The 66,350-nt window shown below is 49.7% G+C and overlaps 3 protein-coding genes across 3 annotated transcripts in view; all 3 read left to right on the top strand.

Moving 5' to 3' along the window:
• Positions 1-1,480, top strand: part of vps51 (VPS51 subunit of GARP complex) — a 22,353-nt gene extending 20,873 nt beyond the window's left edge. Inside the window, exon 10 of the mRNA XM_063036251.1 lies at positions 8-1,480. Within this exon, the coding sequence (XP_062892321.1) occupies positions 8-268 (261 nt within the window). The 3' untranslated portion in view covers positions 269-1,480. The remainder of the gene's footprint in view (positions 1-7) is intronic.
• Positions 1,481-7,242: 5,762 nt separating this feature from the next.
• tm7sf2 (transmembrane 7 superfamily member 2) lies at positions 7,243-36,904 on the top strand. Its single transcript, XM_063036216.1, has 11 exons — positions 7,243-7,362; positions 8,453-8,629; positions 13,468-13,664; positions 14,368-14,422; positions 17,387-17,581; positions 20,300-20,403; positions 23,545-23,664; positions 25,418-25,586; positions 30,745-30,825; positions 33,290-33,412; positions 35,638-36,904. The coding sequence occupies exons 2-11, from the start codon at positions 8,506-8,508 to the stop codon at positions 35,796-35,798; spliced, it is 1,329 nt and encodes a 442-aa protein (XP_062892286.1). The 5' UTR covers positions 7,243-7,362; positions 8,453-8,505; the 3' UTR covers positions 35,799-36,904.
• A 10,190-nt stretch (positions 36,905-47,094) lies between these two features.
• Positions 47,095-55,601, top strand: LOC134339556 (large ribosomal subunit protein mL49-like). Its single transcript, XM_063036183.1, has 4 exons — positions 47,095-47,259; positions 48,472-48,631; positions 51,047-51,171; positions 55,197-55,601. Exons 1-4 carry the CDS (start codon positions 47,110-47,112, stop codon positions 55,341-55,343), a joined length of 582 nt encoding a protein of 193 aa, XP_062892253.1. The 5' UTR covers positions 47,095-47,109; the 3' UTR covers positions 55,344-55,601.
• The last annotated feature ends 10,749 nt before the right edge of the window (positions 55,602-66,350 follow it).

The following is a 66,350-nucleotide window of genomic DNA, read 5'->3' as shown; positions in this document are numbered from 1 at the left end:
CTCCCAGGTCTCTGTGCTGACGGGCATCATCAAGATCAGCCTGAAGACTTTCCTAGAGTGCGTGCGCCTGCGCTCGTTCGGCCGTTACGGGCTGCAGCAGATTCAGGTGGACTGCCAGTACCTGCAGCTGTACCTGTGGCGTTTTGCCTCCGACGAGAACCTGGTGCATTTCCTGCTCGACGAGATCGTGGCCAGTACTGCCCACCGCTGCCTGGACCCCGTCACCATGGAGCAGAGTGTCATCGAGGTCATCTGTGAGAGGGGCTGAACCCCCCCCGTTCCCATCCCGTCTCCTCCTCTCCCTGTGCTTCCCCTCCCCTCCCGTCCTGTCCTCTCCCTGCCCTCTGCCACCCGTCCCCTCCTCTCCCTGTGCTTCCCCTCCCCTCCCGTCCCGTCCTGTCCTCTCCCTGTGCTTCCCCTCCCCTCCCTGTGCTTCCCCTCCCCTCCCGTCCCCTCCTCTCCTCTCCCTGTGCTTCCCCTCCCCTCCCGTCCCGTCCTCTCCTCTCCCTGTGCTTCCCGTCCCCTCCCCTCCCCTCCCGTCCCGTCCTCTCCTCTCCCTGTGCTTCCCCTCCCCTCCCGTCCTCTCCTCTCCCTGTGCTTCCCCTCCCATCCCGTCCTCTCCCTGTGCTTCCCCTCCCCTCCCTCCCATCCCATCCTCTCCCTGTGCTTCCCCTCCCCTCCCATCCCGTCCTCTCCCTGTGCTTCCCCTCCCCTCCCCTCCTGTCCTCTCCCTGCCCTGTGTCAGTCCTCCTGCCCGATCCTCCCCCTGCCCTGTGCTTCCCCTCCCCTCCTGTGTCGATCCTCCTGTCCCGTCCTTTCCCTGCCTGGTGCTGCCCCTCCCATCACGTCCTCTCCCTGCCGTGTCGATCCTCCCGTCCCGTCCTTTCCCTGCCTGGTGCTACCCCCCCATGAAACACGAATAATGGGAGACCATTCCACCCCTCCAGGTCTCTCCTGTCCCCATGGCTTCCCGGGATCCCTGAGCATCTTGATGTTTTCTCTTTGCCGTCTCTGTGGGTGGGCTTGACATCTTTTGTCCCGACAGTGTCGAGGCTTGGACAGTGCGTGACTTCTCCCTCGGGTCTGTTCCTTTTTAAGCTCTGCACCTTCTCAACACTACTCCAAAAGAAATCTAATTTATAAAACTACAGTGTGTCAGAGCCTGATTGTAGCTCCAAACCCCAAACAAGTCTCACTTGTCCCTACCCCTGAGATGGGGGTTTGGGTGAGATCTTCTCAAAGGCCCAGCGAGACTGGTTCCACCCCACCCCTCTTCCCTTTGCGATCTGCCCCCACCTTCCCTTCAGCGTCTCACTCCCGTAGAGTAGGGTCTCCCTCCTTCACCCTTGCTCCCTGTGGGGGTACAGGTGTATATTTTTGACAGTCAGCTGGGAGGTGAACTCGCAGACTGACTGCTCCACACAAGAGTGTGACGTTCGATTCATGTGTATATACTTTGTGGGAAAATAAATCTATGTTCCGTCTGAATTTGATGTTTTCTTTATTCCGTTTGTGGGATCTGATTTATAGTGTTAGGTGGCAATGAAACAGGCCCTTCGGCCCATCCTGTTCATACTGACCATCAGACTAGTGCAAAAATAGAAATAAAGTAGTGAGGTAGTGTTCATGGGTTCAGTGTCCATTCAGAAATCTGATGGCAGAGGGGAAAAAGCTGTTCCTGAATCACTGAGTGTGGGTCTTCAGGCTCCTGTACCTCCTCCCTGATGGTAGCAATGAGAAGAGGGCATGTCCTGGGTGATGGGGGTCTGTAATGATGGACGCCGCCTTTCTGAGGCATCGCTCCTTGAAGATGTCCTGGATACTACGGAGGCCGGTGCCCGTGATGGAGCTGACTGAGTTTACAACTCTCTGCAGTTTACTTCGATCCTGTGCAGTAGCCCCCCCCCACCCCATACCAGACGATGATGCAGCCAGTCAGAATGCTCCCCACAGTATATCTGTGGAAATATGCGAGTGCTTTTGATGAGAAACCAAATCTCCTCAAACTCCTAATGAAATATAGCCACTGACGTGCCTTCTTTGTAGCCGCATCGATGTGTTGGGCCCAGGTTAGATCCTCAGTGATGCTAACACCCAGGAACTTAAAATTGCTCACCCTCTCCACTTCTGTCCCCTCCATGAGGACCGCGTCCTACCCTTCCTGAAGTCCACAATCAGCTCTTTGGTCTGACTGACGTTGAGTGAGGGGTTGTTACTCTGGCACCACTCCACCAGCTGGTACATCTGGCTCTCGTACACCCTCTCGTCACCATGTACGACCTTGAGAGCCGTCCTCCTGCAGGCACTCTCAGCAAAACAGTGAAATGCAACAGAATCCACGGGAAAGAAACCTACAACCAACACCGACAAACATTCGGTGCGCTACCGGGGACGGATAATATAAGATAATCAAGTATTATTGAGAACGCAAGTTGTCAGAGTCCTTGAAAGTGAGTCTGTAGGTTGTGGCAACACACATCAAAGTTGCTGGTGAATGCAGCAGGCCAGGCAGGCAGGAAGAGGTACAGTCAACGTTTCGGGCCGAGAGTTGGTTGTGGAATCAGTTCAGTGTTGTGATGTGAAATTATCCCCTCTGGTTCAGGAGCCTGATGGTTCAGGGGTAATAACTGTTGCTGAACCTGGTGGTGTGAGTCCTGAGGCTCCTGCACCTCCCAGGCAATGGCAGCAGGAGGAATGGAGGAGGAGGTGTCAGACACAGGCGGACGGAACGGGCTCAGGTAAGGATCTTGGCTTATTCTCACTGACGTACCTCGTGAACTTAGTTTTTGCAGCGGCAGAACCCTGCAAAATGTAAATAAACTTCTAAATCTTTCCATCCATGTACCTGTCTAATGTTCCTTACGGGAGGGAGTGGGGATGAGCTCCCACTGTCTGGCGTGTGTCTCAAAAAGCCTCTGACAACCAAGGCCATTCCCTGGCCTTCGTGTGTACCTTAGCTACTAACCCCGGAGGAACAATTTCTACTGTTAGGAGAAGACGGGTTACTAACACCTTAAAGCAGTCACTTTGGGCAGACAGGCTTGTCTGTTGTGTTTGCAGTTCATCCAGGAGAAGATCTCAATCCTCCGCTGCCTTGCGGCTATACGCACTCGTGGGGAAGGCTTCGGGAGTAAACCCCGAGGGAAAAATCCTGAGCTGGACTCCCTAAATATTCCCAATACCTTGGTCTCAACAGATTTACTACATCCTCTCCACATCCACTCTATCTGTGTCCTCTTGTCCTAGACTCCCCCACTATAGGAAACATCCTCTCCACATCCACTCTGTCTGTGTCCTCTGGTCCTAGACTCCCCCACTATAGGAAACACCCTCTCCACATCCACTCTATCTGTGTCCTCTGGTCCTAGACTCCCCCACTACAGGAAACATCCTCTCCACATCCACTCTATCTGAGACCTCTGGTCCTAGACTCCCCCACTATAGGAAACACCCTCTCCACATCCACTCTATCTGTGTCCTCTGGTCCTAGACTCCCCCACTATAGGAAACATCCTCTCCACATCCACTCTATCTGTGTCCTCTGGTCCTAGACTCCCCCACTACAGGAAACATCCTCTCCACATCCACTCTATCTGTGTCCTCTGGTCCTAGACTCCCCCACTATAGGAAACATCCTCTCCACATCCACTCTATCTGTGTCCTCTGGTCCTAGACTCCCCCACTATAGGAAACATCCTCTCCACATCCACTCTATCTGTGTCCTCTGGTCCTAGACTCCCCCACTATAGGAATCATCCTCTCCACATCCACTCTATCTGTGTCCTCTGGTCCTAGACTCCCCCACTATAGGAAACATCCTCTCCACATCCACTCTATCTGTGTCCTCTGGTCCTAGACTCCCCCACTATAGGAATCATCCTCTCCACATCCACTCTATCTGTGTCCTCTGGTCCTAGACTCCCCTGCTATAGGAAACATTTTCTCCACGTCCATTCGGTCTAGGCCTTTCAGTATTCACAAACACTATAAAATCTGCAGATGCTGGAAATCCAAAGCAACACACACAAAGTGCTGGAGGAACTCAGCGGGTCAGGCAGCATCTATGGGAAAGAGTAAACAGCCAATGTTTCCAGCTAGCCTCTTTCCCCTCCCCCTCACCTTTTATCTTCAACATCTCCCCACTTCCCTCTGGCCTTGGCCCGAAACAACAACTGTTTATTCGTTTCAATAGATGCCTCCTGGCCTGCTGAGTTCCTCCAGCATTTTGTGTCTCTTTCTTTCAATATTTGATAGGTTTCAATAAAATCCCTCCTCATTTTTCTAATCACCAGGGAGTACAGGACCTGAGCCATCAAACACTCCTCGTTCTTTAACCATTTCATTCCTGGAATCATTATCCTGAGCCTCCTCTGGACTCTTTCCAATGTCAGCACATTCTTTGTGAGATAAAGGACCCAAAACTGCTCGCAATACTCCAAGTGTGGTCTAACCAATGCCTTATAAAGCTTCAGCATCACATCCTGGCTCTTACATTCCAAACACAAGAGATTGTGCAGATACTGGAAATCCAGACTAACACTAACGCACACGCAATGCTGGAGAAACTCAGCAGCGTCTGTGGAGAAGTAGAAGGATTTGACGTTTTGGGCCGAGATCCTTCATCAGGGATAATATCCTAGTCCTCTCGAAATGAATGTTAACTTTGCATCTGCCTTCCTTACCACCGACTCAACCTGCAAATCAGCCTTCAGGGAATCCTGCACTCACCCAGACAAGTGTGCAAATTTAACTTGTAGTCTCTCTGACTCTGCTCTCTGGGTGTCAGCCGTAAAGAAGTGAATGATTTATTTTCTTTGGCGATGGGGAGAGTTTAGTTGCGTCCATCGTTGTCGGATCTGAACCTGGTCATTCAGATGAAGTAAGGAATAGCTTTGGTAATACTTTATGGTTCTGTGAGGGATCTACGGAGCTCAGTGAGGGATCTGGGTGTTCTGTGAGGGAGCTGCCCAGCTCAGTGAGGGATCTGGGGGGCTCAATGAGGGATCTGGGGTGTTCAGTGAGGGAGCTGCCCAGCTCAGTGAGGGATCTGGGGTGTTCTATGAGGGAGCTGCCCAGCTCAGTGAGGGATCTGGGGTGTTCTGTGAGGGAGCTGCCCAGCTCAGTGAGGGATCTGGGGTGTTCTGTGAGGGAGCTGCCCAGTACTGTGAGGGAGCTGTCCAGTACTGTGAGGGATCTGGGGTGTTCTGTGAGGGAGCTGCCCAGCTCAGTGAGGGATCTGGGGTGTTCTGTGAGGGAGCTGCCCAGCTCAGTGAGGGATCTGGGGTGTTCTGTGAGGGAGCTGCCCAGCTCAGTGAGGGATCTGGGGTGTTCTGTGAGGGAGCTGCCCAGCTTAGTGAGGGATCTGGGGTGTTCTGTGAGGGAGCTGCCCAGTACTGTGAGGGATCTGGGGTGTTCTGTGAGGGAGCTGCCCAGCTCAGTGAGGGACCTGGGGTGTTCTGTGAGGGAGCTGCCCAGTACTGTGAGGGATCTGGGGTGTTCTGTGAGGGAGCTGCCCAGCTCAGTGAGGGACCTGGGGTGTTCTGTGAGGGAGCTGCCCAGTACTGTGAGGGATCTGGGGTGTTCTGTGAGGGAGCTGCCCAGCTCAGTGAGGGATCTGGGGTGTTCTGTGAGGGAGCTGCCCAGCTCAGTGAGGGATCTGGGGTGTTCTGTGAGGGAGCTGCCCAGTACTGTGAGGGATCTGGGGTGTTCTGTGAGGGAGCTGCCCAGCTCAGTGAGGGACCTGGGGTGTACTGTGAGGGATCTGGGGTGTTCTGTGAGGGAGCTGCCCAGCTCAGTGAGGGATCTGGGGTGTTCTGTGAGGGAGATGCCCAGCTCAGTGAGGGATCTGGGGTGTTCTGTGAGGGAGCTGCCCAGCTCAGTGAGGGATCTGGGGTGTTCTGTGAGGGAGCTGCCCAGCTCAGTGAGGGATCTGGGGTGTTCTGTGAGGGAGCTGCCCAGCTCAGTGAGGGATCTGGGGTGTTCTGTGAGGGAGCTGCCCAGCTCATTGAGGGATCTGAGGTGTTCTGTGAGGGAGCTGCCCAGTACTGTGAGGGATCTGGGGTGTTCTGTGAGGGAGCTGCCCAGCTCAGTGAGGGACCTGGGGTGTTCTGTGAGGGAGCTGCCCAGTACTGTGAGGGATCTGGGGTGTTCTGTGAGGGAGCTGCCCAGCTCAGTGAGGGACCTGGGGTGTTCTGTGAGGGAGCTGCCCAGCTCAGTGAGGGATCTGGGGTGTTTTGTGAGGGAGCTGCCCAGCTCAGTGAGGGATCTGGGGTGTTCTGTGAGGGAGCTGCCCAGTACTGTGAGGGATCTGGGGTGTTCTGTGAGGGAGCTGCCCAGCTCAGTGAGGGATCTGGGGTGTTCTGTGAGGGAGCTGCCCAGTACTGTGAGGGATCTGGGGTGTTCTGTGAGGGAGCTGCCCAGCTCAGTGAGGGACCTGGGGTGTATTGTGAGGGATCTGGGGTGTTCTGTGAGGGAGCTGCCCAGCTCAGTGAGGGATCTGGGGTGTTCTGTGAGGGAGCTGCCCAGCTCAGTGAGGGATCTGGGGTGTTCTGTGAGGGAGCTGCCCAGCTCAGTGAGGGATCTGGGGTGTTCTGTGAGGGAGCTGCCCAGTACTGTGAGGGATCTGGGGTGTTCTGTGAGGGAGCTGCCCAGCTCAGTGAGGGACCTGGGGTGTATTGTGAGGGATCTGGGGTGTTCTGTGAGGGAGCTGCCCAGCTCAGTGAGGGATCTGGGGTGTTCTGTGAGGGAGCTGCCCAGCTCAGTGAGGGATCTGGGGTGTTCTGTGAGGGAGCTGCCCAGCTCAGTGAGGGATCTGGGGTGTTCTGTGAGGGAGCTGCCCAGTACTGTGAGGGATCTGGGGTGTTCTGTGAGGGAGCTGCCCAGCTCAGTGAGGGACCTGGGGTGTATTGTGAGGGATCTGGGGTGTTCTGTGAGGGAGCTGCCCAGCTCAGTGAGGGATCTGGGGTGTTCTGTGAGGGAGCTGCCCAGCTCAGTGAGGGATCTGGGGTGTTCTGTGAGGGAGCTGCCCAGCTCAGTGAGGGATCTGGGGTGTTCTGTGAGGGAGCTGCCCAGTACTGTGAGGGATCTCGTTTCCATCAGATACAAGGGAGGACAAGGGGAGGGAGGAGCCGTGATATTCAGTCTCTGATCGGTGAACCGAACAACGCGAATTTCTTAGCGCTGATTGGCTGCCCAGCCGTCGCCTTGTGGCGGTTGTGGCTTGTGATTGGCGGACGGGGAATGGTTACACTGGGGTGACAGTGCGCAGTCGCAGCCGCGGCCGGGAGAGGACTGTGCGAACCGGGGCGGAGGGTCGCCGGGGACCGTCACCGGGACCGAGACCGTCCTGCAGCCGCCGGCCGGGCAAGTGGATCATTTTCATGTCGATCTCCCCCAGTCCGCCCCTCTCCCTCTGCCTGCGCGGGCTGATAAACTTATTCCCGGGCTACGCTCTGTGCAGCCGGGGTCACCGATGTACGGACGGGGTTCTCTGCGTAAAGGGACTTCCACTAGCGACCGCTGTCACTCCCAGGAGGAAAGACCGGCCGACCGACCATGGCACGTCCGGAGGGTGTGCAGCAGTAGTCCATATCCATACCTCCCACCCCACCCAGAAACTAGAAATGGTGTTGTGGTTACCGACCAGAGCAGCTCACGGACAAGATTTCTCTTCTCACCTGCACCGGAGTCCCCTTCTCCAATGGTCCACTCTCTTCTCCGATTGGATTCCTCATTCCTCAGACCTTTCCCTCTGTCACCTCCCAGTGTCTCACTTCATCCCCCCTCTCCCCCACCCACCCACCTTCCCCCTCACCTGGTCTCACCTATCACCCCCTCCCAGTGTCTCACTTCATCCCCCCTCTCCCCCACCCACCCACCTTCCCCCTCACCTGGTCTCACCTATCACCTCCCCCCCAGTGTCTCACTTCATCCCCCCTCTCCCCCACCCACCCACCTTCCCCCTCACCTGGTGCCACCTGTCACCCCCCCCCAGTGTCTCACTTCATCCCCCCTCTCCCCCACCCACCCACCTTCCCCCTCACCTGGTGCCACCTGTCACCCCCCCAGTGTCTCACTTCATCCCCCCTCTCCCCCACCCACCCACCTTCCCCCTCACCTGGTCTCACCTATCATCTCCCAGTGTCTCACTTCATCCCCCCTCTCCCCCACCCACCCACCTTCCCCCTCATGTGGTCTCACCTATCAGCTGCCAGCTTATAGTCCTCCCTCTTTTCCCACCCCCCCCCCACCTAATTCTGTCTTCTGCCCTCTTCCTTTCCAGCCCTGATGAAGTGTCTCAGGCTGAAATATTAAGTTTATTCCCCTCCATGAATGCTGCCTGTCCTGCTGAGTTCCTCCAGCATTTTGTGTGTGTTGCCTCGGATTTCCAGCATCTGCACAATCCCTTGTGTTTAAGATTCCAGCTTGTAAAGTTTTTTTGTCCTCTGTCCAGGGGTGGCGGTCTGCACTGCGCTGCCCCACCCAAGCGGGTAGCTGGCACCGCCAATGTCGGGTGTGAGGACTCGTCCACACGGAGCTGGCGAGGCTGGGGCTGGCGGATGGGAGCCGAGGATGGGCCAGATGACCAAAATGGCCAGAACCTCTGACCTGGAGTTCGGAGGGCCCCTAGGTGACTGACATCCGTGTTAATCGTTGTGGTTGGGGGGGAGGAAACGGGTCATCAGGGTGGATTATTGCTAAGAGATGTTGCATCTTACAGCCCATAAAACAGGCCCTTTGTCCTAATTTCCACGCTAACCTTTTTGCCTCTCTATGCCAGTCCCAATTTTACCTTCATCATGGTTGAAGCCTTCTCCACCACTGAGCACATCTGGGAATGGTGTCGCAGGAAAGCAGCATCCATCATCACGGGCCCCTGCACCCAGGACGTGCTCCCTTCTCACCGCTGCCATCAGGAGGGAGGTACAGGAGCCTCAGGACCCACACCACCAGGGTCAGGAAGAGTCAATACCCTTCGACCACCAAGCTCCAGAGCCAGAGGGGGAGAACTTCACTTGCCCCATCACTGAAGTGTCTCCACAAGCTAAGGAGGTTCGCGGTAGTGACCCCGGGTTTAAGCGGCTTGTCGTATGAAGAGCGTTTGATGGTTCTGGGGCTGTATTCACTGGAATTCAGGTTTTTCATCGGGTCGCCCATCATTCATCTATCGAATGGTGAACGTCCTCGATAGAGTGGATGTGGGGGGGATGTTCCTGTGGTGGGGGGAGTCCAGGATCAGAGGACACTGCCTCAGCATAGAGGGACGTCCTTTTAGAACAGAGATGAGGAATTTCTTAGGCCAGAGAGTAGTGAATCTGTGGAATTTGTTGTCACAGGCAGCTGTGGAGGCCGAGTCATTGGGTATATTTGAGGCAGAGATTGATGGGTACTTGATTAATCAGGGCATGAAGAGATACAGGGAGAGGCAGGAGATGGCTGAGAGGGAAAATGGATCATCCATGATGAAATGGTGGATTTCATGGACCTGATGAACTCACTTTCAAGGTCTCTTCGTAAGACCATAAGGCATAGGAGCAGAATTAGGCCATTTGGCCCATCGAGTCTGCTCCACCATTCCATCATGGCTGATCCTTTCTTCTCCCTCCTCAACCCCATTCCCTGGCCTTCTCCCCTTAGCCTTTGATGCCATGTCCAATCAGGAACCTATCAAGCTCTGCCTTAAATACACCCAACAACATGGACTCCACAGTTGCTTGTGCTAAAAAATTCCACAAGTTCACCATCCTTTGACTGAAGAAATTTTTCCGCATCTCTGTTTTAAATTGTCGCCCCTCTATCCTGAGGCTGTGCCCTCTTGTCCTAGACTACCCCACCACGGGAAACATCCTTCCCACGTCTACTCTGTCTAGGCCTTTCAACATTTGAAAGGTTTCAATGAGATGCCCCTCATTCTTCTGAATTCTAGTGCGTACAGACCCAGAGCCATCAAACATTCCTTGTAAGATAACCCTTCCATTCCTGGAATCATCCTTGTGAACCTCCTCTGGACCCTCTCCAATGCCAGCACATCTTTTCTAAGATGGAGCCAAGAACTGTTTACAATACTCAGAGTGAGGCCTCACCGGTGTCTTATAAAGGCTCAGCATCACATCCCTGCTCTTGTATTCTCGACCTCTTGAAATGAATGCTAACATGGCATTTGCCTTCCTCACCACCGACTCTACCTGCAAGTTTAACATTTACGCTGTTCTGCACAAGAACTCCCAAGTCCTTTTGCATCTTGATTTTCGGATTTTCTCACTGTTTAGAAAATATTCCTCACATTTATTTCTACTACCACAGTGTATCACCATGCATTTTCCAACAGTGTATTTTATTTGCCACTTTCTTGCCCATTCTCCTAACCTGACTAAGTCCTTCTGCAGCCTACCTGTTTCCTCAACACGACCTGCCCCTCCACCAATCTTCGTATCGTCTGTAAACGTAGCAACAAAGCCATCTATTCCATCATTCAAATCATTGATATACAGCATAAAAAGAAGCAGTCCCAACACCAACTCCTGCGGAAAACCACTAGTCACTGGCAGCCAACCAGAAAAGGATCCTTTTATTCCCACTCACTGCCTCCTACCAATCAGCCAATACTCTAACCATGCTAGTAACTTTCCTGTAATACTGTGGGCTCTTAACTTGATGTACGTAAGCCATACATGAGGCTTGATGTACAGCCTCATGTATGGCACCTTGTCAAAGGGCTTCATGAAAATCCAAATATACAACATCCACTGCATCCCCTTTAACTATCCTACTTGTAATCTCCTCAAAGGATTCCAACAGGTTTGTCAACCAAGGTGTTCCTTTAAGGAAGCCATGCTGATGTTGTACTACCTTGTCCTGTGTCACCAAGTACTCCATCGCCTCATCCTTAACAATTGACTCCAACATCTTCCCAACCACTGAGGTCAGGCTAACTGGTCTATAATTTCCTTTCTGCTGCCTTCCTCCTTTTTAAAGAGTGGAGTGACATTTGCAGTTTTCCAGTCCTCTGGGACCTAGGGTGGAATTCATCTGGTCCAAGTGGGTCTTTTGAGCACCTTCTCTGTTGTAATAGTAACTGCACCCACTTCTCTTCCCTCACACCCTTCAACATCTGGCACACTGCTAGTGTCTTCCACAGTGAAGACTGATACAATATACTCATTTATTTCATCTGCCATCTCCGCAGCCCCCATTATTTCTCCGGTCTCATTTTCTAGCAGTCCTATATCTACTCTCATCTCTTTTTTATTTTTTACATACTTGAAGAAGCTTTTACTATCCACTTTGATATTGCTTGCTAGCTTTCTTTCATATTTCATCTCTTCCCTCCTAATGATTCTTTTAGTTGCTCTCTGTAAGAATTGAAAAGCTTCCCAATCCTCTGTCTTCCCACAAATTCTAGCTTTGAGCTAAAACCGTCAGCCACAGTTGTACTATTTTGCTATTTGAGCACTTGTTTGTTTTTGGAATACATCTATACTGCACTTTCTTCATTTTTCCCAGAAACACACACCATCGCTGCTCTGCTGACATCCCTGCCAGCATTTCCTTTGTATTTACTTTGGCCAACTCCTCTCTCATACCACTGTAATTTCCTCTACTCCACAGAAATACTGCCACGTAAAACTTTACTTTCTCCCTGTCAGATTTCAAGCTGAACTCAGTCATATTGTGATCCATGCCTCCTCAGGGCGCTCTTACCTTCAGCTCCCTAATCCACTCCAGTTCATTCTATCGTAGGCGTTCAACAGACTCACCCCCTTGAGATCCATTACCAACCTGATTTTCACTATCGACCTGCATGTTGAAATCTCCCATGACTATCATAACATTGCCCTTTTGACAAGCCTTTCCTATTTCAATAGACAATAGGTGCAGGAGTAGGCCATTCGGCCCGTCGAGCCACCATTCACTGTGATCATGGCTGATCATCCACAATCAGTACCCTTTTCCTGCCTTCTCCCCATATCCCTTCACTCCACTATCTTTAAGAGGTCTGTCTAAAGTCCTTCACTCTGATTCCCACACCCCTGCCAAATCCTCCCTGTGCTCTCCTCCAATCACCTAAAAATTACGTCCCCTTGCATTAGCCCTTTTCACCCTGGAGAAAAGTCTCTGGCTGTCCGTTCAGTTGATGCCTCGTATCATCTTTTACACCCTCTATCAGGTCACCTCTCACCCTCCTAATGGGTAGGCGTGCATCTTGTCTGATCAGCCAGCCAGTCAGTACAGTGAGTGGGCAGAGGAGAGAAGGCAGGTTCAATCCTGACCAGCGCCCTCCGGGTGTCTGTATGCCCGTGGGATTTGTGCACCCTCATGTCAAGAGTCACCCTTATTGGTCAGGGTGTGGCTGGCAGCATGAACAATGCTCAACAATTATAGAGCATTATGTAAGTGATAAAATTAGAGGTTAAAGTACAGATATAGAATAAGATGTACATAAATATGATATAAATACAATTTAAACTATTTTTAAAAAAAGTGGCTTAAAATATCTGCAGTGCAGTGACTGGATAATAGATAGAGGAGGATGGGGTGGGGGTACAACTGGAATGGTTCATCAGATTAACTGCCCAGGGGAAGAAACTTGTAAGATAGCGTGAAGTTTTTCTTTTAATAATCCTAGAGAACTTTCCTGAAGGGCGATTTTGGAAAAGGAAGTTTGCTGTCCGCAATGATTTTTCCTGCCCGCTTCTGGTTCTGAACACACACACACACACACACACACACACACACACACACACACACACACACACACACACACACACACACACACACACACACACACACACACACACACACACACACACACACACACACACACCCCTCCGGCAGTGATGTTAGACTGTAGCTGTATGGGTCTCTTTCTCTCCACCCCCTACCCAGGGGCTCTGGTTCTCTCCTGCCTAACGACCTGCGGGTTTGGTGGGTTAATTGCCCCCATAGTGTGTGAGGAGTGAGTTCAATTAAGAGTTTAATTGCCATTCAATCCTACACAAATACCCATGAATACATCCAAACAAGATAGTGTGCCTCTGGGGTCAAGGTGCAAAACACAGTACCGACAGTCATGCACAGCACAAAGCACACGTAGCACGCACAAGATAGCGGGCACATAAAGGTATCAGTAAGATATAGTCGCACAGTAAAAGAGTCCAAAAACTGCATTTTTTGATGACCTGTGGATCAGGGTCTCTTTAGGGGGCTTCTGTTATTGCGTGCACTGTGCGATCTAATGTTCCTGTCAGTGCGAGTGGGGTGGGGGGAGGGGTTAATGTGCCTGCGTGAGGGGGAGGGGGAGCTTCGGGATTCTGATGTTTCTATTATTTATTCTGTGCTGTTTCTTATTTTGTGGGAGTCTGTGAAGAGTAAGAATTTCAGGTTGTATATTGTGCACATTCTCGGATGTGAAATGGAACCATTTTGATACAATGCTAACCGCTGGCTGTGGTTCGCCTGTCTGTCCAGGTGCGCTGGTGCTGGTCGCCCTGCTGCCCTGCACCGTTCTCTACCTGCTGCTCGCCTGCCGCACTGAGGCAGCCAGCGTCCTGAACAACCCCCTACCCCAGCTGGACCCAAGCCAGCTCTGGGACCCCGCCGCCTTGATCCTGGTTCTCGCCTGGTTTGCCCTCCAGTCTGTGCTCTACCTCCTTCCTCTGGGCAAGGTAGGTCCGAGGGAGGGGTGGGGGTAATCACCTTGTCCTGTTTCTGATTGCAAATTGGTCGTGTGGGGGGGGGTGCGGGTGTGGTTATCCAATATAAGACAGGGGAGCAGAATGAGGCCATTCAGCCCATCAGCTGTGCATGCTGGTGCTAGACTCCCCCATGGCCTAATATGGGTAGACCGTAGCAACTCCATACAGACAGCAGCGGGATTGAACTGTGACCTGCTGTAAAGTGTTAACGCTGGCCGCTATGTGGCCGTAGTCAGCTGAGTACGGGGTGAACAAGACTGGCGTGACGGGAGGGTGGCTCACGAAGAAGGCAATGGCGACCAGTTTGGAAGAAAACTTTGCCAAGGGCAATCATGGTCATGGAAAGATCATGTCCGCCTATGCCATACGACATGGCGCATAATGATGATGTCATATACATGGCACATGACGTAGATGTCATATGGTATGGTACATGACGATAATTACTTTGAGCCGTGTTGTGTACCTTGGTCTGGAGGAATGTTGTTTCGTTTAGCTGTGTGCTGTGCACTGTTGAATGACAATAATCTTGAACTTAATCATAAGTTTCACAACTTCTTCCTTTATGACCAGTAAAGTGTTTCCCGCGACGCTACTGGGCCGCCATTCAGCCTGCGTTATCTGCTGTCGCTCTGACCCCTGACCCCTGACCCTCGCTGTTTCACGTCCACAGGTTACGCAAGGCATGCCACTTTGGGATGGCACCCGTCTCTCCTACCGGATTAATGGTACGTTTTGTGTTCATACGCGCGTGTGGCGGGTGTCACGTGACCTGGCGCTGCCTGAGGTTCGCAACCTCAAACCGCCCAGGCGGTTCACCGTCGTGGTAACCCGAGGCCAGGTGCACCTATCCGTTCGTTTCTTGTCCGCAGTTCGGTCGCCCCGCTATAGGAGGGATGTCGGGGCTTTGGAGAGGGGGCGGAAGAGGTTCACTGGGACACCTGGTTTAGAGAGCGTGTGCTGTCACGAGAGGCTGGTCAAACGTGGGTTGATTTCTCTGGAGCGTCAGAGGCTGAGGGGAGATGTGATCGAGGTGTATAAGATTATGAGAGGCATTGATAGACAGCTGGTATGTTTTAACCTGGGTTAAAATACCTAACACTGGAGGGCATGCATTGAAGGTGAGAGGATGTGCCAGCATTGGAGAGGGTCCAGAGGAGCTTCATGCCAATGACTCCAGCAGTGGAAGGGCTAACGTGTTTGGTGGCCCGGGGCCTGTACTCGCTGGAGTTTAGAGGAATGAGGGAGGATTTCAATGGGATATTGAAAGGCCTGGATGGGGTGCACAGTGGGGAGGTCGAGGACGAGGGGGCACAGCCCCAGGATTGACGGAGCAGAAAGAAACGCAATAATAGTTAATGTAGGTAAATGCTTCAAAGGAGCTCATTGTGGTCATAGGAGTAGATTATAAGCGTAGATTGTGGCCGTGTATACGGTACATAGGATTAGATTATATACATAGATTGTGGTCGTACACACACTATGTCAGATTAGATTATACATGTCGATGGAGATGTATATAAGGAGTGGAAACAGCACAGCTGGCTGCAGGTAAAGCCCTCCACACCGCTGAGCGCATCGATATGAAACGCTGCCACAGGAAAGCAGCACCCATCATCAGGGACCCCCGCCACCCAGCATGTGCTCTCTCCTCACTGGTGCACGAGCCTCGGGGCTCAGGAACCACTATTACTCTTCAACCAAAGGAGTGAGCTTCACTCAACATCAATGAAACGACTCCTCATCTTCAATTCTTGATATTCATTGCTTATTTATGCATTATCGTTATTTATTTCCTTTTGTATTTGCTCGGTTTGTTTTTTGTGGTCTGGTTGATTGCACGAGATGGTGCCAGCACTCTTTCATTATTCTATAACGGTAATTATTCGATGAATGAATTTATTGATCATCTCCACAAGGCCATGAAGCTCAGTGTTCCATACGTGGACGTGCTTGTATTTTGAAGATAAATTAACTTTGAACACTTTGAACTTTGATTGTATGTCCAGAAGAGTGACACAAAGTGTAAGGGTGCCTGCATTTAAGGTGAGTCTGACAGGAAATGGAAAGTAATGAGTGACTGTTGGCAAGAGGAACTCGTCCAGGTAGCAGCAGGGAAAATGAAAACTGAGCAGGGACAGGGAGTGTGTCAGTGTGGGGGTGAGGTGTGGAGTGTCAGTGTACAGTGACAGTGAATGGGGGGGTGAAGGGGGTGGTGAGGGACTGTGGAGAGGAGTGTGTCAGTGTGGGGGTGAGGTGTGGAGTGACAGTGAATGGGCAGATGTAATCATAAGTGTTTTTTGATCAGAATCAATATCAGGTTTAATATCAATGACATATTTTGCGAAGTGTGTTGCCTTTGAGGTAGCAGTACATTGTGATAGATAACAGAATAAATCGTGAATTACAGTAGGAATATTTATTCAACAGTTAAATAAATGGTGCAGAAATAGAAATAAAAAAGTAGTGAGGTGGATGTTCATGGGTTCAATGTCCATTCAGAAATCAGATGGCGGAGGGGAAGAGGCTGTTCCTGAATCACTGAGTGTGTGTCTTCAGGCTCCTGTCCCTCCTCCCTGATGGTAGCAATGAGAAGAGGGCATGTCCTGGGTGAAGGGGGTCCGTAATGATGGATGCCGCCTGCTTGAATTTGAAGTTTCTAGAGGCCAGTGCCCGTGATGGAGCTGACTGAGTTTACGACTCTCTGCGGCTTACTTCGATCCTGTGCCGTAGCCAGCAGGCTCCCTCCCACACCAGGCAGTGATGCAGCTCTCCTCTGTACATCTGTGGAAGTTTGCGAGTGTTTTGGTGACAAACCAAGTCTCTTCAAACTCCTAATGATATATAGCTGCTGTCGTGCCTCCTTTGTAACTGCACGGGTATGTTGGGTCCAGGTTAACGACCGCAGTACAGTGTAAAACGTAAGTTCCTACAAGAAGTAATAAAAGTGAATATATTGCAAAAGGGAAGTAGTGAGGTGTTCATGGACGGTTCAGAAATGTTTGTTTATTCAGAGAAACCGCATGGAACAAGCACGTCTGGCCCAGCAAGTCATGCTGTCCAGCAGCCCAGCGACTGAAATTTGCCCCGATCGCGGGACAATTTACAACGACCAATGAACCCACTGACCGGTGCGTCTTCGGACTGGGGGAGGACGCCGGAGCACCCGGAGGAAACCTACGCGGTCACGGGGAGAGACCGTACAAACTTTCTGACGGGAGACGCTGGAGTCGAACTCTGAACTCCGACGCCTCGAGCTGAAGTAGGGCAGCGCTAACTGCCCCCCTACCCCGGTGCGCTGGTGGAAATCTGATGGCGGAGGGGAAGAAGCTGTCCCTGAATGGTTGAGGCTGCTGTGCCTGATGGTAGCAACGAGAAGAGGCCGTGTCATGGGTCGTGAGGGATTTTGTAACCTGTGGTAATTTTTGTATTTTGCAATGTGCTGCTGTCACAAAGCAGCACGTTTCAAAACTGATGTCAGTGACATTAAACCTGATTCTGATGCTGAAGGAGATGCGTAGGGTAGTGTTTTTTTTTCTGTGACGTGCAGGTATGATAGAGATGTGTTTACGGGCACATGGATGGGCAGAGAACGGGGGGGGTAGCTGACGTGTTACGTGGGTGTCTCCACCCCTTCGCTGCACGCGGATTCCCCCCCCCGCGGTAACTCTGCCCCTCCTCTCCCCCCGCAGGTCTGCATGCCGTCGTGATCACCGCGCTGTTGACGGCGGTGGGCACCGCCTGCGGGCTGCCCCTCGCCCACGTTCACGACTGCTGTGTGCAGCTGGCCTGCGTCTGTATCCTGACCTCGCTCGCCCTCAGCGTCCTCCTCTACGCCCGCTCGCTGTGTGTGCCCGAGGCGGCCCTGGCGCCCGGCGGGAACTCAGGTGAATTCTCCTGCACCTTCGGCGGCGGGGGGGGGGGTGCTTTATACACCCTGGTTGATGGTGGGGACAATTCGGAAGGCCACACGATCGATAGATACATTCCAAAGTGAGAAAAGTGCTCGAGAGGTAGGATGACACAACTGCGGCTGACAAGGGGAGCCAAAACGAACATAAAGACAAAAGAGGGAGGGTATATAGTACAGCACAGATTAGTGGGAAGTTAGGGCAACTAACAAAGCCATCAGAAGAAATGAGATTATCAAAGTAAGCGAGCTAATAATATCAAAGAGGATACAAAAAGTTTTTCTCATATATATAAAGAGTAAATGAGAGATGAGGGTGGATGTCAGACCCTGGAAAATGATGCTGGAGAGGCAGTAATGGGGACAAGGAAATGGCGGACGAACCAAATAAGTATTTTGAATCACTGTGGAAGACACTAGCAGTTTGACAGAAGTTTGAGAGCTTCAGGGGACAGAAGTGTTTGAAGTTGCCGTTACCAGGGAGAAGGTTCTTGGGAAACTGAAAGGTCTGAAGGTAGATAAGTCACCTGGACCAGGTGGACTACACCCCAGGGTTCAGAAAGAAGTGGCTGAGGAGATCGTGGAGGTATGAGTCATGATCTTTCAAGAATCACTAGGTTCTGGAATGGTTCCGGAGGATTGGAAAATTACAAATGTCACTCCATTCTTAAAGAAGGGACAGAGGCAGAGGACAGGAAACTATGGGCTTGTCCTCAGTGGTTGGGAAGATGGTGGAGTCGATTATTAAGGATAAGGTCTCATGGTACTTTGAGGCACATAATAAAAGAGACCATTGTCAGCCTGGTTTCCTCGAGGGAAAATCTTGCCAGTCAAATCTGTTGGAATTCTTGGGAGGAAATAAGAAGCAGGTTAGTCGAAGGGAGAGTCAGTGGACGTTGTGTATTTTGATCTCCAGTAGACCTTTGAGGCTGCTTAACGAGATGTTACAGGAAAGATGCTAGCATGGGTAGAAGATTGGCTGACTGGCAGGAGGCAAAGAGCGGGAATCAAGGATCCTTTTCTGGTTAGCTGCCAGTGACTAGTGGTGTTCCGCAGGGGTCTGTCTTGGGTCCAGTTCTTTTCACATTATATGTCAATGAAGGAATTGGTGGCTTTGTGGCCAAGTTTGCAGACAATACAAAGATGGATGACTGGGCAGGTAGTGCTGAGGGAGCAGGGGGTCAGTAGAAGGTCTTGGACAGATTAGGAGAATGCGCAAAGAGGGATATGGAATTTAGTGTAGAGATGTGTATGGTCATGCACTTTGTAGAAGGAATAAAGGTGGAGACTGTTTTCTGAAGAAAATTCAAAAATCTGAGCTGCAAAGGGACTTGGGAGTCCTTGTGCAGGATTCTCTAAAGGTTAACTTGCAGGTTGAGTCAATGATGAGGAAGGCAAATGCAATTTTAGCATTCATTTCAAGAGGACTAGAATAATAAGAGCAGGGGTGTGATGCTGGGGCTTTATAAGGCACTGGACAGACCACATTCGGAGTACTGTGAGCAGTTTTGTGGCCCTTATCTAAGAAGGGGTGTGCTGGCATTGGAGAGGGTGCAGTGGAAGTTCAAAAGAATGATTCTGGGAATGAAGGGGTTAACTTATGCGGAGCATTGGATGGCTCTGGGCCTGTACTCAGTGAAGTTTGGAAGAATGAGTGGGTTTCTCATTGAAACCTATCGAATGTTGAAAGGAACATACATCAAAGTTGCTGGTGAACGCAGCAGGCCAAGCAGCATCTATAGGAAGAGGCGCAGTCGACGTTTCAGGCCGAGACCCTTCATCAGGACTAACTGAAGGAAGAGTGAGTAAGGAATGTTGAAAGGCCTGGATAGATTGGCCATGGAGAGGATATTTCCAATAATGGGACAGTCCAGGACCAGAGGACACAGATAGAGAGGATTTGGAGAGGATGTTTCCCATAGCGGGGGAGTCTAGGACCAGAGGACACAGATAGAGTGGATGTGGAGAGGATGTTTCCTGTAGTCGGGGAGTCTAGGACCAGAAGGCACATTCTCAGAATTAAGGAACGTCTCTTTAGAACAGAGATAAGGATGAGTTTCTTCAGTCAGAGGATGGTGAATCTGTGGAATTCATTGCCACAGACGGCTGTGGAGGCTGTTATTGGATATATTTAAAGCGAAGGTTGATGGGTTCTTGATTAGTATGGGTATCAAAGGTTACAGGGAGAAGGCAGGAGGATGGGGTTGAGAGGGATAGTAAACCAGCCATGATGGAATGGCGGAGCAGACTCGATGGGCTGAATGGCCTGCTCCTGCTCCAATGTCTTAGCCTTTCAGTCACATTAGCTGGAGCGAAGGTTTACGAGGATGTTGCCGGGACTCGAGGGGCTGAATTATGAAGAGAGTTTAGGACTTTATTATTTTTTTAGAGTGGAGTATTTGGAACGAGCTTCCAGAGGGAATGGGTGAGGCTGGTTCACCAACACTTGGACAGGAACAGTTTAAACCAGGGGTTCCCGAACTCTCCTAGCCATGGACACTCACCATTAACCGAGGGGTCCGTGGGCTCCAGGTTAGGACCCCCTGGTTTCGAGGGATACTGGCCAACTGACTTGGGTGGGAATCTTGGCCAGCATGGACTGGATAGGCTGAAGGGCCTGTTTCACTCTATGACCGGCGGGAGTTGCACTGAGTGGACTGAACTAAGCGCTGACCTTTAACCTTGGTCACCCCAGGCAACCCCATCTACGACTTCTTTATCGGGCACGAGCTGAACCCCCGCATCGGCAACTTTGACCTCAAATACTTCTGCGAACTGCGGCCGGGACTGATTGGTTGGGTAAGTGGCCGGTGTCCCCTTCAACCCCCACCTCCGGCGGGGAGATCTAGGTGGAGTGCACTTAGAGAGGACGTTTCATAGAGTGGGTGAGGCTCAGGCCAGGGGCCACAGCCACAGAATAGAGAGACGTCCATTTAGAACAGAGATGAAGAGGAATTTCTTTATTTATTCATTGAGATATGGCGGGAAATAGGTCCTTCCGCCCCTTCGAGCCACGTCGCCTAGCAATCCCATGGTTTCTCCCCAGCCTAATCAAGAGACAGCTTATAATGACCAATTAACCTGCCAACCGTTGCGTCTTCGGACTGTCGGAGGAAACCGGAATTCCCTGGGGAAACCCACGCAGTCACGGGAAGAGACCATACAAACTCCTGACAGGCAGCAGTGGGAATTGAATCTGGTCTTTGTTGCTGTAATTGTGTTACATTGCCTGCTACACTATTGTAAACCAACCGCCCCCCCACTACATATATCCTTTTATTCAAATGGTTCAGTTTAATATCAGGGAATGTATGTGGTATACAACCTGGAATTCTTACTCTTCACAGACACCCATGAAACAGGGAGAAAAATCCCAAAGAATGAATGACAGAAAGATCAGAACCTGAAGCCCCCCTCCCCCTCCACACAAACACAGCAAAAGCATCGACCCCCCACCCCCCAGACTCCCCCACTATGCAAGCAATAGCAAAGTCCACAGAGAGAACTTGATCTAGAGCCCATTAACAACTACAGTTCGCCATCTGGGACAAGGGAGAGGGAGATAGGTCACTCCTGTTACATCGGGAGTGCGAGGCCAGCAGCTCTTCGATGTTACAATCTGCCGCGGTGCTTCTCAGAATCCCCCGACGCGGGGACCGCCAGGCGCGTGTGCGCTCTCTCCCCCCTCTCCTCACCCCCCTTCCCCCCTTCCCCCCTCCCCTGCTCTCTCCTCACCCCCCCTTCCCCCCCGCCCAAGGCTAGGGGCCTTTTCCGACAGCCTCGCACGCCGCCAGGCGCGTGTGCGCTCTCTCCCCACCTCTCTCCCCGCCCCTCTCCCCCCCTCCCCCCTCTCCTGCTCCCTCCTCACCCCCCCTTCCCCCCCCCGCCCAAGGCTAGGGGCCTTTTCCGACAGCCTCGCACGCCGCCAGGCGCGTGTGCGCTCTCTCCCCCCCTCTCTCCCCGCCTCTCTCCTCACCCCTCTCCCCCCCTCTCTCCCCCCCTCTCTCCCCCCCCTCCCCACCTCTCTCCTCACCCCCCTTCCCCCCCTCCCCTGCTCTCTCCTCACCCCCCCTTCCCCCCCCCAAGGCTAGGGGCCTTTTCCGACAGCCTCGCACGCCGCCAGGCGCGTGTGCGCTCTCTCCCCCCTCTCCCCACCTCTCTCCCCCCTCTCCCCCCCTCTCCCCCCTCTCTCCCCCCCCTCCCCACCTCTCTCCTCACCCCCCTTCCCCCCCTTCCCCCCCTCCCCGCTCTCTCCTCACCCCCCCTTCCCCCCCCCAAGGCTAGGGGCCTTTTCCGACAGCCTCGCACGCCGCCAGGCGCGTGTGCGCTCTCTCCCCCCTCTCCCCACCTCTCTCCCCCCCCCTCTCCCCCCTCTCCCCCTCTCTCCCCCCCCTCCCCACCTCTCTCCTCACCCCCCTTCCCCCCCTTCCCCCCCTCCCCGCTCTCTCCTCACCCCCCCTTCCCCCCCCCAAGGCTAGGGGCCTTTTCCGACAGCCTCGCACGCCGCCAGGCGCGTGTGCGCTCTCTCCCCCCTCTCTCCCCGCCCCTCTCCCCCCTCCCCCCCCTCCCCGCTCTCTCCTCACCCCCCCTTCCCCCTCCCCTGCTCTCCCCGCCTCTCTCCTCACCCCCCTTCCCCCCCTTCCCCCCTCCCCGCTCTCTCCTCACCCCCCCCTTCCCCCCCCGCCCAAGGCTAGGGGCCTTTTCCGACAGCCTCGCACGCCGCCAGGCGCGTGTGCGCTCTGTCCCCCCCTCTCTCCCCACCTCTCTCCCCCCCTCTCTCCCCGCCCCTCCCCCCCTCTCCCCGCTCTCTCCTCACCCCCCCCTTCCCCCCCCCAAGGCTAGGGGCCTTTTCCGACAGCCTCGCACGCCGCCAGGCGCGTGTGCGCTCTCTCCCCCCCTCTCTCCCCCCCTCTCTCCTCACCCCCCTTCCCCCTCTCCCCCCCTCTCCCCACCTCTCTCCTCAACCCCCTTCCCCCCCTTCCCCCCTCCCCGCTCTCTCCTCACCCCCCCTTCCTCCCCCCCCCAAGGCTAGGGGCCTTTTCCGACAGCCTCGCACGCCGCCAGGCGCGTGTGCGCTCTCTCCCCCCCTCTCTCCCCCCCTCTCTCCTCACCCCCCTTCCCCCTCTCTCCCCCCCTCTCCCCACCTCTCTCCTCACCCCCCTTCCCCCCTTCCCCCCTCCCCGCTCTCTCCTCACCCCCCCTTCCTCCCCCCCCCAAGGCTAGGGGCCTTTTCCGACAGCCTCGCACGCCGCCAGGCGCATGTGCGCTCTCTCCCCCCCCTCTCTCCCCCCCCTCTCCCCGCCCCTCTCCCCCCCCTCCCCGCCTCTCTCCTCACCCCCCTTCCCCCCTCCCCGCTCTCTCCTCACCCCCCCCTTCCCCCCCGCGCCCAAGGCTAGGGGCCTTTTCCGACAGCCTCGCACGCCGCCTGTTGTCTCGATGTTTCAGTCCCCCACCACACTTCAGTTGGCAAAATCGACGAGGATTCGGGTTGTCCACAGCGCTGCCCTCTGACTTCCGACCTCCCAGCTCTGAGGCCGCAAGTTTGAAGGAGATGTGTGGGGCAAGTTTTTTTTTACACAGAGGGTGGTGGGTGTGTGGAATGAGCTGTCGGGGGTGGGGGTGGAGGCAGATGCGATGGAGCTGTTGAAGAGGCTGTTAGAGAGACAGGGAGATGGAGGGAGATGGGCTCTGTGTAGGCAGAAGGGATGAAAGAGGATCTAGTGCTTTCCTGCCCAGTGGTATTTTACCCCTGACACGTCCAGACATCAGTCCTGATGAAGATGGCAGAGTTTGGCCATCGAAACGTCGGTTAAAATGGATACTTGCACCCGGCTGGAAGCCCGGGAAGTGATGAGTTTATTTTCTTGTTGTGCTCAGTACTAGCGTGATGGGCTGAAGGGCCTTTCCTACCCAATCAGTGTTCTGGCTTGCCCCTCACAGCTGCTTATCAACCTGGCCATGCTGATGAAGGAGTGGGAGTTGCAAGGAAGCCCGTCTCTCGCCATGCTGCTCGTCAACGCCTTCCAGATCCTCTACGTGTTTGACGCCCTTTGGCACGAGGTGAGACAGGGCAGCCACCCCACTGGGGGCGGGGTCCCGATGGGCTTCTGATAACCTGGCATCTGACCCATTGGAAATGCCCAGCATCCTTTGATTCCATTTCCATTCAAATGTGTTATCTAAGCAGGGTGGGTTGGTAGGTTTGCAGATGGCACGAAGGTTGGTGGAGCTGTGGACGGGGCAGAAGGTTGTTGGATGTAAGAAGGCAAATGGAATGTAGGCCTTCATTGATAAAGGGATTGAATTCAAGAGCAGGGAGGTCATGCTGCAACTATACAGGGTACTGGTGAGGCTGCACCTGGAGTACTGCGTGCAGTTCTGGTCTCCATACTTGAGGAAGGATATACTGGCTTTGGAGACAGTGCAGAGGAGGTTCACCAGGTTGATTCCAGGGACCTGTGAGGAGAGACTGAGTTGCCTGGGACTATACTCTCTGGAATTCAGAAGAATGAGACGGAATCTTATAGAAACATACAAAATTTTGAAAGGGATAGATAAGATAGAAGTAGGAAAGTTGTTTCCATTGGCAGGTGAGACTGGAACTAGGGGACATTGCCTCAAGATTCAGGGGAGAGGATTTAGGACGGAGATGAGGAGAAACTGTTTTGCCCGGAGAGTGGTGAATCTGTGGAATTCTCTGCCCAGGGAAGCAGTTGAGGCTTCTTCACTAAATATATTTAAGAAACAGTTCGATTGGTTTTTACACAGTAGGGGAATTAAGGGTTATGGGGAAAAGGCAGGTAGATGGAGCTGAGTTTAAGGACAGATCAGCCATGATCTTATTGAATGACAGAGCAGGCTCGACGGGCCGGATGGCCGACTCCTGCTCCTATTTCTTATGTTCCTATGACACTGACGGGATGCAGAGCTGGGTTGAGAAGTGGCAGATGGAGTTCAATCTGGAAAAGTGTGAAGTGTTTTACTTCAGGAGGTGGAAACTAGCAGGTAGAGCACAGGGTTAATGACAGGATTCTTCGCAGGGTGGAGTAACGGGGATCTTGGGGTTCACATCCAAAGATCCCTCAAAGTTGCCGCACAAGTTGATCGGGTGGTTAAGAAGGTGTTTGTTGTGTTGGCCTTTGTTAGTTGGGGGATTGAGTTCAAGAGCCGTGAGGTAATGTTGCAGCTCTATAAACCCTGGTCAGACCACACTGGGAGTATTGTGTTCAGTTCTGGTCACCTCATTATAGGAAGGATGTGGAAGCTTTAGAGAGGGTGCAGAGGAGATTCACCAGGATGCTGCCTGGATTAGAGAGCGTGTATTATGAGGGTGGGTTGAGTGAGCTCGGGCTTTTATCTCTGGAGTGAAGGAGGATGAGAGGTGACTTGATAGAAGTGTACAAGATGATAAAGAGGCATCGATCGAGTGGACAGCCGGAGACTTTTTCCCAGGGTGGAAGTGGTTAGTATGATAGGGTACAATTTTAAGATGACTGCAGGAAATTATAGGGGGGGATGTTAGAGGTAGTGTTTTTTTACACTGAGAGTGGTGGGTGTGTGGAACGCCCTGTCAGGGATGTGGTGGGAGAGGCAGGTACATGAGGGACATTTAAGAGAATCTTAGATAGGCTGATGGAGGATAGAAAAAATGGAGGGCTATGTAGGAGGGAAGGGTTAGAATGATTAAAGGGTCAGTTGTGGGCCGAAGGGCCTGTGCTGTACTGATCCACGTTCCTGGCCAGTAAACGAATTGGGCCACGCCAGACGCACTGCTGACTGACCGACCGGTGTCCGACGTGTGGCTTCTTGACAGGAGGCGGTCCTGACCACGATGGACATCGTCAACGACGGCTTTGGCTTCATGCTGGCCTTCGGGGACCTGACCTGGGTGCCCTTTACCTACAGCCTGCAGGCCCACTTCCTGGTGTCTCACCCTCAGGAGCTGAGCCCCACTGGGGCGGTCGCCATCATCCTCCTCAACGGTAGGTGTGTCTACAGCTCGCTGTAATCCCCACACCCCCCACCAATCTTCTCCAGTTCAAGTTCATTGTCATCTGACTGTACATGTATACAACCAAACGAAACAACGTTCCTCCCGGCCGCAGTGCCCCCACACTACATGCATCAACCCAGCGCATAAAACAAAACATTACCACAAATAAGGCCAGGCAGCATCTCTAGGAAGAGGTGCAGTCGACGTTTCAGGCCGAGACCCTTCGTCAGTTCTAACGTTAGTCCTGACGAAGGGTCTCGGCCTGAAACATCGACTGCATCTCTTCCTAGAGATGCTGCCTGGCCTGCTGCGTTCACCAGCAACTTTTATGTGTGTTGCTTGAATTTCCAGCATCTGCAGAATTCCTGTTGATTACCACAAATAAGTTTATAAAATATTTAAATGCATGTTGTGTGCAGCACAGGTAAATGGTACGCAGCTCGCTGTACCAGTGACGAGATCTCGGTGGCAGGGTACTCAATAGTCTCACAGCCTGGGGGAGGAAGCTGTTACCCAGTCTGACAGTCCCAGTCCTGGTGCTCCTGTACCTCCTCCCTGACGGTAGTGTGTCGGAGAGATTGTGGGACGGGTGGTTGGGATCCTCAACAATGCTTTGTGACCTTTGTGTACAACACTCCCGGTAAACGTCACAAATATGGGGGGTGTAAGACCCTGGTGATCTTCGTGGCATTTTTACTGTCTTGCGGTCGGTGCCCTGTAGCTTTTGTACCACACAATAAATCAGAATCACTTTTAATATCGTAATATCATGTCGTGAAATTTGTTAACTCTGCAGCTGCACAATGCAGTACATAATAATAGAAAACTGAATTACAGGAAATATATGTAGCAAAAGTAGCCAAATAAGTTGTGCAAAAACAGAAATAAAAATGTAGTGAGGTAGTGTTCATGGGTTCACTGTCCATTCAGAAAGGGGAAGAAGCTGTTCCTGAATCGTTGAGTGTGTGTCTTCAGGCTCCTGTACCTCCTCCCTGATGGTAGCAATGAGAAGAGGGCACGTCCTGGTGATGGGGGTCAGTAATGATGGACGCTGCCTTTCTGAGGCATCGCTCCTCGAAGATGTCCTGGATACTACGGAGGCCGGAGCCCATGATGGAGCTGACTGAGTCTACAACTCTCTGCAGTTTACTTCGATCCTGTGCAGTAGCCCCTCCCGTTCCCCCCCGCCCCATATCAGACGGTGGTGCAGCCAGTCAGAATGCTCTCCATGGTACATCTGTTGAAATTTGCAAGTGTCTTTGGTGACAAACCAAATCTCCTCAAACTCCTAATGAGAGATAGCCAGTGTCGGGCCTTCTTCGTAACTGCATCGATATGTTGGGACCAGGATAGATCCTCAGAGAGACTGACAGCCAGCAACTTGAATCTGCTCCCTCTCTCCACCTCTGATCCCTCTGAGGACTGGTGTGTGTTCACTCATCTTACCCTTTCAGAAACCCACAATTACTGGCGCAATGATGCAGCTGGACAGGAAAGTCCGGGCAGTTCTCCCGTAGAAAGTTGCTAGAAATGGGGGGCGGGGAGCCTTGCACGCCTCAGTCTCCTCAGGAAGTGTAGATGCTGCTGTGCCTTCTTGACTGATGAGAAGGTGTTGTGGGTCAACGTTAGATGGTCCATTATGTGCACACCAAGCAACTTTGTGCTGTTCACGCTCCCCATGGCTGACATTGATGTGCGATGGAGCGTGGTTGACCTGTGCCTTCCTGAAGCTCACGATCATCCCTTTTGTCTTGTCTCCTGGAGTGTTACCCTCATAAGAATTGGGTACAGATGACCATTCTGCCCATTGATCTTTGCTATCCCACTCACCTAGATCATGGCTGATCTTTGACCTCTGTGTAAAAGGTAACAAGTTAAAGATTAGCTTTATTTATCACATGTTCATCAAAATGTTCCACATAGTGAACTGTGTCTGCCCTGCCTCTCAGTGTCAGAACAAACTCTGATTTAAAGATTAATATTGGATGGTGATGAGGGGGGATACTGGAGCAAGGTAGATCAGTTGGTTGAGTGGGGTCACAGCAACAGTCTTGTCCTCAACGTCAGTCAGACCAAAGAGCTGATCATGGATTTCAGGAAGGGTAAGATGAAGGAACACATACCAATCCTCATTGAGGGGTCAGAAGTGGAGAGAGTGAGCAGTTTCAAGTTCCTGGGTGTCAAGATCTCTGAGGATCTAACCTGGTCCCAACATATCGATGTAGCTACAAAGAAGGCACAACAGAGGCTATATTTCATGAGTTTGAAGAGGTTTGGTATGTCACCAGTAACACTCGCAGATTTTTACAGATGCGTCGTGGGGAGCATTCTGACTGGCTGCATCATCGTCTGGTATGGGGTGAGGGGGGCTACTGCACAGGATCGAAATAAGCTGCAGAGAGTTGTAAACTCAGTCAGCTCCATCATGGGCTCCGGCCTCCGTAGTATCCAGGACATCTTCAAGGAGCGATGCCTCAGAAAGGCAGCATCCATCATTAAGGACCCCCATCACCCAGGACATGCCCTCTTCTCATTGCTACCATCAGGAAGGAGGTACATGAGTTCAAAGTTCCAAGTACATTGATTGTCAGGGTATGTATAAATTATACAACCTTGAGATTCGCCTGCTTACAGGCAGCCACCAAGCAAGGAACCCAACACAACTCAGTTTTTAAAAAAGACCAATACCAAATGTGCAGGGAGACTGGGGGAAAAGAAAACACAACTCATGCAAACAATAAAAGCAAGCAAGAGCATTCTGAACCAAATCAAGTCGATAGACCCGGAGCCCGGAGCAGCTGGTGTAGGCCCACAGCCTCAGCTTCGGTTCACTGCATAGTGGGGCAAATCACTGCAGAGCTTGTGGATATGAAGCTGGATTAGCTGGAGCACGGCACAAGCCTCAGCGCCATGGAGAAAGGAGTAAACGTCGCGGAAGATGGGGCAGAATTGGCCGGATCCTCGACCCTGGTCCCGACACCCTGCCTTGTCGGTCTAACTAGGCTGGTGTGTGAATTGTCCAAACACCGGGTCATCGCCTGCACTAGGACCCGGCCCCCACCGCAGCCGTACGCTCTGGACCCAGACCTCGCCGCCCAGCCTGTGGCTATAACCGTGTTCCAGCTGGCACTTGAGCCTCCCAAATCGGCTCGAAGCTCAGATCAATCCAACCTTGCTTCATTGACTCCGAAACTCCTCTGCTCTAATTTCTTTCCGATTCACTCATTCCAGCTCCAGCTCCATCTCTGACTCTGTCTCAAAGGTGCCTCACCTTCACTTTTACAGATCTGTTTTCACTTTGACACAAAAGAGTTTTTTCTGTTGGCCAGTGTCAAAAAAAGCCAAATTAAATCCACTGTGATTCAATGTTGTAAAACAATAAAACATGAAAACTTCCAGGGGGTTGTGAATTTTTATAGATGCTATAAGAGTATGTGTGTGTGTGTGTATATAATGTATTGTAATTCAGTATTTTTCTATTATTACATAATTCATTGTACTGCTGTTGCAAAGACAACAAATGTCACAACATTTGCCGGTGATATTCAATTGATTCTGATTATAGGAAAGACGTCAATAAAATTGAGAGAGTACAGAGAAGATTTACTAAAATGTTGCCTGGGTTTCATCTCCTAAGTTACAGAGAAAGGTTGAACAAGTTGGGTCTTTATTCTTTGGAGCGTAGAAGGTTGAGGGGGGACTTGATAGAGGTGTTTAAAATTATGAGAGGGATAGATAGAGTTGACATGAATAGGCTTTTTCCATTGAGAGTGGGGGATATTCAAATGAGAGGACATGAGTTGAGAGTTAAAGGGCAAAAGTTTAGGGGTAACATGAGGGGGAACTTCTTTACTCAGAGAGTGGTAGCTGTGCGGAACGAGCTTCCGGCAGAAGTGGTTGAGACAGGTTCGATGTTGTCGTTTAAAGTTAAATTGGACAGCTATATGGACAGGAAAGGAATGGAGGGTTATGGGCTGAGTGCAGGTCAGTGGGACTAGGTGAGAGTAGGAGTTCGACACGGACTAGAAGGACCAAGTTGGCCTGTTTCCATGCTGTAATTGTTATATGGTTATATCGTTATTTGCCGGTGATATTAAACTGATTCTGATTTATACGTCATGCACACAGTGATAAACACAGGAGATTTTGCAGATGCTGGAAATCCAGAGCAACTCACACAAGATGCTGGAGGAACCCAGCAGGTCAGGCAGCATCTATGGGGAGGAATTAGCAGTTGTTGTTTCGGGGCTGGACCCCTTCATCAGGACTGTGAAATGTGTCATTTGTGTCAACAGCCAACGCAGTCCGAGGATGTGCTGTGGGCAGCCGGCGAGAGTCGCCAGGCCTCGGGCGGCAATGTAGTACACCCACAGCTCACTAACCCTGACCTGTACGTCTTCGGACCGTGGGAGGAAACTGGAGCAAACCCACGCGGTCTCGGGGAGGACGTACAAACTCCTTACAGACAGCGGCAGGAATTGAACTCCATTTGGCGGCACTGTAAAACGCTACACTAACTGCTAAACTGACATGCCCACCCCCAAGACATGAAATTGGCTTTTCAGCAGCAGTACAGTGAATGACATCATTATAATTTACAAAAATTAATAGTGCAAAATAAAAAGGAATTATGAGGGTAATATTCATGGACTGTGCATGAATCTGATGACAGAGGGGGAAGAAGCTGTTCCTGAATCGCTGAGTGTGTGTCTTCAGGCTCCTGTCCCTCCTCCCTGATGGTAGCAATGAGAAGAGGGCATGTCCTGGGTGATGGGGGACTTTAATGATGGACGCTGCCTGTTTGAGACATCGCTCCTTGAAGATGTCCTGGATACTACGGAGGCCGGTGCCCGTGATGGAGCTGACTGAGTTTACAACTCTGCAGCTTATTTCGATCCTGTGCAGTAGCCTCCCCCGCCCCCCATACCAGACGGTGATGCGACCAGTTCGAATGCTCCCCACCGTACGTCTGTAGAAATTTACTAGTCTCCAGTGACGTGCCAGGTCTCCCCAAACTCCTAATGGAGTAGGCTGCTGACGTGGCGGCTCTGGTCAACGGGCTGTCGCGTTGAACTGTGATGATCCTTTTCTTGCTGGCACCCCTTTCCCTTCCGGATCACTAACGCTGTCTTTCCTTGCTGTCGCAGCCCTTGGATATTATATCTTCCGCAGCGCGAACTCGCAGAAGAACACATTCCGCAGGAACCCCGGCGACCCCACGGTGGCAGGTACGTCGTGTGTGTTTCAGGCGCGGGGGCCGTGGAGCAGTATGTGCTGACCCTACTCCCTCATCGGGGGGGGGGGTGGGCAGCGTTTCATTGCCCCCTCCCCAGACCGCATTTGTGTCCACTCCGGGGCGGTCAGCTCTCACCTGTGGCTCCAATAGGTGTTTGCAGGCCAGTGCACTGCTTTGACAAGCAGGGTAAACTGGGTCAGGGTAGCTGACGGGACTCGTGCCCCGCTGAGACGGGGAGGTGCCTATCGTAGTACGCGAAGCTAACTCCAGCGGACTGGGCGAGTGAGACCCAACGGCCAGGGAGCCGGTTCTGTAACGCCCCGTGTGGAGAGCGAAGGGCACAACGAGGCACGGAAAACGTCACGGTCACCCACTGCAACCAGGGAAGACCCCGGTTTGTGACGCTTGTTCGTCCCACTGGACCCGGACCATCGGGAGAGCGGAAACTGCTCCAGTGCAACGGCTTTTCCACTTTACAGACTCTCCCGTACAGGTTTCCCGTCATCATCGGACACGGTGGACAACCACCAGTTGCCCTTGAGAAGCTGGTGGTGATCTGCTTTGAACTGTTGTGGTCCTTGGGGTGTTGGGGTATAACCCAGAGGGAGTCCCTTTGATTTTAACCCAGTGACGGTGAAGGAAGGGCGATAGATTTCTAAGTAGGACAGTGGGTGATTTGCAGGCCAATTTCTGGGTTGGGGGAGGTGTTGTGTTCCCTGTATCCTTCCAACTGGTAGAGCTGGTGGGTTTCGACGATGCTGTGTGAGAAGTTTCAGTGAAGACTGCTGTTTGACTCGTCTCTGAGACAACCCTTCCCTGTCTTAGACCACAGGACCGTACGGGCAGAGAGACGGTGCAGGTGGGATGTTCAGGGGTGATGGTGTGTTGGCAGAGTGGCAGGAGTGATGGCATACAAGTGGAAAATGGGTGGTGAAGTGAACAGATGATGGAGGAGAAGGACAGGCAGGGTGTTTACAGATGGAAGGAAAGTGATGATAGTGTACAGGCAGAGAGGGATGACGGTGTACTGACAGGACAGGCAAAGAGAGTGAATGGGTAAAGATGTACAGACAGACGGCGGGAGGACAGGCGGAGTGGGGATGACGGTGTACTCACAGGACAGGTGAAAAGGGAGTGAATGGGTAACGGTGTACAGACAGACAGCGGGAGGACAGGTGGAGTGGGGATGACGGTGTACTGACAGGACAGGCAGAAGAGGGAATGGGTAATGGTGTACAGGCGGACAGCGGGAGGACAGGCGGAGTGGGGATGACGGTGTACTGACAGGACAGGCAGAAGAGGGAATGGGTAATGGTGTACAGGCGGACAGCGGGAGGATAGGCAGAGTGGGGATGACGGTGTACTGACAGGACAGGCAGAGAGTGAATGGGTAACGATGTACAGACAGACAGCGGGAGGACAGGCGGAGTGGGGATGACGGTGTACTCACAGGACAGGTGAAAAGGGAGTGAATGGGTAACGGTGTACAGATGGACAGTGGGGGACAGGTAGAGAGGGATGACGGTGTACTGACAGGACAGGCAAAGAGAGTGAATGGGTAACGATGTACAGACAGACAGCGGGAGGACAGGTGGAGTGGGGATGACGGTGTACTGACAGGACAGGCAAAGAGAGTGAATGGGTAACGATGTACAGACGGACAGCGGGAGGACAAGTGGAGTGGGGATGACGGTGTACTGACAGGACAGGCAGAAGAGGGAATGGGTAACGATGTACAGACGGACAGCGGGAGGACAGGCAGAGTGGGGATGACAGTGTACTGACAGGACAGGTGAAAAGAGAGTGAATGGGTAACGGTGTACAGACGGACAGTGGGAGGACAGGCAGAGTGGGGATGATGGTGTACTGACAGGACAGGCAAAGAGAGTGAATGGGTAACGATGTACAGACGGACAGCGGGAGGACAAGTGGAGTGGGGATGACGGTGTACTGACAGGACAGGCAGAAGAGGGAATGGGTAACGATGTACAGACGGACAGCGGGAGGACAGGCAGAGTGGGGATGACAGTGTACTGACAGGACAGGTGAAAAGAGAGTGAATGGGTAACGGTGTACAGACGGACAGTGGGAGGACAGGCAGAGTGGGGATGATGGTGTACTGACAGAGGACAGGTGAAAAGAGTGAATGGGTAACGGAGTACGGTTGCAGAGGGGGAGGATAGGTGGTGACAGTGTACAGGGGAGACTAGATGAGGGGGTATACAGACTGAGACAGGGATAGGTGAGGGTCGACATGGAACTATACGAACAGAATAGTTGACTGGTTGTACAGATGGAGGAGGACAGGCGAGGGTTGGCGGAGGCAGAGAACGGGTTATGGGGTGTACAGATGGGAGTGAGGACAGCTAGAGAGTTGTGTGGCTGCGGGTGGGTGATGACTGGTTGAACTCTAACGTGTCTCCCATTCCTCCTCCACCCCCCCACCCCGGTTTCAGGCCTGGAAACGATCCCCACGGCAACTGGGCGGCAGCTGCTGGTGTCGGGCTGGTGGAGCTTGGTGCGTCACCCGAACTACCTGGGGGATCTGATCATGGCTCTGGCCTGGTCTCTGCCCTGTGGTGAGTGCTGATGGGTGAGGGGGTGCAGCCTTGTGGGGAGGGAGAGGGGTCAGCACCAGTCGGTGGGAGGGAAGGGGCTCTGTCCCAGTCTGTTCACATCCACACTGCCTGCCTCACCTCTTTGTACCTACACAGAGTGACTGCATCACTTCCCTCAGAAAACAGTTTGATTAGACTTTTTTTATATAACTACTTAAATGCGTATAACTGCTTTGTATGTTCCCCAGTGGTCACCGTCTGTATATGCAGTTGTTTCGTGTGCCCCTAGTGGTAACTGTCTGTATATGCAGTTGTTTCGTGTGCCCCTAGTGGTAACTGTCTGTATATGCAGTTTTTCAGTGTGTCCCCTAGTGGTTACAGTTCTTTCTGGAAACCTCTCTGCAAATTTGAATAGAATTTTTCTTATCTATGGGTATAGAAGTAGCTGACCATGAGGAGGCACAATCTTTCATTTTTGCTTCTTCACTCACCAGACCGCTATCTCTGTACATTTTTCATTGCTCTTGGCTCTCTGAAACGATCAAGAACCAACAGGTTTTATGCCTCTTTCCTAACTTCCAAAACAGCAGAATCCAAAACGTGTCTCTGCAGAAGGTCTCCGTCACTTCTGTCACAGTTATCCGGCACGGAAGCAGGCTATTCGGCCCATCTTTTCCATTCCGACCCAAATGCCCATCTGCTGCCTAAACCAAATAACACTCAATATTACTGAGCTGGTACAGACAATCTTATTTCTGGATCCCAGCCACCTTCCTATTGTAAGCAGTAAGTGCTACTGTGCTCTGTGGCAGGGTGGCAATTCGTCTCTTCCCTCTGCCGGCCTGCAGGTCACCCTCGGGCGAGGTGTAGCACCTGCTTAGCTCCCCAATTAGGGTCATGTGAAGCCATGGGAGAAGTGGTGGATGGTCGTACGAGCAGCCGGTGCAGATCACAAGTCCTGGTTATGCGACCACTGACGCCAGGCAGACAGTCTCTGAAGAGTATTGATAATGGCTGAGGTCACCCATCTTGTAAAGACACTGGCCAGAAGCAGGCAAAGGCAAACCACTTCTGTAGAAAAATTTGCCAAGGGCAGTCATGGTCATGCAAAGACCATGATCAGCAACATCATACAACACGGCATCACATGTGCCTAAGAATTTTACCTTGTGTGTTATACTCTAACCTGAAGGTTAATTTACAGGTCGGGTCTGTGCTGAGGGAGGCAAATGTGATGTTAGCATTCATTTCAGGAGGACTAGAATATAAAAGCAGGAATATAATGTTAAGGCTTTATAAAGCACTGGTGAGGCCTCACTTTGAGTATTGAGAGCAGTTTTGGGCCCCTTATCTAAGAAAAGATGTGCTGACACTGGAGAGGATCCAGAGGAGATTCAAGCGATTGATCCCTGGAATGAAGGGGTTAATGTATGAGGAGTGTTTGATGGCTCTGGGCCTGTACTCGCTGGAGTTTAGAAGAATGAAGGGGGAGGAATCTCATTAAAATATATTGACTATTGAAAGGCCTAGAGAGAGTGGATGTGGAGAGGATGTCTCTCATAGTGGGATGATCTAGGACCAGAGGACACAGATAGAATGGATGTGGAGAGGATGTTTCCTATAGCGGGGGAGTCTAGGACCAGAGGACACAGATAGAGTGGATGTGGAGAGGATGTTTCCTATAGTGGGGAGTCTAGGGCCAGAGGACACAGATGGAGTGGATGTGGAGAGGATGTTTCCTATAGCGGGGGAGTCTAGGACCAGAGGACACAGATAGAGTGGATGTGGAGAGGATGTTTCCTATAGTGGGGGAGTCTAGGACCAGAGGACACAGCCTCAGAATACTAAATCATCCCTTTAGAACGGAGATGAGGAGGAATTTCTTTAGCGATGGTGAATCTATGTAATTCATTGCCACAGACCGCTGGGGGTATTGAGTATATTTAAAGCGGAGGATGATCAGTAAGGCTGCCAAAGTTTATGGGGAGACGGCAGGTGGACAAGGCTGGAAAGAATAGTGCATGAAGTGGCAGAGGAGGCTCGATGGGCCAGATGGTCTAATTCTGCTCCTGTGTCTCATGGTCTGACATTAACGTACTTTGTCGTCAAACACCTCTATGGCTGAGGTTGTGAGGATGAGAGGTGACTTGACAGACGTGTGCAAGATGATAAGAGGCATAGATCGATAAATTTACTTTGAACTTTTATTTCCCCCCCCCCCCGCCCCCCACCCCTCCACCCGCCAGGTCTGGGCCACGCTCTGCCTTATTTCTACGTTGTCTACTTCACCGCGCTGCTGATCCACCGTGAGGCCAGGGATGAACACCTGTGCCGCAGGAAGTACGGCTCGGCCTGGAGCACTTACTGTGGCCGTGTCCCTTACCGCATCTTCCCCTATCTGTACTGACGAGGGAGTCGGGGCGGTGGCTAGCCGTCTGCTTTCTCCACGCCGGCTCCATCCACTCTCCTCCACCCTTCCTTCTCCAGCTCCACCGGTCAACTCGAGGACTGTGCGAGGTCGAATCAGCTGGGTAACTGGTGAATGTCCACGGCCATCCTGTTGCTGCCTCCGGTGTGTGTGTGTGTGCCTCAGTGGAAGCCATCGGACGAGCTCCCCGCTCCCCTCGGTCTTCAGCCAGTCTCGCTGCACTGGCTGAGATTGGCGTTTGAAAGATGAGCCTTGTTTATCGCGTGTACATCGAAGCCTACAGTGAAATGCCTGGTTTGCGTCAACCGCTTGAGGATGTGCTGGGGGCAGCCCGCAAGTGCGTTTCTACCCGTAACCGCGCGGGTTTCCTCCGGATGATCCGGATTCCTCCAGCGTTCCAAATGTGTACCGGTTAGGGTGAGTGAATTGTGGGCGTGCGGCGATCCGCGACGGAAACGTGGTGACACTTGCGGGCTGCCTCGTAAAATCCTCACTGATTTGATTGGACACAAACGACACATTTCACTATATGTCTTGACAAATAAAGATGATCTTTAATCTCTTTAAAACTTTAAAAAAAATACACAATAATTTTTTAAAAAATACAGAACGATAATAGATAAAAGATGTGATCAAATGTGAATGATCTGCTGAGGTGAAAAATGTGACTTTTTACACTTATTTAGCTTTTAATCAGGGTGAAACTTTTTGACACATGCCTTTGTAGTTAAGTGCAGAAAACTGGATCTCTGCGGGGGGTGTCAGTGCTGCCTCTCTGTGAGGGAAGATGGTAAGCTCGTGTTTAATATTGGGTGTGCGTGTTCTCCAGGTGAGGATTGTGGGTAATGTGGCCTAATATCTGCCCGGTACTTATAATTTATTATCTTAACATTAATTCCTGTTATATTGGTGGGGGCCAAATAAATGAACTGCTTTCAATCTTACTGAAATGAAATGAATTATCTTTATTGTCATTGCATAGTACAATTTGTCATGCACCAATACAGCGAAAATGAGTTTGCAACTCTTGTACTCAATGCTATAAAACAACAAATAAAATAAATAAACAATAAATAAAATCAAGTAACCAGCCAGTACAAGCGATGTCCAGCAGTACAAAAGCACAACTCAGATGCAGGACAGCCATAAAACCAGTATTAAAGTAGCAATATAACAAATTTATGGATGATGTTTGATCGATTGGTTCAGAGCAGTTATAGCTCTGGGGAAAAAGCTACTTTTCAGTCTAGAAGTGCAGGCATAGAAAATCTTATAACGTCTGCCAGATGGAAGAAGTTCGAACAGATGATTGCATGGGTGTGTATTGTCCTTACAGATGCTTGTAGCTCTCCTTAGGCAGCGAGAGCTGTAGGTGTCCTCCAGGGCTTGGGAGCTGTGTCCCAATGATCTTCTGTGCGCTAGAGATGACCCGCTGAAGTGCTTTCCTGTCAGCTGCTGTACCACACAGAGATGCAGTATGTTAAGATGCTCTCTATGGTGCAGCAGTAAAAGGTCACCAGTATCTGTTCAGGTGGACCAGCTCTCTTCAGCGTCTTGAGGAGAAACAAGTGTTGCTGCGCTTTCTTGTTGTGGTGTTGGTGGACCACGTAAGGTCTTCTGAGATGTGTAATCCCAGAAACCTGAAACTGGACACTCTCTCCACTATCTCTCTACTGATGACAAGTCGAATCATTAAAGGTTTGAACATCAGCTCAACATGTACATTGAAACACAGTGAAAAGCGCCTTTTGCGCCAATGGCCGACACGGTCCGAGGACCTGCTGGTGGGAGGGGCCGCACTTCCAGCTGCAACGTAGCGTGCCCACGTCACTAACCCTAACCGGTACATCTATGTACTGTGAGAGGAAACCCACATGGTCACGGGGAGAACGTGCAAACGCCTTACAGACAGCAGCGGGAATTGAACCCCCTGATTTTCCCGTTGCTGGCGCTGTGAGGAGTTACGCTAGCCACTACACTACCGCACGGCCATTAATTCAATGCACACTGGCCGCTGAACGTGGAACACTCACTTGACCTGGCAATGGGGTGGATTGGGTCGAGCACGGCGAGTTACGATGTGACTGGGCGTGTGCATTCTCCAAGTGAGGATCATAGTTAATGTGGCCCAATATCTGTTCCAGTATTTGTAACTTAGCACTGGCAACCCCTGTGTTTGTGGGGCCAAATAACCGCGGTAGTGTCGTGGTTAACCCACGCTACTGCGGCCGGGTGCTCACTTCCGGTGTACTTTCTTCCCGTCTCCTCCCACAATCCAGAGACCAACCGGTTAGTAGGTTAATGGGCCATTGTTGATTATCCTGGGCGTTAAATAGATGGGTTTCTGGGCGACGTGGGTCATTGGGCCAGGAAGGCCTGTTACCTGCTGTATCTTTGAATGAATAATGTTTCGGTCAAATCATTAAAGATTTAAAGATGAGCTTCATGTTTCACACGTGCATCATGAAGCGGGTCGTTTTGTGCTAGGACCCAACACAAGTCATGGATGTGCTGGGGGCGGCCCACAAGTGTCACCAGGCTTCTGGCACTGACGTAGCACGCCCACGACTCACGAACCCTAACCTATACATCTTTGGAATGTGGAGGAAACTGGAGCACCCAGAAGAAACCCACATGGTCACGAGGAGAGCGTACGAACTCCTTACGGACAGCAGTATAGTGAGGACTTGGTCTTAAGCTGCAGTCTTTGTGTGCAGGTATCCGGGAGAGAGGTACCGGAGTCAGTGCTGCCATCTAGTGTTCGCTCAGCAGAAGACAAGCTGTATTGTGTTGGACTGTAGACTGCTGCAACATTCATGGACTTAGGGACTCAGACTATATTTTTTTGTGGGAGTGTATTTTACTGATACATATCTTGTGTGCCTTTATTTACTGAGATGCAGAGCAGAACAGGCCCTACCAACCCCTCGAGCTGCACTGCCCAGCAACACCCGAGATAACCCCAGCCGAATCATGGGAAAACTTACAATAAACCTAACAGCCAGTCTGTCTTTGGACTGGGGGAAGAAACCAGAGCAAGCCCATGCTGTCACGGGTGACATACAAACTCCTTACAGACAGGGGTAGGTATTGAACTCGGGTTGCTGGTACTGTAAAGCATTGTGCTAACCACTTCATTGCTGTGCCTCCCTGCCTTGTGCTGTTGTGTGTGACTGTTGGTAATGTGTTTCGCACCTTGGCCCTGGAGTAACATGGTTTCATTTGGCTGTATTCATGAATAACAAGTAAACTTAAAACACGAGCAAGTCTGCAAATCCAGAGCAACCACACAGAAAATGCTGGAGGAGCTCAGCTGGTCAGGCAGCATCTATGGAGAGGAGTAAGCATTTGGGCCTAGACCATTCTTCAGGACTGAGAAGCGGGGGGGGGGGGAGGGGAGAGATGCCAGAATAAAAAGGTGGGGGAAGGGGGAAGGAGGTTAGCTGGAAAGTGATGAGTGAAGCCAAGAGGAGAGGAAAGGTCAAAGGCAGGAGAGGAAGGGATCTGATCGGAGAGGGGAGTGGACCATAGGAGAAAGGGAAGAAGGGGGCAGCAGGGGTGGTGTGATAGGCGGGAGGGAAGAGGTAAGAGTTTGGGGATTTTTTTACTGGAAGAGAAAATTGATGCTCTTGCCCATGACATAAGACACAGGAGAAGAATTAGGCCATTCGGCCTGTCGAGTCTACTCTGCCAGTCCATCATGGCTGAAGGGTTCATGGGGGTCGTGCCCACGATGGAACTGGCTGAGTCTACGAACCTCTGCATGGTTTTGTGACATAGAACATAGAATAGTACAGCACTTTACAAGCCCTTCGGCCCACAATGTTGTGCCGACCCTCAAACCCTGCCTCCCATATAACGCCTCACCTTAAATTCCACCATATACCTGTCTAGCAGTCTCTTAAACTTCACAAGTGTATCTGCCTCCACCACTGACTCAGGCAGTGCATTCCACGCATCAACCACTCTCTGAGTAAAAAACCTTCCTCTAACATCCCCCTTGAACTTCCCACCCCTTACCTTAAAGCCATGTCCTCTTGTGTTGAGCAGTGGTGCCCTGGGGAAGAGGCGCTGGCTATCCACTCTATCTATTCCTCTTATTATCTTGTACACCTCTATCATGTCTCCTCTCATCCTCCTTCTCTCCAAAGAGTAAAGCCCTAGCTCCCTTAAACTCTGATCATAATGCATACTCTCTAAACCAGGCAGCATCCTGGTAAATCTCCTCTGTACCCTTTCCAATGCTTCCACATCCTTCCTATAGTGAGGCAACCAGAACTGGACACAGTACTCCAAGTGTGGCCTAACCAGAGTTTTAAAGAGCTGCATCATTACATCGCAACTCTTAAACTCTAACCCTCGACTTATGAAAGCTAACTCTCCATAAGCTTTATAAAACTACCCTATCTACCTGTGAGGCAACTTTCAGGGATCTGTGGACATGTACCCCCAGATCCCTCTGCTCCTCCACACTATCAAGTATCCTGCCATTTACTATGTACTCTGCCTTAGAGTTGTCCTTCCAAAGTGTACCACCTCACACTTCTCCGGGTTGAACTCCATCTGCCACTTCTCAGCCCACTTCTGCATCCTATCAATGTCTCTCTGCAATCTTCGACAATCCTCCACACTATCTACAACACCACCAACCTTTGTGTCGTCTGCAAACTTGCCAACCCACCCCTCTACCCCCACATCCAGGTCGTTAATAAAAATCACGAAAAGTAGAGGTCCCAGAACAGATGCTTGTGGGACACCACTAGTCACAATCCTCCAATATGAATGTACTCCCTCCACCACCACCCTCTGCCTTCTGCAGGCAAGCCAATTCTGAATCCATCGGAACTCAAACTAAAACTTTGTTGTTGTGAGGTGCCCCCGAGCAGTTAAAATCCATGAGCCATTAATCACCAGACACTGGTGAAGACTCTAGCAACTTGGAGCAATGTTACTAAGGGCTCCGTTACTCACACAGCACGAATCATATGGATGAATTTCTGAATCGGGCGTTTGGTCATGAAGCAATCACTTTGACAGCACAAGACAGAGGAGCAGAATCAAGCCATTCGGCCCATCAAGCCTGCTCCACCATTCCATCATGGCTGTGGAGTTCACGAGGTTTGTGTCCCCGATGGAGCTGGCTGAGTTTACAAACCTCTGCGTGGTTCTGTGACCGGGTCAATGCACGTCATGGGAAAAAAATCATAAAAATCACAAGACAGTGTTCGTGAACCACTCGAGGAACAATGAGGTGTTCATGGACAACTAGAGGAACAATGAGGCAATGCTCATGGAACACTCGAGCAATAACGTGATGGTGCTTGTGGTCCACTCGAGGAACCGTGAGGTGTTAGTGGAACACTCGAGGAATAATGAGATAGTGGACCATTTAAGAAATAACGAGATAATGTTTGTAGACCACTTGAGGAACCGTGAGGTGTTCGTGGACAACTAGAGGAACAATGAGGCAATGCTCATTGACCACTCAAGCAACAACGAGCCAGTTCTTGCGGACCATTCCGAAATTCTGATTGATGGTGGAGGGGGAAGTTGCACTGAATCGTGTGTGTGTGTACCTCCCTCCTGCTGGTGGCAATCGGAACAGGGCACGTCCTGGATGCCGAAGGCCCTTAATGATGGATGCTGCCATCTTGAGGTGAGGGTACTCGAAGATGTCCTCGGTTGCCGGCAGCGTCGTGCCTGTGAGGGTGCGGGCTGAGTCGACAGCCCTCAGCAGTTTCACTTTCCAATCCCGTGGGCTGGTGCCTCTATCAGATGGTGACGCACCTGGTCAAAATTCTCTTCCCCGTCCATCTACAGACGTCTCCGGTGACTCTTGCGAATGCTGCCGTCTGCTCCAGTCTATGTGTGCACAGGCCCATTGCAAAGCTTACCTGAGACTGCATCACGGGCACCAGTGATCTCACTTTAAGGACTCTTTGCCTCATGTTCTAGTTATTTATTGCTATTTACTCATATTTGTATTCGTACAATTTGTTGTCTTCTGCTCCCTGGCTGATCATTCATGGGTCCTGTTATAGTTACGATTCTGTCGACCTGCAGGAAACTGAATCTCATGGTTTAATATAGTGAGATGTATGCACTTTAATAATAAACTTACTTAGAACTTTGAAGATCACAATATTCACCAAAAAAACATAATTATACCCAATTTTCATAAAAAGGAACATAATTTGAAGAGGAAGGTCTCCAAAAGCAGAAATATTTTGCCTGTTGGAGTGGGTTACAGTCTGAATACACTGCCAGGGCAGTTGCTGGATAAAATCTGCAGACACAATGTGCTGGGTTACACAAAGCCAGGGCAGATGTGATGGGCAGAATGGCCATCATCTTTATTGCTGCAGTAATTCAGTGGTTCCAGTCTGAAACTGTTACCACCGACGGTAAGTTTGCGAAGGGAGGACGGGACCTGCTGGTCACGTTGTTTCTGAAGGATCCTGCTGGGATCGGAAGTGGAGAGAGTGAGCAGTTTCAAGTTCCTGGGTGTCAAGATCTCCGAGGATCTAACCTGGTCCCAACATATCGATGTAGTTATAAAGAAGGCAAGACAGCGGCTATACTTCATTAGGAGTTTGAAGGGATTTGGCACGTCAACAAATACACTCAAAAACTTGTATAGTTGTACAGTGGAGAGCATTCTGACAGGCTGCATCACTGTCTGGTATGGAGGGGCTACTGCACAAGACCGAAAGAAGCTACAAAGGGTTGGTAAATTTAGTCAGCTGCATTTTGGGTGCTAGTCTACAAAGTGGCCAGAACTTCTTCAAGGAATGGTGTCTCAGAAAGGCAACGTTCATTATTAAGGACCTCCAGCACCCAGAGCATGCCCTTTTCTCACTGTTATCATCAGCAAATGTTACCTCGCTATTTAAGAAGGATGGGAGGCAGCAGAAAGGAAACTATAAACCTGTTAGCCTGACATCAGTGGTTGGGAAGTTGTTGGAATCGATTGTTAGGGATGAGATTATGGAGTACCTGGAGGCCAAAGCGAGCATGGTTTCCTGAAAGGAAAATCCTGCCTGACAAACCTACTGCAATTCCTTGAGGAAATTACAAGTAGGGTAGATAAAGGAGATGAAGCAGACGTGGTGTACTTGGATTTTCAGATGGCCTATGACAAGGTGCCACACGTGAGGCTGCTTAGCAAGATAAGAGCCCATGGAATCACAGGGGAGTTACCAGCCTGGGTGGAGCATTGGCTGATCGGCAGAAAACAGAGAGGGGGAATAAAGGGATCCTATTCTGGCTGGCTCCCGGTTACTGGTGGAGTTCCACAGGGGTTGATGTTGGGACTGCTGCTTTTTACGATGTATGTCAATGATTTGGACTGTGGTATTAATGGGTTTGTGGCTAAATTTGCCAATGATACAAAGATAGGTGGAGGAGCGAGTAGTGTTGAGGAAACAGAGAGCCTGCAGAGAGACTTAGATAGTTTAGGGGAATCGGCAAAGAAGTGGCAAATGAAATACAATATTGGAAAGTGTATGGTCATGCACTTTGGTGGAAGAAATAAACAGGCAGACTATTATTTAGATGGGGAGAGAATTCAAAATGCAGAGATGCAAAGGGACTTGTGTAGGATACTCTAAAGGTTAACCTCCAGGTTGAGTCGGTTGTGAAGAAGACAAATGCAATGTTGGCATTCATTTCTAGAGGTATAGAATATAAGAGCAGGGATAACCATATAACCATATAACAATTACAGCACGAAAACAGGCCATCTCGGCCCTTCTAGTCCATGTCGAACTCTTATCCTATCCCAGTCCCACCGACCTGCCCTCAGCCCATAACCCTCCATTCCTTTCCTGTCCATATATCTATCCAATTTAACTTTAAACAACAACATCGAACCTGCCTCAACCACTTCTGCTGGAAGCTCGTTCCACACAGCTACCACTCTCTGAGTAAAGAAGTTCCCTCTCATGTTACCCCTAAACTTTTGCCCTTTAACTCTCAACTCATGTCCTCTTGTTTGAATCTCCCCCACTCTCAATGGAAAAAGCCTATCCATGTCAACTCTATCTATCCTCCTCATAATTTTAAATACCTCTATCAAGTCCCCCCTCAACCTTCTACGTTCCAAAGAATAAAGACCTAACTTGTTCAACCTTTCTCTGTAACTTAGGAGATGAAACCCAGGCAACATTTTAGTAAACCTCCTCTGTATTCTCTCAATTTTATTGACATCTTTCCTATAATTCGGTGACCAGAACTGTACACAATACTCCAGATTTGGCCTTACCAAGGCCTTACACAAATTCAACATTACATCCCAACTCCTATATTCAATGCTCTGATTAATAAAGGCCAGCAAACCTAAAGTTTTCTTCTCCACCCTATCCACATGAGTTTCCATCTTCAGGGAACTATGCACCATTATTCCTAGATCCCTCTGTTCTACAGCATTCTTCAATGCCCTACCATTTACCATGTATGTCCTATTTTGATTAGTCCTATCAAAATGTAGCACCTCACATTTTTCAGCATTAAACTCCATCTGCCATCTTTCATCCCACTCTTCTAACTGGCCTAAATCTCTCTGCAAGCTTTGAAAACCTACTTCATTATCCACAACTCCACCTATCTTCGTATCACCTGCATACTTACTCATCCAATTTACCACCCCATCATCCAGATCATTAATATATATGATAAACAACATTGGACCTAGTACAGATCCCTGAGGCACACCGATACACCCCGTCCTCCAATCTGACACACAGTTATCCACCACTACTCTCTGGCGTCTCCCATCCAGCCACTGCTAAATCCATTTTACTACTTCCATATTAATGCCTAACGATTGAACCTTCCTAACTAACTTTCCATGTGGAATCTTGTCAAAGGCCTTACTGAAGTCCATATAGACAACATCCACCGCTTTACCCTCATATCTTTCTTAGTAACCTCATCAAAAAATTCAATAAGATTTGTCAAACATGACCTTCCACGCACAAATCCATGTTGACTGTTCCTAATCAGACCCTGTCTATCCAGATAATTATATATACCATCTCTAAGAATACTTTCCATCAATTTACCCACTACTGATGTCAAACTCACAGGCCGATAATTGCTAGGTTTACTCTTAGAACCCTTTTTAAACAATGGAACCACATGAACAATACACCAATCTTCCGGCACCATCCCCGTTTCTAATAACATTTGAAATATTTCTGTCAGAGCCCCTGCTATTACTACACTAACTTCCCTCAAGGTCCTAGGGAATATCCTGTCAGGACCCGAAGACTTATCCACTTTTATATTCCTTAAAAGTGCCAGTACTTCCTCTTCTTTAATCATCATAGTTTCCATAACTACCCTCTTGTTCCCTTTACCTTACACAATTCAATATCCTTCTCCTCAGTGAATACCGAAGAAAAGAATGTGATGTTGAAGCTCTATAAGGCACTCATGAGACCACACTTGGGGTATTGTGTGCTGTTTTAGAAACATAGAAACATAGAAAATAGGTGCAGGAGTAGGCCATTCGGCCCTTTGAGCCTGCACCGCCATTCAGTATGATCATGGCTGATCATCCAACTCAGAACCCTGTACCTGCCTTCTCTCCATACCCCCTGATCCCTTTAGCCACAAGGGCCATATCTAACTCCCTCTTAAAAATAGCCAGTGAACTGGCCTCAACTGTTTCCTGCGGCAGAGAATTCCACAGGTTCACCACTCTCTATGTGAAGAAGTTTTTCCCCATCCTCATTTTCCTGATTCCTAAGTTTTGGGCTCCTTATTTTAGAAAAGATATACTGACATTGGAGGGTTCAGAGAAGATTCACAGGATTCCAGGAATGGAAGGGTTACCGTATGAGGAATGTCTGACAGCTCTTGGGCTGTATTCCCTGGAGTTCAGGAGAATGAAGGGGGATCTCATAGAAATATTCCAAATGTTAAAAGGCTGAACAGATTAGAGATGGCAAAGTTATTTCCCTTGGTAGGGGAGTCTAGGACAAGCGGGCACAACTTCAGGATTGAAAGATATCTTTTTAGAACTGATATGTGGAGAAATTACTTTAGTCAGAGGGTGGTAAATCTGTGAAATTTGTTGTCACGAGCAGCTGTGGAGGTCAAGTCATTGGGTGTATTTAAGGCAGAGATAGATAGGTTCTTGATTAGCCAGGGCATCAAAGGGTATGGGGAGAAGGCAGGGGAGTGGGGATGACTGGAAGAATGGGATCAGTCCATGATTGAATGGTGGAGCAGACTTGACAGGCCAAATGGCCTACTTCTGCTCCTATATCTTATGGTCTTATAGGTGGAAGTACAGAAGCCTGAAGACACACACTCAGTGATTCAGGAACAGCTTCTTCCCCTCTGCCATCCAATTCCCGAATGGACATTGAATCCGTGAACACCACCTCACTTTTTAATATATGTTATTTTTGTTTTTGCACGGTTTTTAATCTATTCAATATATGTATGCTGTAATTGATCTACTTATTTATTATTATTAGCTTCTTCTTCTACATTATGTATTGCATTAAACTACTGCTGCTAAATTAACAAATTTCACGACACAGGCTGGTGACCAGCTCCATAGCAAAGAAAAGCCCAGCAGCGTCTCTACTTTCTGTGAAGGCTGAGAAAAGTCCATCTCCCACCCCCCCCATCCTCACCACATTCTACAGAGGTTGTATTGAGAGCATCCTGAGCAGCTGCATCACTGCCTGGTTCAGAAAATTGCACCGTCTCAGATCGCAAGACCCTGCAGCGGATAGTGAGGTCAGCTGAGAAGATCATCCGGTCCCTCTTCCTGCCATTACAGACATTTACACCACACTCTGCATCCGCAAAGCTAACAGTATTGTGAAGGACCCCACACACCCCTCATATAAACTCTTCTCCCTCCTGCCATCTGGCAAAAGGCACCGAAGCATTCACAACCAGACTATGTAACAGTTTCTTCCCCCAAGCCATCAGACTCCCCAATACCCAGAGCCTGGACTGACACCAACCTACTGCCCTCCGCTGTGCCTATTGTCTTGTTTATTGTTTATTGTAATGCCTGCACTGTTTTGTGCACTTTATGCAGTCCCGGGTAGGTCTGTAGTCGAGTGTAGTTTTTGTATTGTTTCATGTAGCACCATAGTCCTGAAAAACGTTGTCTCGTTTTTACTGGGTAATGTACCAGCAGTTATGGTCGAAATGACAATAAAAAGAGACGACTTGACAATAAACCTGATTCCGACCGACGCTTGCGCCACAGAGGCCGCGCATGCGTATTTTTGTTCCCAGAGAGGCCGGTCGTGAAGGATGAATGGCAGCACTATGCCGTCTCCACGCATGCGTATTGCGCCCGCTCTCGCTGAGTGCGCACGCGCGGACTGTCAATCGCCGGCAGAAGATGGCGGCGGTCGTTTTGAACCGTTCGCTGAGGGCTGCACGTCTCGTTGTCCCTCGGCCTCAGGTAGCGGGCAGGGCGGCGATCAGACCGGGAGCAGGACCCACCGGGAAGGCTGGGGCAGTAACTTGAGGGGCGGTGGGGTGGGGTTGGATGCAATGCCGGCGACGGGAGGTGTTACCTGTCGGGAGTCGTTGCCCAGGTTGAGGAAAGTCGGCTGCCTGGACACCGAGTGTGGAGGCGTGGCTAAAACGGGTGGGCGGAGTCTGGGACGGGGCGTGGCCAGAACGGGTGGGCGGAGTCTGGGACGGGGCGCGGCCAGAACGGGTGGGCGGAGTCTGGGACGGGGCGCGGCCAGAACGGGTGGGCGGAGTCTGGGACGGGGCGTGGCCAGAACGGGTGGGCGGAGTCTGGGACGGGGCGCGGCCAGAACGGGTGGGCGGAGTCTGGGACGGGGCGTGGCCAGATTGAGTGGGCGGGGCCAGCTCACCTCGCGCTCCCCCGAGTCGTAAAGTCAAAAGTTGAGTTAATTGCCATTTGAAAGTTCTCAGTTTCAGGTCGGGTCTTCCGATTAGATCATGAGGCTCAACTCTGCCTCTACGTAGAACCTTGAACAGTACAGGCCCTTCGGTCCACGTTGTTGTGCCGACCTTTTAAGTTCAACCTAACCCTTCCCTCCTATTTTCCTTTCATCCATGTGCCTGTTTACGACGCAGTGTCCCCGAATGTATCTGTCTCTGACTCCACCACCAGTAACCCATTCCACACACCAAGCACTCTCTGTGTAAAAAATACCTGTCTCTGACATCCCCTGAGAGTTTACCTCATGTATGATCAGTTCGTTGTTCGGAACAGCTGGCTGGATTTCTCTTCCAATCACCTTAAAATTATGCCCTCATCTATTAACCATTTCCACCCCCCCCTCGGAAAATGCCTCTGGCTGTCCACTTGATCTGTGTCCCTTATAGTCTTGCAGGCCTCTATCAAGTCACCTCTCATCCTCCTTTGCTCCAAAGAGAAGCTTGCTGAACCCATTCTCATTAGACATGGATAACAAACGAAATAATAGAAGTCATCAAACTAAAAGCTCGTGCGTACAAAGTCACTGATAGTGGGAAACTGGAAGATTGGTGGAGCTTTAAAAAGCAACAAAGAGCCACTAAGCAAGCAATAAAGAAAGGGAAGGTAAGGAGCCAGCTGTCAGGCAGCTTTCGGTAGTTTGATCACACAGGACCACCAATTGTGAAGGTTCTCAGTGACGTTTCCGTTTTGTCCTAGAGTTACTGCACGGCTCCGGGTTCTGGTTCCACATATCCGGGGATTGTTGAGTCGACGGAGGAATTCCATTTTGTGGAGAGATTGATTCCACCCACCACCGTGCCAGTTCCTCCGAAACACGACCGTTACCCCACCCCATCGGGATGGTGTCCACCTCGAGGTCTGTGTCGTCCGATGCAATGCTGGAGGATCGAGCAGCATGTGTGGATGTGGGAGGGGGAATTGTCGGTGTTTCGGGTCGATACCCTGCATGAGGGCGTCAATCTCCCCCTTATCTTTCAGCCCAGTGTCACTCTGCCAACCACCTCTGGCTGCTGTCCCACCAAATCAAAGTATCTATCATCCACCCGTCCCTCTCTCTAATAACTGCACCCAGACACCCTTCCCCTGCCTGACACAGCCTCCTCATTCTCCTTCACCCTGCCTCAGACCACCAATCAACATAAAATTAGCCCATCAGCCCATCGAGTCTACTCCACCATTCCATCATGGCTGATTTATTATCATCCTGAACCCCATCCTCCTGCCTTCCCCCCCGTAACCTTTGATGCCCTGACTAAACAAGAACCTATCAAACTCCACTTTAAATATGCCCAGTGACTTGGCCTCCACGGCCGCCTTTGGCATTGAGTTCCACAGAATAATCACCCTCTGGCTGAAGAAATTCCTCACCATCACTGTTCTAAATTGATGTCCCTCTATTCTGAGGCTGTGCCCTCTGGTTCCAGACTCCCCCACTACAGGAAACATCCTCTCCACATCCACTCTATCTGTGTCCTCTGGTCCTAGACTCCCCATTATAGGAAACATCCTCTCCACATCCACTCTATCTGTGTCCTCTGGTCCTAGACTCCCCCACTATAGGAAACATCCTCTCCACATCCACTCTATCTGTGTCCTCTGGTCCTAGACTCCCCCACTATAGGAAACATCCTCTCCACATCCACTCTATCTGTGTCCTCTGGTCCCAGACTCCCCCACTATAGGAAACATCCTCTCCACATCAACTCTATCTGTGTCCTCTGGTCGTAGACTCCCCCACTACAGGAAAGATCATCTCCACATCCACTCTATCTGTGTCCTCTGGTCCTAGACTCCCCCACTATAGGAAACATCCTCTCCACATCCACTCTATCTGTGTCTTCTGGTCCTAGACTCCCCATTATAGGAAACATCCTCTCCACATCCACTCTATCTGTGTCCTCTGGTCCTAGACTCCCTCACTATAGGAAACATCCTCTCCACATCCACTCTATCTGTGTCGTCTGGTCCTAGACTCCCCCACTATAGGAAACATCCTCTCTACATCCACTCTATCTGTGTCCTCTGGTCCTAGACTCCCCCACTGTAGGAAACATCCTCTCCACATCCACTCTATCTGTGTCCTCTGGTCCTAGACTCCCCCACTATAGGAAACATCCTCTCCACATCCACTCTATCTGTGTCCTCTGGTCCTAGACTCCCCCATTATAGGAAACATCCTCTCCACATCCACTCTATCTGTGTCCTCTGGTCCTAGACTCCCCCACTATAGGAAACATCCTCTTCACATCCACTCTATCTGTGTCCTCTGGTCCTAGACTCCCCCACTACAGGAAACATCCACTCCACGTCCACTCTATCTGTGTCCTCTGGTCCTAGACTCCCCCACTATAGGAAACATCCTCTCCACATCCACTCTATTGAGACCTTTCAACATTTGATAGGTTTAAATGAGGTCACCCCTGAATGAGGTTCATGTACCTGACTCAAACATCTCCTCTGGCAGCTCGTTCCACGCACCCACCGCCCTGTGCGTGAAGAAGCTGCCCCTCAGTCCCTCTCAAATCCAATCAGCCCAGCTCAGGTTACCTTCAGCCCAGATGTGTGACCAGTGAGCTCATTGAGTCATAGTCATAGTCATACTTTATTGATCCGGGGGGAAATTGGTTTTCGTGACAGTTGCACTATAAATAATAAATAGTAATAGAACCATAAATAGTTAGATAGTAATATGTAAATTATGCCAGTAAATTATGAAATAAGTCCAGGACCAGCCTATTGGCTCAGGGTGTCTGACCCTCCAAGGGAGGAGTTGTAAAGTTTGATGGCCACAGGCAGGAATGACTTCCTATGACGCTCTGTGCTGCATCTCGGTGGAATGAGTCTCTGGCTGAATGTACTCCTGTGCCCACCCAGTACATTATGTAGTGGATGGGAGACATTGTCCAAGATGGCATGCAACTTAGACAGCATCCTCTTGTCCGACACCACCGTGAGAGAGTCCAGTTCCATCCCCACAACATCACTGGCCTTATGAATGAGTTTGTTGATTCTGTTGGTGTCTGCTACCCTCAGCCTGCTGCCCCAGCACACAACAGCAAACATGATAGCACTGGCCACCACAGACTCGTAGAACATCCTCAGCATTGTCCGGCAGATGTTAAAGGACCTCAGTCTCCTCAGGAAATAGAGATGGCTCTGACCCTTCTTGTAGACAGCCTCAGTGTTCTTTGACCAGTCCAGTTTAGTAAGTCAGTAAAGAGCTGGTGTTTGTTGGGTCCATGGTGTGTAATCGGTGTTTAATCTTTTCCAGATCCACCCCCTGACCTGCCATATATGATCCGGCGTTCCCGCATGCACAACCTCCCAGTTTATACGGACATCACGCACGGCAACAGAAAGACGACGGTCATTCGGAAGATAGAGGGCGACATTTGGGTACGTGATCGTTTCCTTGCATCGTCTTAAAACTGTTTAAACGAAACGTTCCCTCCATTTCTACACCCAATGTTACAGACTCACTTTAAGTTCTCTACAACTCGTGTTGTCATTAAAAAATTATTTTATTTCCCCAAATTGTCTTCTCTTGCACATTAGCTGTGTGTCAGAAACACGAGAGATTCTGCAGATGCTTGAGATCCAGAGCAACAGACTGAAAAAGCTGCAGGTACTTAGCAGGTCAGGCAGAATCCATAGAGAGGAATAAACAGTCTCGTCCTGATGAAAGGTCTCAGCCTGAAACGTTGACTGTTTATTCAGCTCCAAAGATGCTGCCTGTCCTGCTGAGTTCCTCCAGCATTTTGTGGTGCGTTGTCAGTCTTTGTTGTATATTTTTTCATAAATTCAATTGTATTTCTTTATTTTCCTGTAAATGCCCCCAAGAAAATGAATCACAAGGTGACATAGATACACATACTTAATCATAGAAACAGGCTTTTCTGCTCACCTAGTCCAGACCGAACTATTATTCTGCCTAGTCCCATCGACCTGCACCTTTCCACTGTAAGAGAAGTTTGGATAGGTACATGGATGGAGTAAGTATGAAGGGCTCCCATGGACCATAACCCTCCTTACCCCTCACATCCAGGTACCTATGCAACCTCTCTTAAACTCACGTCCACCGCTCCCACTGGCAGCTCGTTCCACACTCTCACCGCCTTCTGAGTGAAGAATTTCCTCTTCATGTTCCCCTTAAACTTTTCACCTTTTACCCTTAACCGATGACCTCTGGTTCTAGTCCCACCTAACCTTAGTGGAAAAAGCCTGCTTACATTTATCCTATCTTTTCCCCCTCGTACTTTTGTAATCAAATCTCCTCTCAATCTTCTACACTCCAGGGAATGAAATCCCAATCTGTTCAGCCTTTCCCTATAACTCAGGTCCTCATGTCCTGACAAATCTTCTCTGCACTCTTTCAATCTTATTGATATCTCTCCTGCAGGTAGGTGACCAGAACTGCTTACAGTAATAACTGAACATGGTGGTGTGGGACCAAAAGCTCCTGTACCTCCTTCCCGATGGTAGGAGAGAGAAGAGAGCATGGCCTGGATGCTGGGGGTCTTTGATGATGGACGTTACTTTCCTGTGATAGTGTTCCATGCAAATATACTCAAAGTTAGCCCACAAGCTTTGATAAGATCCTTTTCTCTCACCTTAAACCTCTGCCATCTAGTTCTTGATTTACCCTGTCTGTGCCCCTCATGACTCGTAAGATGAGCCCTCAGTCTCCAGGGGATAAAGTCCCTGCCAGTTCAATCTCTCCATAACTCAGTTCCTCGAGTCATGACAACATCTTCCAAAAATTAGGAGGGGTGTAGAGAGAGTAAATGCAAGCAGGCTTTTTCCACTGAGGTTGGGTGGGATGACAACTAGAGGTCATGGGTTAAGGGTGAAAGGGGAAATGTTTAAGGAGAAACATGGCCACAAACTATTTCATTCAGAGGGAGGTGAGAGTGTGTACCAGCGCAAGCGGTGCATGCAACCTGGATTTCAATTTTTAAGAGAAGTTTGGATAGGTACATGGATGATAGGGGTATGGAGGGCTACGGTCCCGGTGCAGGACGATGGGAGTAGGCAGTTTAAATGGGTGGGCACCGTTTAGATGGGCCAAAGGGCCTGTTTCTGCTCTATCTTTCTATGACTCTATGACTCTAAATCTTTTCTGCAGTGCTGTGTGGAGAGAGACTGTCTTGGTATGCAGTGAGACTGTCAGGAAGGACAGGCAGATGACAGGGCAAAATTGCAGTCAGCAGGATGAGCTTCAGTGTAACATGGGGACAAAGTCAAAAAGGATGATGAATACAGGACTGAAGGTGTTATATTTGAATACCCAGTATACAAAATAAGGTAGATGATCATGGAGTGCAGTTAGCAATTGGTAGGTATGACAATGACGGCATCACTGTCGTGGCTGGAAGATCATAGTTGGGAGTTTAACATCCAAGGATACGCATTGTATCGAAGGGACAGGCAGGTAGGCAGAGGGGATGGTGTGGCTCTGTTGGTAAACAAATGAAATCAAATCCTTAGAAAGAGGTGACATAAGGAAGATGTAGAATCATTGTGAGTCGACTTAAGAAACTGCAAGGTTAAAAATACCCTGATGGGAGTCATATACAGGCCTCTGAACAGTATCTTGGATGTGGGCTACAAATTACAATGGGGGATAGAAAATGCATGTCAAAAGGGCAATGTTACGATAGTCATGGGGGATTTCAGTATGCATGTAGATTGGGAAGATCCGGTTAATCCTGGATCCTAAGTGGGGGAATTTGTAGATTGCCTTTTAGAGCAGCTCATGGTTGAGCCCACTAGGGGAAAGTCTATTCTGGATTGGGTGTTGTTTAATGAAACGGATTTCTTTAGGGAGCTTAAGGTAAATGGACCCTTAGGAGGCAGTGATCATAATATGATACAATTTGAGGAGGAATAGCTCGATTCAGGTGTATCAGTATTATGAGGTTTTCTGATGAGGAAGTCATCCAGTTGCAGAGGGAGGTACAGAGGCCCAGGTTTTAATACTTGCCGCTTAACACTGAGCGATGATGGTGTTGACTGCTGAGCTGTAATCAATAAACAGAAGCCAGGCGTATATGTAGCGGTTGTCCAGGTGCTCCAGAGTGAAGAGTAGAATTGCACAATCCCTGCATCGTAGAACATAAATCAGTACTGCATAAGAACAGGCCCTTTTCCCCACGTAAGGCCTAACTGAACAATCTGGAGCTGGAGACCCTAAGGCAGTGCTATGTTGAGTTCAATGTCGACTGGCAACTCCTGCAATGATGCTGGTACCTACTGTATCGGCCTCTGCCTTTGGATTCATCAGATGTGTGGAGAGGGTTACAAGGGCAAGAGCCTGCTCTCCATATCATACTGCCCGGGCTCGCCAGACAGCTGGGACGTAATATTCATGGTCAACCACGACCAACGGAGGGTCTCAACTGAACTAATCCCTTCTGCGTACACAGCAGAATCCGAATCAGGTTTATTACCACCGGCATGTGACGTGAAATTTGTTAAATTAGCAGCAGCAGTTCAATGCAATACATATTCCAGCAGAAAAAAATATATAAAAATAATAATAAATAAGTAAATCAATTACTGTATACCTAAATTGAACAGATTAGAGAAACAGAAATGATGTATATTAAGAAAAGTGAGGTAGTGTCTAAGGGTTCAATGTCCATTTAGGAATCGAATGGCAGAGGGGAAGAAGCTGTTCCTGAATCGCTGAGTGTGAGCCTTCAGGCTTCTGTACCTCTTACCTGATGGTAACAGTGAGAAAAGGGCATGGCCTGGGTGCTGGAGGTCCTTAATAATGGATGCTGCCTTTCTGAGACACCGCTCCCTGAAGATGTCCTGGGTACTTTGTAGGCTAGTACCCAAGATGGAGCTGACTAGATTTACAACCCTCTGCTGCTTCTTTCAGTCCTGTACAGTAGCCCCTCCCCCCCATACCAGACAGTGATGCAGCCTGTCAGAATGCTCTCCACAGTACATCTATAGAAGTTTTTGAATGTATTTGTTGACATGCCAAATCTCTTCAAACTCCTAATGAAGTATAGCTGCTGTCTTGCCTTGTTTATAACTACATCAATATGTTGACACCAGGTTAGATCCTCAGAGATCTTGACACCCAGGAACTTGAAACTGTTCACTCTCTCCACTTCTGATCCCTCTATGAGGATTAGTATGTGTTCCTTCATCTTACCCTTCCTGAAGTCTACAATCAGCTCTTTTGTCTTACTGACGTTGAGTGCCAGGTTGTTGCTGTGACACCACTCCACTAGTTGGCATGTCTCACTCCCGTACGCCCTCTCGTCACCACGTAAGCTTCTACCAACAATGGTTGTATCATCAGCAAGTTTACAGATGGTATTTGAGCTTCCTAACGCTCTGTCCTGTGCACAAGTGTTGTTGTTCTGCATGTTTTAACCCCTCTGGTGCCCTCTTGCCTTCCTCAGACACTCGACAAGGACGTGAAGGAATACCTCGTGCAGCTGACGGGCAAGACGCCGCTCACACAGGTCAACGAGGTGACAATGAGTCTGCGGGTGAAAGGTTACTTTGACAAAGAGCTGAAATCGTGGCTGCTGGAGAAGGGGTTCTGAGTTTTGTGAATGGATGTTAAACAGCGTGCTGAGATTGTTTGATTAAAACAGAAATCTACAGTAGAAAATCTCCTGTTTTCACATTATAAGAAACATATCTCTTGTGAATGCACACCAGCCCAGTAAAGTAGAGGTCAGTGTGAACAGCGGAGCGACTCATCAGCTTGGACGGTATATTGATCTACTCGTCTCTCTGAGATCATCCATCATGATTCCAACATCTTTTGTGTCTCCATTAAACCGACAACTTGCTCTGGTTTCCTGCCCGGCATGTCATTTTTATTTTTGTGATTTGTAATTGTGGTCACCGTGTTACAGGAGAGATGTCGTTAAGCTGGAAGTTCGAAGGAGCCACAGGCACTTTGTTCCGGAGGAACTCAGCAGGTCCGGCAGCATCTATGGAGGGGAATAAACAGTCGACATATTGGTCCGAGAGTCTTCATCAGAAGTGGAACAGGAGGGGGAGGAGTTCTCTCCCTACTGCCCGTTTCGCCGCTGCGGTGAAGGTTCTCCGTCTCTGGCAGTGTTCAGGGCTTCCTTTATCGCGTCAATAGCTCAGTTTTCAGTGCTGTCAGCCATGCAAGTCATGGGTGGAGACTCAGGAATACCGTAGGATTCGGATGTAGAAGGATTCTTCATTGCAGTTTCTGTAACAATTTTGTTTTCCCAGTCAAGGTTGTTAGCCCTGAGCTGAACCCCTGAACCTGGAGGACCGGTGGATCACTCTTAGTCTGTCCTCTACCCTTTGACCTGCTTTGCATGGGTGACCCTACCAAGAGCCAAAGCCTAAAGCCCTGACTCCAGCCAACGTAGCTCTCCGGGTCATTGAGGGACGCAAGCCTCCAATGCCCCTGATGCGGCTGTGGTCCTAGTGGAGGGAAAGGGAAGGTTTTAGTGTGACGATATTACATCTCAAAATGCCTTTTGTCGCAGATGGAGTGAGGGAGAGACTGAACGATCTGTTCCCCCTCCCACACCCCTTTCTCACAGTACCATTATCGTACTGCGGCCATCGTTTAACCTACTCTATCTTTTAACCTGGACCACGCCATCTTCATCACTAACTGTTTGTTCAGGGCGCCACGTGGCGGTTAGTGCTATGCTATTGCAGCTCAGGGCTTCAGAGTTCAAATCCGGAGTGCTCTATAAGAAAGTTCGTGCGTTCTTCCCGTGAGAACGTGGGTTTCCTCCGGATGGTCCAGTTTCCTCCCAGAGTACCGGTTGGTAGGTTAATTGGTCATTGTAAACTGTCTGTGACTAGGCTGGGTTAAATCGGTGGGTGGCTGGGTGGTGTGGCTCGTTGGGCCGGGAGGACCTGCTGTGCACTGTATCTCTGAAATACATGAAATAGACAAAGGGAGGGGGAAGAGCACAAGCTGGCAAGTCATTCAGAGGAGGTTGACGAGGATGCTACCAAGATTGGAGGGACTGAGTCATGGAGGGAGGTTCGGACCTTATTCATTGGAGCATAGGAGATTGAGGAGTGACCTTACAGAGGTGTGTAGAATCACGAGGGGCACAGATAGGGTGAATGCACTCAGTCTACTCCCCAGGGTTGGCGATTTAGTAACAAGAGGGCACAGGCTTAAGGTGAAAGGCGGGGAGAGATTTAATGGGAACCTGAGGGACGTCCTCTTCACCCAGAGGCTGGTGTATATGTGGAACGAGCTGCCAGAGGAAGTGGTTGAGGCAGGTACAGAAACAACAGTTAAAAACACTTAATCAGGTACGTGGATAGGTAAAGCTTAGAGGGACGTGGGGCAAATGTGGGCAAATGAAAAGCTAGGATGGGTGTGTCGCCGGGCATGGAGAATTGTGCCAAAAAGTGTGGTGTGACTTTTGTCTGTGAAGTTGAAGTCCATGTAGGGTCCAGCAAATATAGCCCTCCAGGTCATTGAGGCACACAAGCCTTCAAACCCAACGACAAGGTTGTGGACTCTTGGAGGATCAACTTGACCATAAGACAGGAGCAGAAGGAGGCCATTTGGCCCATCGAGTCTGCTCCACCATTTAATCATGGCTGAATCCTTTTGTTCCCTCCTCAGCCCCACTCCCCAGCCTTCTGCTCCACCATTCAATCATGGCTGAATCCTTTTGTTCCCTCTTCAGCCCCACTCCCCAGCCTTCTCTCCGTACCCTCTGATGCCATGTCTGATCAAGAACCTATCAATCTCTGGCTTAAGTACACCCAACGACCTGGCCTCCACAACTGCCTGTGGTAAGAAATTCCAGAAATTTACCACCCTCTGGCTAAAGGAATTTCTCTGCATCTCTCTTTTAAATGGACACCCCTTTATCCTGAGGTTGTGCTCTCTTGTCCTAGACTCTCACACCATGAGAGACATCTTTCTACATCTACTCTCTTTAGACCTTTCAACATTCAAAAGGTTTCAATGAGATCCTCCCTCATCCTTCTAGATTCCAGCAAGTACAGACTCCGAGCTATCAAACATTCCTCGTATTATAACCATTTAATTCCTGGAATCATCCTTGTGAACCTCATCTGAACCTTTCCAATGCCAGCATGATCTTTTCTCAGATGAGGAACCCAAAATTGTTCGCAATACTCAAGGTGAAACCTCACCAATGCCTTATAAAGCCTCAGCATCACATCCCTACTCTTGTTTTCTTGAAATGAATGCCAACATTACATTTGCCTTCCTCACCACCAACTCTACCTGCAAGTTAACCTTGAGGGTGTTCTGCACATGGACTCCCATCTCAGATTTTTGGATTTTCTCCCCTTTTAGAAAATAGTCTGCACATTTATTTCTACTACCAAAGTGCATGACGATGCATTTTCCAACATTGTGTTTCATTTGCCACTTTCTTTCCCATCCTGCTAATCTGTCCAAGTCCTTCTGCAGCCTCCCTGTTTTCGCAACAGTCTCCGTATCACCTGCAAACCTGGCAACAAGGCAATCTTTTCCATCATCTAAATCATTGATATACAGCATGAAAAGAAGCAATCCCAACACCGACCCCTACGGAACACCACTAGTCACTGGCAGCCAACCAGAAAAGGATCCTTTTATTCCTACTTGCTGCCCCCTACTGATCAGCCAAGGCTCTAACCGTGCCAGTAACTTTCCTGTAATAGCATGGGTCTTAACTTGGTAAGCAGCCTCTTGCGTGGCACCTTGTCAAAGCCCTTCAGAAAGTCCAAACATACAATATCTTTTGCATCCCCTTTATCTATCCTACTTGTAATCTCCTCAAAGAATTCCTACAGGTTTGTCAGATAAGGTATTCCCTTAAGGAAACTATGCTGACTTTGTTCAATCTTGTCCTCTGTTGCCAAGTACTCCATAACCTATCCTTAACAATTCACCACAATATCTTTCCAGCCACTGAGGTCAGGTTAACTGGTCTATAATTTCCTTTACTCTGCCATTCTCCTTCCTTAAAGAGTGGAGTGATATTTGCACCATGCCAGAGTCCAGTGATTTTTGCAAGATCATTACTAATGCCTCCACAATCTCTCTTTTCAGAACCTCTCACAACCTCTTTTCAGAACCCTAGGGTGCAGTTCATCTGGTCTGGGTGACTTATATACCTTTAGGTCTTTCAGCTTTTTGATTACCCTCTCCCTGTCATGGTCCAGCCTGTGAAGTCTGCCCGTGAAGCATGGTTCAATGTCTGGTCCGTGGACTCAGGACTCCGAGTCTTCCAGCTGTCCCTCGTTTGGTTGAATTAATCGTAGGCACCTGATTCCCATCTTTGGGCTTGGAATATAAGTAGCTCTGGGGTTGAGTGTGGGTTGCTGGTTTGTCTTGTCAGTCCCCCTTGGAGCAACCAGCTGATGGAAGGCTAGTGAAACCATTCGTGAAATCTAGGCCTGGTTGGAGGATCACCGCTTCATGGACCCTTGTTGCCAGTCGCTGGAGTAGTCATCGTAGTATGGATTTGGCCATTTTTGTAGCCAGCCAAGGTTGCTGGCTGCCCCGAGACTCAGAGCCACCCTGGATTGACCTCCTTTCTGGTCCCTTGCCTCCGCCGGGTAAGCCAGGCCGATTGCCGTTACCCTGTGGTTGGTTCTGTCCCTTCCTGTCCCTTGCCTCCTTCGGGTAAGCCAGGCCGATTGCCGTTACCCTGTGGTTGGTTCTGTCCCTTCCTGTCCCTTGCCTCCTTCGGGTAAGCCAGGCCGATTGCCGTTACCCTGCGGTTGGGTCCGTCCCTCCCTGTCCTTGCCACCGTGGGGTGAAGTTCCGCATCCTGCCCCGGAGAAGCTCCAAGAACCCAAGCCTCGAGGATCCCAAGCCAAGCTCCAAGAACACAAGCCTGAAGTTCCCAGCCTGCAGCCAAGCTCAAGACCCAAGACCCCAGCCTGCAGCCAAGCTCAAGACCCAAAACCCCAGCCTGCAGCCAAGCTCAGGCCTCTAGACCCCAGCCACGTTCTGTCCTGAAGCCATGTCATGTCCTTACCTGGCTCTGGGGTCCGAGCCCGAGGCAAGACCCAGATTCTGGGTCCTTGTCCAGTCTCGGGCTCGGAGTCGAAGCCTTGTCTCCTAGTCCATGGTTTCTAATCCTGGTCCCGCTTTCCCTAGCCCAAGTCTGTGTTCTTGTCCCTGCTCCTGATCTGAATCCTGTCACGTCCCTAATCTAGTCAAGTCCTGTTCCTTGTACTTCAGTGTCTGTGTCTTGCATTTGGGTCCGCTACCAGCGCCCCCATTGTGACACTCCCTTGTAATAGTAACTGCACTCACTTCTCTTCCCTCACACCACCCTTCAATATCTGGTATACTGCCAGTGTCTTCCACAGTGAAGAGTGATGCAAAATACCCATTTAGTTCATCTGCCATCTTCTTGTCCCCTGTTATTATTTCTCCGGTCTCATTTTCTAACAGTCCTGTATCCACTACCATCTCTCTTTTATTTTTTACATACTTGAAGCTTTTGTTATCCACTTTGATATTATTTGCTAGCTTGCTTTCATATTTCATCTTTTCCCTCCTAAAAATTATTTTAGTTGCTCACTGTAGGTTTCTAAAAGCTTCCCAGTTGTCTGTTTTACCACTAATTTTTGTTTTGTTGTATGCCCTCTCGTTTGCTTTTAGATTAGCTTTGATTTCCCTTGTCAGCCACAGTTGTAGTATTTTGCCATTGTATTTGGATACATCTATCCTGCACCACTTTCATTTTTCCCCAGAAACACACGCCAGTACTACTCTGTTGTCATCCCTGCCAGCATCTCCTTGCAATTTACTTCCATACCATTGTCATTTCCTTTACTCCATTGAAATACTGCTACATCAGTTTTTACTTTCTCCCTATCCAATTTCAAGTTGAAGTCAATCGTATTGTGATCACTGCCTCCTAAGGGTCCTTTACCTTAAGCTCCCTAATCACCTGCCATTCACTACATTACACCCAATCCAGTATAGTTGATCCCCTAGTACGCTTAACGAAAAACTGCGTAGGCATTCAACAGACTCACTCTTTTGAGATCCATTGCCAACCTAATTTTCCCAATCGACCTACATGTTGAAATCTCCCATGACTATCATAACATTGCGCTTTAGGTACACCTTTCCTATTTCCTGTTGTAATCTGTGGCCCACATCCCAGATACCGTTGGGACGTCTGTATATAATTGCCAACGTTTTACTCTTGCAGTTTCTGAACTCAACTCACAATGATTCAACATCTTCTAATCCTATGTCACACCCTTCTACTGATTTGAGCCATTCTTTACCAGTAGTGCCACGCCACCCACTCTGCCTACCTTCCTATCCCTCTGATACAACGTGTATCCTTGGACATTCAGCTCCCAACTATAACCATTCTTCAGCCATGACTCAGTAAGCCACACCACCCCCTCTGCCTACTAACCTACCCTTCTGACATAACAAATACCCTTGGACGTTCAGCTCCCAATGGCAGCAGTCCTTTAGCCAAGTTTCAGAGATGGCAACAACGTCATATTTGCCAATCTATAGCTGAATTTCACGATCGTCTATTTTATTCCTTATGCTGTGTGCATTCAAATACAACACTGCCAGTCCAGTATTTGTTGTTTTCTGTTTTAAATGCACCATGCCTCTATTGCCTGTAACTCATCCCACTGGCTGTGATTAAGCCTCATCTCCTGCCTGCCCTTTCTATAATCTCTGTTGCACGCTCTCTTTGACTTATTTCTGTTTTCCCCTTCCTCAGCCCTATCACTCCGGTTACCATCCTCCTGCCAAATTAGTTTAAACCCTCCGCAGCAGCTCTATTAAATGTGCCCGCAAGGATATTGGGCCCCTTTTATTCAGTAAGGGACCCAAAAAAGGCCCAGTTATCCAGGACTCTGAATCCCCGCCCCGCCCTACACCAGTCTCTCAGCCACGCATTAATATGCCTGATCATGTTATTCTTTCACTCGCTAGCCCGTGGCACAGGCAGCAATCCTGAAATTACTACCTTTTCAGCTTCCTAGCTAACTCCCTGAATTGTCTCTTCGGGACCTCTTCCCTTTTTCTACCTATGTCATTGTTACCAACGTCTACCAAGACTTATGGCTGTTCACCCTCTCCCTTCAGAAGTCCGAGACATCCCATACCTTGGCACCTGGGAGGCAACACACCATGCGAGTATCTCTATCAGGCGGACAGAATGAGGGGACCAGAACTGAACACAATACTCCAAGTGTGGTCTAAATAGAGTTTTATAGAACTGCAACATTACCTCACGGCTCTTGAACCCTTTGATTTAAATTTCAGTGTAGGCCAGCAAATTAAGTTGACCATTGTTAATTTAGCCAGGAGTTTCTAAATGTCGAATACTTTTAACTTTTACAATTGCAGTATTGTTTGTAAGATATACACATATACACACACACAGATTGAGCCGAAATTCTAAAATCCAAAATTTGATTTTTTTTTTAGCACTATTGTGATAATAAAACACTGATAAAAGTGAAAAATAAAGATCTCGATTGTGTATTGAAAGAGGGTTGGCCCGAATATTTGCTGCCTAATGGTAGACTGATCATGAAGCAAGCAAAGATCTGTCATGGCGAACTGAAAATTGAACGTAATTGTTTCAAGTATTCAGCATTCAACAGTTTGAGGGACTGGGACTGTGTTGGCAACGAGCTCTACATGGTAAAACAATCTTTCTATTCAATAACCTGTCCAACTTTTCAACATGCTCCTCGCTTCACTAGTCGGCTGTAAAACTCTTCAACAGTTCAAGTGCTGTGAACAGAACTATGGAAATTCAAATATTTCTCCTTAAACGTCATTAGTTCTTGGAAAGATTTCAGGTGAAGAATGTGTGCGTCTATGTGATGTGACTATCCTTTCATATTTGAGTTCTGTTGATAGGCCTTCAGCCTGAAATTGAAGCAGCACACAGAAAACGCTGGAGGAGCTCAGCAGGCCAGGTAGCATCGATGGAAAAGAGTAAACAGTTGACTTATCGGACCCTTCGTCATGACTGGAAAAAAAAAAGATGAGGAGTCGGAGTTAGAAGGTGGATGGAGGGGAGGAAGAAACACAAAGTGATGGGTGAAATGGTGGGGGGGTGGTTGAAGTAAAGAGCTAGGAAGTTGGTTGGTGAAAGAGATGCAGGGCTGGAGAAGGGGGAATCTAATGGGAGAGGACAGAAGGCCATGAAAGAAAGAAAAGGGGTGGAGTATCAGAGGGAGGTGATGGGCAGGCAAGAAGACGAGGTAAGAGAGGGAAATGGGGATGGGGAATGGTGAGGTTGGGTGGCATGACTGGAAGTTCGAGAAATCAATGTTCATGCCATCAGGTTGGAGGCTATCCAGACGGACTATATGGTGTTGCTGTTCTAACGGGAGTGTGGCCTCATTGCGATAGTCGATGGGTTGCCACTGGGAGATCCCACTCTTTCTGGCGGATGGAGCATCGATGCTCGGTGAAGCGGCGGTTTCACCCACCACTTTGTGTTTCTTCCTCCCCTCCCCTCACCTTCTAACTCTGAGTCCTCGTCTTTTATTCTCCAGTCCCGATGAAGTGTCTCGGCCCGAAACATCGACTGTTTACTGTTTTCCATAGATGCTGCCTGGCCTGCTGAGTTCCTTCGGCATTTTGTGTGTGTGTGTGTGTGTGTTGCCTGGATTTCCAGCATCTGCAGATTTTTCTCTTGTTTGAGCCTAAAATTGAATTCTGTTTCTTGCACTCACCAGCCAAAGATTTCAAACATTTTCTGTTTTGGAATTCATTTTTCCAGCTTCCCGAACACTTTAATTTTGTGTTTATGTTAAGGAGTTTTTGTCGTTTGATTGCTCTACAGATATTAAAGGAAATCTGGTGTGTCCCTGTTGACCCAATATTTATCTATCAGTTATATCTTTTTGGAGGCACAATGCGAAACTGGCCTTTCCTTCCCACCGAGCCGCACCGCTCAGCAACCCACCTGTTTAACAAGACAATTTACAATGACCAGCTAACCTGCTGTCCGGTACGTCTTTGGACTGTGGTCATGGGGAGAACGTATACAAAGTCCTTACAGACAGCGCTGGAATTGAACTCGGAACTCTGGAATGCCCCGGGCTGTAATAGCATTGTGGCTACCATGACTCCTCATTGTACAGCTTGGTGCAACAACTGTTCTGCCCGTGACCGTGAGAAACTGCACACAGTCGTGGGCGCAGCTCAGCACATCATGGAAACCAGCCTCCCCTGCATGGACTCTGTCTACACTTCTCACTGTCTCAGTAAAGCAGCCGGCAAAATCAAAAACACCACCCACCCCGGACATTGTCTCTTCTCCCCGCTCCCATCCGGCAGAAGATACAAAAGCCTGAAAGCTCATACCACCAGGCCCAAGGACAGCTTCTACCCCGCTGTGATAAGAATATTGAACCCTGAGATGATAAGATCAACTCTTGGCCTCACAATCTATCTTGTTAGATATGCAAAACTCTGAGGGGTATAGATAGGGTGAATGCAAGCAGGCTTTTCCCACTGAGTTTGGGTGGGACTACAACCAGAAGTCATGGGTTAAGGGTGAAAGGTGAAAAGTTTAAGGGGAATAAGAGGGGAAACTTCTTTTGATGGCCCTGAAAGTGTGGAATGAGCTGGCAGTCCAAGTGATGCTTGCAAGCTTGATGTCAATGTTTAACAGAAGTTTCGATAGGTATGTGGATGATAGGGGTATGGAGGGCTATGGTCCCGGCACAAGTCAATGGGAGAAGGCAGTTTGAATGGCTCAGCATGGACTAGATGGGCCGAAGGGTCTGTTTCTGTGCTGTACTTTTCCATGAATCTATGACCGTGCACCATATTGTCTGCCTGCTCTGCACTTTCTCTGCAACACTCTTTTCTGCATTCTGTTATTGTTTTCATCATTATCATCAGGTGCCATGCCCAGTTTGGGCTTTGACTGCCATGGCCCACACACTCCTCTTTTGGGTCAGGTGGATCAATTCATTGGTATTCATTTCCAGTTCTCTGGCTGCTGTCTCCATCATCATTTGTCTTTGCCTTCCTCTTGCTTTCTTCCCTTCAATCTTTCCCATAATTACCGTGCATTCCAACTCCTCTTTCCTAATCACATGTCCAATGAAGTTACGTTGCCTTTTCATGATCTCACACATAATTTCTCTTTTTGTGATTGCTCTGTTCATGACATCCTAGTTAGATATTCGTTTCGTCCATGATATTCTTTGCATCCTCCTCAAAAACCACATCTTTGCTGCAGCAATTCGTTTCCTCATGTTACTAGATATCACAGACAATAGACAACAGGTGCAGGAGTAGACCATTCGGCCCTTCGAGCCAGCACCGCCATTCACTGTGATCATGGCTGATCATCCACAATCAGTATCCAGTTCCTGCCCTATCCTCATAACCTTTGATTCCGCTATCTTTAAGAGCTCTATCCATCTCTTTCTTGAAAGCATCCAGAGACTTGGCCTCCACAGCCTTCTGGGGCAGAGCATTCCATATGTCCACAACTCTCTGGGTGAAAAAGTTTTTTCTCAACTCCGTTCTAAATGGCCTACCCCTTATTCTTAAACTGTGGCCTCTGGCTCTGGACTCACCCATCAGCGGGAACATGCTTCCTGCCTCCAGCGTGTCCAATCCCTTAATAATCTTATATGTTTCAATAAGATCCCCTCTCAGCCTTCTAAATTCCAGAGTATACAAGCCCAGTCGTTCCAATCTTTCGACATATGACAGACCCATCATCCCGGGAATTAACCTTGTGAACCTACGCTGCACTCCCTCAATAGCAAGAATGTCATTCCTCAAATTTGGAAACCAAAACTGCACACAGTACTCCAGGTGTGGTCTCACCAGGGCCCTGTACTGCTGCAGAAGGACCTCTTTGCTCTTATACTCAATTCCCCTTATTATGAAGGCCAGCATGCCATTAGCTTTCTTCACTGCCTGCTGTACTTGAATGCTTGCTTTCAGTGACTGATGTACAAGAACACCTAGATCTCATTGTGCTTTCCCTTTTCCTAACTTGACTCCATTTAGATAATAATCTGCCTTCCCGTTCTTACCACCAAAGTGAATAACCTCACATTTATCCACATTAAACTGCATCTGCCCACTCACCCAGCCTGTTTAAGTCACCCTGCATTCTCGTAACATCCTCCTCACATTTCACACTGCCTCCCAGCTTTGTGTCATCGGCAAAATTGCTAATGTTACTTTTAATTCCCTCATCTAAATCATTAATATATATTGTAAACAGCTGCGGTCCCAGCACTGAACCCTGCGGTACCCCACTGGTCACCGCCTGCCATTCTGAAAGGGACCCGTTAATCGCTACTCTTTGTTTTCTGTCAGCTAACCAATTTTCAATCCATGTCAGTACTCTGCCCCCAATACTATGTGCCCTAATTTTGCCCACTAATCTCCTATGTGGGACTTTATCAAAGGCTTTCTGAAAGTCCAGGTACACTACATCCACTGGCTCTCCCTTGTCCATTTTCATAGTTACATCCTCAAAAAATTTCAGAAGATTAGTCAAGCATGATTTCCCCTTCGTAAATCCATGCTGACTCGGACCATTCCTGTTACTGCTATCCAGATGTGTGGT

The sequence above is a fragment of the Mobula hypostoma genome, chromosome 30, assembly GCF_963921235.1.
Source record: "Mobula hypostoma chromosome 30, sMobHyp1.1, whole genome shotgun sequence".
Taxonomy (NCBI): Eukaryota; Metazoa; Chordata; class Chondrichthyes; order Myliobatiformes; family Myliobatidae; genus Mobula; species Mobula hypostoma.
This window is presented reverse-complemented; position numbering and strand designations above follow the sequence as displayed.

Bases quoted from the DNA above. Each gene is read 5' to 3' on its own strand.
- tm7sf2 (XM_063036216.1), top strand. From the start codon at position 8,506: ATGTCGGGTGTGAGGACTCGTCCACACGGAGCTGGCGAGGCTGGGGCT. The intron at 23,665-25,417 runs GTGAGACAGGGC...GCTTCTTGACAG, and splicing joins TTGACGCCCTTTGGCACGAG to GAGGCGGTCCTGACCACGAT. The intron at 33,413-35,637 runs GTGAGTGCTGAT...TCCACCCGCCAG, and splicing joins GGCCTGGTCTCTGCCCTGTG to GTCTGGGCCACGCTCTGCCT.
- LOC134339556 (XM_063036183.1), top strand. From the start codon at position 47,110: ATGGCAGCACTATGCCGTCTCCACGCATGCGTATTGCGCCCGCTCTCG. The intron at 48,632-51,046 runs GTCTGTGTCGTC...AATCTTTTCCAG, and splicing joins GGGATGGTGTCCACCTCGAG to ATCCACCCCCTGACCTGCCA. The intron at 51,172-55,196 runs GTACGTGATCGT...TGCCTTCCTCAG, and splicing joins AGATAGAGGGCGACATTTGG to ACACTCGACAAGGACGTGAA.